The sequence below is a fragment of the Coffea eugenioides genome, chromosome 11, assembly GCF_003713205.1.
Source record: "Coffea eugenioides isolate CCC68of chromosome 11, Ceug_1.0, whole genome shotgun sequence".
Lineage (NCBI taxonomy): Eukaryota > Viridiplantae > Streptophyta > Magnoliopsida > Gentianales > Rubiaceae > Coffea > Coffea eugenioides.
Genome location: NC_040045.1, coordinates 18,611,200 through 18,683,288, shown reverse-complemented (window position 1 = coordinate 18,683,288; position 72,089 = coordinate 18,611,200). Strand labels below are relative to the sequence as shown.

General features: G+C 36.3%; 3 protein-coding genes across 4 annotated transcripts; 1 reads left to right on the top strand and 2 right to left on the bottom strand.

The window, feature by feature from the left end:
- The first annotated feature begins 24,963 nt into the window (after positions 1 to 24,963).
- On the top strand, positions 24,964 to 27,600 carry LOC113754000. 2 transcript variants are annotated; one of them, XM_027298302.1, is made up of 4 exons: positions 24,964 to 25,148; positions 25,572 to 25,674; positions 26,740 to 27,009; positions 27,165 to 27,600. In XM_027298302.1, exons 3-4 carry the CDS (start codon positions 26,823 to 26,825, stop codon positions 27,356 to 27,358), a joined length of 381 nt encoding a protein of 126 aa, XP_027154103.1. In that variant the 5' UTR covers positions 24,964 to 25,148; positions 25,572 to 25,674; positions 26,740 to 26,822; the 3' UTR covers positions 27,359 to 27,600. The 2 variants fall into 2 exon arrangements, with proteins under 2 accessions (XP_027154103.1, XP_027154105.1); XM_027298304.1 differs by lacking the exon at positions 25,572 to 25,674.
- Positions 27,601 to 33,491: 5,891 nt separating this feature from the next.
- Positions 33,492 to 41,047, bottom strand: LOC113753800 (transcription factor SRM1). The gene is made up of 2 exons (XM_027298044.1): positions 39,777 to 41,047; positions 33,492 to 34,426 (listed from the first exon to the last, which is right to left on the bottom strand). The coding sequence occupies exons 1-2, from the start codon at positions 40,157 to 40,159 to the stop codon at positions 33,922 to 33,924; spliced, it is 888 nt and encodes a 295-aa protein (XP_027153845.1). The 5' UTR covers positions 40,160 to 41,047; the 3' UTR covers positions 33,492 to 33,921.
- Positions 41,048 to 51,962: 10,915 nt separating this feature from the next.
- Positions 51,963 to 54,331, bottom strand: LOC113752024. The gene is made up of 2 exons (XM_027296167.1): positions 52,578 to 54,331; positions 51,963 to 52,260 (listed from the first exon to the last, which is right to left on the bottom strand). Exons 1-2 carry the CDS (start codon positions 54,329 to 54,331, stop codon positions 51,963 to 51,965), a joined length of 2,052 nt encoding a protein of 683 aa, XP_027151968.1.
- Between the last annotated feature and the right edge of the window lie 17,758 nt (positions 54,332 to 72,089).

Sequence of the window (72,089 nt, the reverse complement as noted above, 5' to 3'; positions counted from 1 at the left end):
GTGCAATCTCAGAGAAAACAGAAAGCTGCCCGCGAAATAGGGCTTTTGGCAATCAGGGGTATTTTAGTCATTTTACATGATACAGTACTCTGATTGAGCTGAACTTTTACAGGCAGATTTCTAACTCCATTCCCTACAACTTTTATGTTTTGAGATAGACCTGATTCGGCATCTATCATGGACGAATATGTAGGTTAGAAACAGGGCGGCAGATTCATCATCAATGCTGGAAATTATACCCTAAGCTAGAAAATCCTTTAGGCAAGTTAAACTAGCCTATAAAACTTCAATTTTTCACATAGCAAAGTTATCAAAACATGGAAAACTCTCAAGCATCACATATTAGCAGAAAATTCACTATAAAAACTGAAAATTTCCATCACACCACTTCAAACCATAATATGTCTCATAAAACTACATATTTTGCAACCCTAAACCACAAGGATGCTAGTATTAGAAGTAAAGAGAGATTTCTTGCCATAAATACCTTAAACCCTATGCAAAGAGGCTACCAACACCTTTATCTTCCCAAATCACTCCACAAAAACCCTTAAACTTCCTTAGAGATCCACTTTTATGGACTAGTTCGGAAAACTAAAGGTTGAAACTCAAGATTCAAGCAAGGAAGTGAGGTGCAAGATGAAGTCTCTCCATTGTTTTTCCTCTCTCTATTTTCGGCCAAGACAATGAAAAATGAAATGGTTTTGGTTCAATGTTTACAAGATGAAGACTAAGAAAGGCTTGGTCAAAGGGTCTTGGTCAAGACCTTGGATGGATTTTTGACAAATGGCACAATCACAAATATTTCCACCAAAATATCTTTCTTTTCCTTAGTCAATAATGGTGGCTGACTTAAGGGTTAATTAAGGGCTAATTAACTCAATTAAAAACTAGGAGATTAAGGAAACAAAGTAGGGTTCAAGTGATGCACTCAATCGGTAGCAAACGGTACACATCAGTTCAACCCGTTTTTCCTTAACTGGCGCGTACTCGTGTTTTAACTTATGATTAACTAACTTATTATTATCACTTTTAATCACAAACTTTCTCTTATATAAAGCTCACTCTTAACCACCAAATTTAGTATACAGTCTATACCGATTAATCACACTACCAAAATGCACCAAAAACCCTAGTATGCACAAAAATCCCTAACTTATGCCATTCCTTTAGAAAAATCATAACTTGAATTATAAATATCAAAAATTCATAAAACTTGGCACGTTAAAAACTAGATTCAAATACTAATAATCTTTAGAAGACACCTCAAAGAAATTCAGCACATAAATTGGTCCAAATTGAGTCATAAGCTACTACAACATTCCTATGTTTACTTGTGTAGGGCAGAATTTTCAGTCAACTTTGCCAATTTTCTGGAATTTATAGAGATTGAATCTGTGAGGACCCGTAAAATTTCCTTATTTTATATCATTTAATTCTATTTCTTTTCATGCATTTTCCTTGTTTTATTTTACTACCTTAATTTTCTAGACATTTTATAAGTGAATATAGTTTTTAAAACATTTTTCTAGTATAAAGTTAGTTCGGCTTAATTTGGAAGTGTATTAAGGATGTGGGACCCGCTAATGCGGTAAGTGCGATAAAATTTTGCCGACTAAGTTAAGTTTCGTATTGAGGGATATTATTTTTCAAGGTGCTAGGAGATAATTAGAAATTAGCTAGATAGATTAACCATTGGAAGAAAGAAGATAAGCTTGAACCCTAAAAGGTGCCAAGTGTCGCGACCCGATTGGAGTTGGACTTTGACCAAAGGTTTTACAACTTTCCTAAAACTAATTTTGACCAAGATTTTTCTCATTTTATCCCTTGCTTGGCCGGCCACCTTGAGAGGAAAAATCAAGAGAGTGTCTTCAACTTCAACTTCAATTCTTGCTCAAATCTTGAGTTTCAACCGTTGAATTATCAAATTACTCCATCAAAGTTGCTTACTAAGGAGGATTAAAGCTTTTAGTGGAGGGATTTGTGAAGGGAAAATCCTAAACTATCATCTTTCTTGAGGTATCAAGGTACTTTGCTTAGAAATTTCCTCTTTGTTCTTGATAATGTCAAATTAGTTGTTTGTAGTGGCTAAATATGTTGTTTTGTGGGAGATTTCATGGTTTAAGGGAGAGTTTTGATAAATTCCAGATTTTTTGTGATTTTTCCGCCCTCATATGATAATTAATGATTTGCCATGGAATGATAGCTTTATATTGTGTAAAATGAAGCTTTTATGTGTTAGTTGTGGTTGTTTACAAAAAATTTCAGCTTGTGGAGTAAATTTCAGCTCTAGGGTTTCAATTTGGGGGCTTTCTTGTGAATGATCTTGGAGCTATTAATTGGCTCCAATTGAAGGGTATTGTGGCCCTAATTAGATGTGTTTTATCGCCTATGAATCGTATGTGCAATTGTGGTTGAAATGAGATGAGATTGGGTGTTGATGTTAGGTTGGAAGTAAAGAAAAAAAACAAGGGAAGTGCTGCTGAAATTTTCGCGGGAACCCTTGAGCAGTTTTGGGAAATTTACTATATCATGTTGTAAAATTATCAGAATTGAGTTCCGTTTTTCAGAATTGAGTTCCGTTTGTTGCGTTCTAAACTAGATTCATAGTGTTATAAACCGTGAAAATTTCAGACCCTGGTTCTGTCTGTACGATTTATGGTGATTTTTCAAAGTTGACTAAAATTGCATATCTATTCTGTCTTTTACTGAATAAAACAGCAATTTGAGGCTCGAATTTAACTGACTTGTGATCTGAATCTTATAAATGTGTCTTTGAGAAATTTTACTCTCCTTTAAGTCTATTTTCCAATGATATAAATTTTATCAATTTTGGGCTTAAGAATCTTGAGATATGATTTTTCAAATGGTGGTGCGCAAAACTGAAAAATCCTGTTTTCCTAGAAATTGTCCTTACTCTCATTTTCACCTTAAGTTTGGAATTAGTAAATCATTGTAGGTATTGTTTTTGGTAGAAATGAAGGGTTTGGGGTCATTTATGTTCTTAGGGCCAACCGTTATTTTTATTCCAAAGCCGCCTTTTTATCTCCTTGTACTAGTAGTTAACTCGGAGAGGCATACGACTTGTAGTCGAGCCTCATTTATGCATTCCGTTTACTGGATTCGTGAATGTGGGAACTATAATTGTTTTACCTTGGTTATTCTAGAGTTTCTCGGTGATTAAAGCCATACGTTGGGTGAAGACTTTTGACGTATCTTTGCTTGAATTGGTGACTGTTGCTTAACTGTTTTACTTGTACCTGCAATGTGTGACTTGAATGACTGTAACACCTGCTTAATTCTAGACGAGACAAGGGTGTACTTCATCACACTCGTCTCTCTTGCTTACTTGTCGAGTCACTGTATATGCTTGAACCTGTTGCTCGTGCCTGTTATACGCTTGAACTTGTTACTGTGCCTGACCTAATGTCGTTTGGATATATATCCAATAACCTTCCTGTTAAACCTGAGCTCAACCCCATGGGGAGTCAATGGAATCGAGCCAGCAAGGGCTTGGTCGAGGAAAATTGACAAACCATGGGGACTGCTCCTGGGGAATCTTTGGGTATTGGAGACTCTGGATTCCCGGTATACTCGAGTAATACCATTCTTGTTCCTGTTTGGAGTTCGGGCCCGGCAAGGGGTATGTTTGGTGAACAGGATTTGGCGTTCTAAGAGGGGTCTACGGACATGTTTGTTTCATTAAACGTTGACGGAGGGTCAACGAGTTTGGATCAAGTACTGCAATGGGAATGTGGCTCTTGAGAGCCACCTGTATCCTTTCCATTTAAGATGTTTATTTATTTCTTTATTTGCCGTGTCTATTTGAGTGAATAAAAGTAAATCTCCATGGTTCATGATTGCTTGTGTTTTGGGTAGCTCATTGAGCGTAATCTCACCCCTTCCTGTCATATTTGTTTTTCTTACAGGGTTTAACATGTGTGGAAATCATGACTTTGGAAGAGAGAAAGAGTCGAGCTAGTATAGATATTCTTTTGTATACCTCCTCTGTAGTTGGAAACCCTAAATGTATCTTGATCTAATGTTTCCTTTTGAATGTAAAGTGACCAACGTGTGTATATAAACGTGTTTAATCATGTCTATATGGTATGTTTGGTTGGTATTGTACATTCTCTAATGTTATACAAAGTTTACTTGTACTTGATTGGAATCGTTTCGTGCTCGTGGAAGCGTATTCGACGTACGATTGCATTATACGATTTGACTACTGTGTTCTCAGCTTAGTAGTCCTGGCGAGAGTTGGGCAGGCAGTCCGCTAACCCTTAGGGTACGCCCTAGGGGAAGGTGGGGCTGTCACAGAATCAAACTCTAAATTTTACACCGTAGGAAGATCTATGAGTCTAGTTTCAAACGCAACAAACGGAACTCAATTTTGACTTTTCTATACGAAATTATAGCCAATTTTCCAAAGCTACGTAGAGCCACCTGCGAAAATTTCTAGATTTTCTAACAACTTGAAATTATGAAACTTTTCTTAACAAAATTCACTCCCTTGACTCAAATTCAACCATTAAAGCAACCAAGAATCAAAGGTAAGTGAGTTCACATAAGGATTATAAAGGCAAACAAAATTTCGGGGTCTCACAATCTCATCGACTTTTACGTGGACTCGTGGGGGACGCCCAAACTCATTGGCTAACCTTGCAACTCGAGCCGGCATGGGCCTAGTTGAGAAGTAAGGTGAACCATGAGAAATCATAAAGGTTGATCTTTTGAGATCTTGCTTGGCATACTCGCGTAGTATTGTCACGATATACTCGAGTAATATCAAAACGTTTGACGTTCGGGCCCGGTTAGGGGGTGTAACGGTGGACGGAATTTGGTGAAAGTGGAGTCTACGGATTTGGTACTCGCTCAGTTAACGGAGAGTTAACGTGGGATAGTTCGATCAAGACCTGGACCTAGTTGTGTGGATTTAGCTCTCGAGAGCTCCAGTATCCTTAATTGTTTCTGCTTACTTTTCCTACTTGAAATGTTAATTACTTGAAACTTTTAGTTTTATTATTGTCTCGATTTTCTTTCATGCTCTTTTCTACTTGCTCTATTACGTGCTTGCATGCTTTTCTTGGACTCACTGAGCGTTAGCTCACCCCATTAGTTTGTTTTCCTTAACAGGCGCTCGGAATGGAAAGATTTTTGGGGAAGCCGACTTGATTACCTTTTGGTTAGAATTTTGGATGTAATTGATTAGTCGACTTATAGTGGTTGTATATTTTTGGGGATTTGATATACTGTTGGAAACTTCATGATGTAAGATTTGAATATTTCCTTAAGGAAGCGACCTTTCTTCGTATCTACTCTTATTATTGGTTATTTATCCTTAAGTTTAAGATTGATTCGTATTGAGTCCTGGCGAGAGTTAGGCATGCAGCCCGCCGATACCCTAGGGTTCGCCCTAAGGAGAAGTGGGGTCATCACAGAAACTAAAACTTGTTATAAATGAATTCCCGACTAGTTTGGTTGGTGACTGGATTCATATCACTGATTTTTTTGACAGGTTGGTTAATAGGGGCTGAGGCTTGTTCTACTGACTTTTATTTGTTTATGGGAGTGATGAAAGATTGTTCAATCTTCACGATTCGTCTTTCGAGTTCATTCATAGGCTTGTTTTGAGGTTCTTTGTAGAATTTGTTTGGTATTTCGTATAGTCTGAATAAGAGATTAGAGGAAAAAGTAGTTGTGAAAAAAGAGGCTTTTGGTTTGGAAAGGAGATATTCTCCAAGGGTTTGAAGATATTTGTTATGTATAATTATTTTGCTCATAGATTTCATGTATGTCTTTTGCATTTACAGGGTCTCCTTCTTAGGCATTTTTTAATTTGAATGGTTTGACACTAATTTCTATGGACTTGTATTAAAAGGTAATGGATTTTGATGGAGGAAGTTCTGCTTGAATTTCTCTCTCTAAAGTTTGCCATTTTCTTGAAACGCAGACATATGATGAGAATGGATATTCTATCTTATTCTTTCGGGCATAGATTTCAAACCAATCAAAGAACTGGATGTGTTGTCCTGTCTTTCTTAGAAAACTATAGAAAGCTTCCAGTATTGCTATTCTAGGTTCTTCTTTGTAGTTGTTAAAGAACCACTATCCCTTGGCTTCATTGTGTTCTGCATAGAATTCTTCTCTAGAACTTTGTTTATTAATCTGGTACTCAGTAGTAAGAACTCTTAGGCCTTGTTTGGATTGCATTTTTCTGGATTTTTTGTAGAAAAATTACTGTAGCGATTTGATAAATGTGAAGTAAAAAGGTGATTGAAAAATATGTTCACGGAAAACATAACAATTTTCCAAAAGAAAAATTGTTGTCCAAACAAGGCCTTAGTTCCGGCAATGGATTGTCTGTGACAGCCCCACCTCCCCCTAAGGCGAACCAGAGGGTTCGGCGGGCCGCCTGCCCAGCTCTCGCCGGGACTCAGTCGTTCACTACAATCCTCAAATAAATTACAATATAAACCTCAAATATTACATCAAATTCTCCAATAATTACATCTTCAAAAGTATCGAGTCAAACCGTTCTAATACATAATTCGGGCAGAATGCACAATCATTAACCCTAACTTTCCAAAATTTCTTCCAAAACAGAAATTGTTTGCAATTAACCACTTTTTCCACCTCATAGAGTCCTTAAACATCATTTCCATCATATATAGCCACACAACCATGTTCATATTAAAACAGAAAAATCCCCAAAAATTATAAAACTTCATCAAGTCAACCACAATTCAAGATATAATCCATCAAACCATCTCTTTAGCCATCACAAGTCACTAATTTAGCATAATCAAGAACAAAGAAAGGATTGCTAGACATGAACCTTGAAATATCAAGAAAGTTGATGGCTTAGTCCTTTGCCTTCTCTAATCACTCCACCACTACCTTCAATCTTCCTAAACAAGTGACTTTTGTGGAGGAATTTGAAAGTTTAACGGTTGATTCACAAGATTGAGCAAGAAATGGAGTTGGAGTTGAAGGCTTTCTTCTTGTATTTTTGCTCCAAGAGGTTCGGCCAAGACAAGCTTAAAATGGAGAGAAATTGGTCAATTTTTGAGGTTTAGTAAAGGTGATGCAAATTAGTCAAAGTCCAACTTTGAATAAGAAGGTGACACATGTCACCTTTTGGTTTAAAACTTATCTTTTTGTCTCTCCAATACAAATATCTTAACACTTTATAACATAATATCACTTCATACAAAATGCCAACAAGTTGTCAAAAATATAATGCATTTACCGCACTAGCGGGTCCCACGTCCAAAATACGCTCTTAATTTCTCAAAAACTAACTGATACTAGAAAAATCATTTTAAAACTATCTTTGCTCATAAATTTTATCTGGGGAATTTTTCTAATAAAGAAAATGTAGAAAAGGCGGGCGAGTAAATAAAATAAACCCTAGAAAATTAGAAAATTTTCGGGTTCTCACACTCATACTTTTCGGGGCGTCACATTGTCTATCATGGTAGTGTATGTAGGAGATACAGAGAGATCTCTATGGATTGTGCTATCTTCAGGGAAGGCGGTTTAGCTGACCATTCACAGCATAATATAAGACAAACCTAAAAGAAATTTATTAAAGTTTGAAGTTTAGAGACTTACAAGAATGCAGCTTGATTAGAACTTGATCGAAACTTGACTCCAAGTTAGAGCACCTAAACTATATGTTTTCTTCAACTTAGAGAAAGAAGTGAGTTGAAGAATTGATGTATGTAAAATGGTGAGTTTAAGGGGTATTTATAGCAAAATTTTTGTTTTGCTATAGTACTCGTTATAGTGTACAATACCGTTACAATGTTGCAATCCTTTTCTTGAATCTTCACACGATCTCGAAGGATGGTTGCTAATTTCTGTGTCTCGAGAGTTGAGCAAGAGTCAGCTAGGGTTCTTTCTTGCAAAGTTGGTTGTTATGATTTTGCAGGAAATAACACTCTTGGTTTTGTTCTTTTCCTCCTTCTTTCTTGCTTAAAGAACCATCAACCTCTAGTACTTATAGTTGAGTCATGATGCAGCAAAAATAAGGAGCCCTTGATGAATAGTAAAACCTAAAAAAAGGCCACCTTAAAATTCCACTATCTTAAGAATTGGTGGTACAATTCGCCCTAACCAAATTACAGCCGATGTTGGTTCTATTCAAGCTCTTCTTTTTTTGTTGATTTTTTATTTCAGCCCATTGTGAAGCATTTTCTGCTTGGCACTTGCTACTTCTATTAGAATAAACTGCAAATTTCTAAATGACAAAGGTCAAACTAACTCTTCTGCAAAACATGGAAGTTTTAGGTCATTGAGTAACTTTCTAATGCATCAAGAATCATCTCATTTGGAGGTCTGAATGCTCTAAAGTGACCAAAATACCCCTAAATGGTCAGAAGCCTTTTCCAAATTTTTCCAATATAAATGGACTTTTGAATTTTAGCATTTTGACTATCAAAACTTTTGAACTAAACTTTGTTGTCATCTTAAGAATTATAAAGCATGGTCTTATTTTAGAATACTTTAAGAGTAATCTCAATTCAACACATGTTGCTCAAGTTATAGCTAAAATACCTAAATGCGCCAAGATTGCCAATGCTTTTCTTGTTTCTTCATTGCATTTCATCTTTTGAATATTTTGCACTTCATACTCACTTGAAGTCAACTTCAAATCATCAATAATTATCCAAATATCTTCTTCTTTCGCTCCAATTAATGATTAGATGATTAAAACCTATAAAACATGAAGTTTTCATCACTTAAATCCCTAGAAATATAATTTTTCTCACTTTAATCACATAATATAAAACTCATTTAAATCCTTAGTTATTTAGCTCTTATAATGATTAAAACACACCAAAAACTAGTAATAAATCACACTAAAAATATGCAAAATAAAACCCTTATTACATATGTATTTTTTTAGTATTAGTGACATGATTTTATAAAACTTAAGATCTGAATGGATTCATGTTTAGAGAGTAAATTGTCTTAGAACTTGTCATGAGTTTAGATCTAGTTAATAAGCTATCTTGTGAGAATTTTTGTTGTTTTTTTTCAAAGTTATTCATGCATATGCATTTTAGACTATTTTCTTATTTTTTAAGTTTACTATTATGGACTAATTTTATAAACTTAGATCTAGTGCACTAGCTAATTTGTGAAAATTACCTTTTCATTAAACTTAAGTGTATGCATGGCATAGAAGTACTTGATTGCAAGCCATGCATTTGATGTTCAACTAACAAACTTATAGATCTAGAAACGTTAATTTGACCAAAATCATTATGCATAAGGAATGATATCATACAAATCTTGTATGAAATATATCATCTTAGTACGAAATCCATGATGACTTAAGTATAAGTTATTACATACGTAATTAGGATTAGTATGATCTAAGTTATTCATATATGTGGCTATTATTGTAATCTAGTGATTAAAGAATTATTCATGTTTAAATGTTTTATGCATAATAAATTATCAAATTAAGAGTTTGGTTATTAGTGCATCAAGACAGTTGACTGATTATACAAATTATGCATCAATTGATAATCATGGTTTTCAAGGGTGTGTTTAAAAGCTCATTTAAATAGTTCAAGTCCTTAGTTAGACATCAAGTGAATTTTAGATTGGATGGAATTTTAACATCCACAATTTTAGATTCGCTAATATGAAAATTGCTGATTTAAAATTTGACATAGTTTAATCATCAAGTTGCTAGGAAAATAGAACTACGCAAAATTAATTTATGTCATGCTAGATTTTCTCATGTATTGATATATTACTATGTCTTGTAAAATACTTTCTGAAAGTATAGCTTTAAAAGCAGACATGCTTCTTGATTCATTGGAAAACTAACTCATTTGGCTACAACTTTTGTATTTTTGCACAAGAGTTGAATCAAAGTGCTTAATTGATATATTTGAGCTACAAGTTGGCTGACCTATTTTTAGAGGAGTAATCTATTGTTAGACTATTTTTAGAGGAGCAATCTATTGTTAGACCACTTATATTTAGTGGCTCACATTTTAGGAGTTGAAAACAAAGAATGGAAGTTTTCTTGTAATCTATTGATATTGAGATTTTATTTATTGTTAATATTGGTCCTTATGAAGCTACCATCTTGGATGCAAATATGGGTAGGAATAGACCTAAAACTAACTCATTTGGCTACAACTTTTGTATTTTTGCACAAGAGTTGAATCAAAGTGCTTAATTGATATATTTGAGCTACAAGTTGGCTGACCTATTTTTAGAGGAGCAATCTATTGTTAGACTATTTTTAGAGGAGCAATCTATTGTTAGACCACCTATATTTAGTGGCTCACATTTTAGGAGTTGAAAACAAAGAATGGAAGTTTTCTTGTAATCTATTGATATTGAGATTTTATTTATTGTTAATATTGGTCCTTATGAAGCTACCATTTTGGATGCAAATATGGGTAGGAATAGACCTAAAACTAGGACTCAATTGAGTGCTCAAGACAAAATTAATCTTACTTTGAATGCCAAGGTCATGAATATTTTGTACAATGTTTAGATGCCTATGAATCTACTAGAATTAAAGGCTGTAAATTAGTTAAAGAAATTTGGGATAAATTGTGTAATATACATGAAGGTAGCCATGATATTAGAGAACAAAAGAAATCTTTACTTGTTGCTAAATATGAATCTTTCAAAATGGAACCTCATAAGAATGTTGATAAAATATATTGTAAATTTAATGACATTATTAAGGATCCAAAATTGTTTGGTAAAGAATATACTTTGGGTGAGAAAAATAGAAAATTTTTGAATGCTTTATCCAAAGAATGGGAGAGTAAAGTGATGGCCATAGAAGAGGTTAAAGATTTAAATTCTATATCTATTGAGTCTCTTTCAAACTCTCTAACCGCCTATAAGTTGAACCTTGAATCTAAAGTGCAAAAGGAGGTAAATGCAAAGGCCAAGAGAAACATAGCTCTCAAAACGTCTCAAGAAGAGGATGATTTGCTATCACTTAATGATGAAGATGTGAAACTTGATGGAAATGATATAGTTCTTTTGACAAAAACTATCAAGAAGATATTTAACAATAAGAGAGGATTTAGAAGAGGTGGACCAAGCAACAACCAATTCTCAAATTCCGTCAAAACAAGAGGAAATAGAAGACAAAATGATAAGCATGAAATTTATGAGTTTTAAGTGTATTTTATTAGTTAGTTTTGGTGTGTTTTATTTTTTTATAGCTAATTAACTAGGTTTCTAGTGAATTATGCATTTTGGGATATAAGTGTGAAAAAATGCATTTCTATGTATTTAAATTGGTTAAAACTTCATGTTTTGTAGGGATTAATGATTCAATCATCAAATGAAGTGAACTGAGAAGATATTTGGATTATTGTTGATGATTTAAAATGAATTAAAGAGAATATGAAGTGCAAAATGTTCAAAAGATGAAATACAATCAAGTTCTAAAAGAGAGAAGTTAACAGTTTTGACACATTTTGGTATTTTAGCTATATCTTGAATTACAACTATTGGATTGAAATTATTATTGAGTCATTTTGAAGCTAACCCATGGATCTACAATTCTGGTGAACACATCAAAATCTAGTTCATTGATTTTCTTGGTCAAAAAGCTAAAATATAGTAGGAAAATTTTTCTGTCGAAAGCTGAAATAGGGGATTGAATAGTCAAAGGTATTTTAGTCATTTATCAATCTACAAAGCTCCAAATTAGATGATTCTTCATGCATTGTAAATCTAACTCAAAGGGCTACAATTTTGGTTCTTTTCACAAGAGCTAATTCAACTTTCATAATCAAGAAATTTATAGTTGAAATTGGTCCAAAAATAGAGCAATATTAAATAGTGAGCAAAAAGATGAAAACCTGCAAACAGCAAGATCAACGAGGTGATCCGTGAGGTGTAGATCGTGGATCTCTGATTTCAATTGCCAACTAGCTCTACAACTTGCACTCTATTCACACAAATTTTTTGACCAATTTTTCTTCAAGGATTTCGATTGCAGTTGTAAAGAAGAGTATGGAGACTTGTAGAAGCATATTTTGGGAATCTTAAGATGCATTTCACATCAACTTTAACAACTCATTTTGAGCTTGAATTCATCTATAAATAGAGGCCTTAGAGAACTTATTTGATTAACTTTAGAAAGCTAGAAACTAACACAAAAATGTTGTCTTCACTAGTTTTTCTTAGTTCATTAGTTTAGTAGAGTAGATTAGTATAGTTTGTTTCATTCAAGTATTGTATGCAACAAAGCATAGATGAAGTTGAGGATGAAGATGGAGAGTTTGAAACTCATGTTGTGAGAACCCGTAAATTATTTTATATTTTCTCTTATTTTTGGAAAAAGTTAATTTATATTTTCTTTTATTTTGCTTTACTAGTCTTAAATTTCATGGTGATTTTAAAGGTTAAGTCAAGATTTTTCTCTTTTCCCTTTTATAATTTTGATGCACGTTAAGTTTCATAGAGTATTATGGTAGTTTGATCGACTAGTCAGATTTGCACATTATATTTGGTGGACGAGAACGAGTGTAGTGCAAGAGGGATTATGTGATTAGAAGTGTTAAGAATTAATTGGAGAAGTATAATATATGATTAGAAACACAAGAGAGACAAAGAGATAGGAATGGAACCATAAGCTGCCAAGTGTCAACGCTTGAAGCTTCCATTGGCCAAGACTTTTCTCTAGTCCTTATCTTGCATTTTAATCAAACTTTCCTCCATCTTTTCATCATCTTGGCGGAAATTTTGAGAGCAAAAAGGGGAGAGGAAAGCCTTCAACTTCTATCTTGATTTCTTGCTTGATTTGTGAAGAATCCAAAGATCAACCCTAATCCACTCCGATTAATCTTGAGATAAGCTTGAAGGGAGGCTTTTAGTGGATTTTTGGAGGAGGAAAACTCTTGAGTTGCTTGTTATCTTGGGGTTTTGAGATAAAATTTCTAGAAAACATCTCTTTTTACTTGTTTCTTAGGATTTACACAAGATATGTTATGATTGAAACTTAAGGAAGCATGTTTATGGTAATTTCATGGTTTTGCTAGGGTTTGGTGAAGTTGTTGCTAGGGTTTGATCAACTTCCAGCTTTAATGTTCAATTTTCTAACTTTGAGATGAATTTTCAGCTTTCACAAGAGATGTTCTAGCTTTGATATGAAATTTTAAGTTTTGATATGTGATTTTAGTCTTGGTATGCAAATTTCCAGCTTTGAGAGGTAAATTTCCAGCCTTGATGTAGTTACTTGAAATTTTATATATATGTGGATTTGTGATGGATTTTCTTGCCAAGAACATATGTCATAAGCCTCATGACATGTTAGTTATAAGATATAGTGCATTTGCCATGGAATTTAGTAAGAAAGTTGGAATGTTCGATAGAGATTTTATTGGGAAATTTCTGTGATAGCTGGCCGAGAGGGAGAGAGAGAATTTCAGCTTTCTTTACAGAAAATTTTTGGTGATTTTGACATACTCTTGCTCAAGACTTTGCTCTTCATATGTTTGTTGATTTTGAGCCAAAACAAAGAGGTTTAAGTGGGGGAAAAAACCTAGTTTTCCAAACTATTTGCTTGCTAGAAATTTACGCAAGAGGCTCTGCACAGTTTTGGAAAATTTGCTATAACTTCATATAGAAAAGTCAGAATTGAGTTACTTTTGTTGCGTTTGAAACTATACTCATAGAGCTTCCAACAATATAAAATTCAATTTCAATTTCTATAAATACCAGCGAATCGACAAAGTGTCTTGAAAATCATGACTGTTCTGTTTCTTCATTTGTGATAGCAATGAGTTTTGAACTGAAATTTGACTAAACTATGAGCTGAATTTCATGAAGATATCTTCTAAAGCCTATTAGTGCTTTGAGTCTATTTTCTAACAGTGTAAGTTTTGTGATTTTTGGACCTACGAAACTCAAGTTATACCTTTTCAAAAAATGTCACCAAAACTGGGAATTTTATCAAATGGATTGAGTGAGACTTGGAAAACTTCCTTGGGTTTTATACCTAACTTTCTTTGGTTAAATCCTATATATTTTGATTTAAAATACTTAGTGATGTGTTAACATTAACATGCATGAAATATTTCACTTAACTTGAACTTGATTTGAACTTGACTTTTAGTACTTGAAACCCTAATTTGGTGAGATTTTGGATGCTTAAATTGGTCTCCTCACTTTTAGAATACTTGTGTTGGGTTTTTATCTTAAAGTCTTGAGTGTAAAGTGAGAAGCATATGGAATTCTTTGGAATACTAGACGCATATGTTTTGGCTAGTTGAACCTACTAAGTTTAAATCTATTGTGATTGTGAATCTTGCCTCAGGGTTTGATAGCGATCAAGGTTATCATCCCGAGATTTGACATTTACTCTACTGACATCGGTGAGTGTTCCTTGCATTTTTGTGCAATAAGTGAATATGTTGAATATTTGTGAATGAGTGTTTGAGTGTTAAATGCTTTCCAATAATTGTTAAATGGATTTTAAATGGGCGAGTGTGTACTTTATCGCACTCGACTTAAGTGAATGTGAATTTTCAATGATCAAATGATTGAATGTTACTTGTGCATGAATGTAAGCCATGTGTATTTTATCACATTGGCTGAATTGGGCCCTTGCCCTTTGTCGCTAGCTTATTCGAGCCAGGAGCGGACTCGGTCGGGTAGGTTGGTGACCCTGGGCCACTGTTTTGGTATACTCGAGTATGACCACGAAGTCTGGTGGAGTACTGGCCAATGAATGAAATGCAATGAATGAAATGACTGACTGAATGAAATGATCACTGTTGGAGTTTTATTTTCAAATGTTTTCACATGTTGGAGGTGTAAGGGAGAAATGGTCGGAGACTGAATGATTTAATGAATGAATGAATGGCTCCAAGTGAGCACATATCCTTCTACTAAATGTGCTATTGTTATTTGAATGCTTCAAATATTTTTCTTGGTTGGTTGTTGCTAAATGTAATATGTCCATGATTTATTGCTTGAATGCTTGTTTGGGAACTTCACTGGGTTTTTAACTCATTCCTTTAGTTTGTTTTCCTTATAGGAGTGGAGGTCCAGAGCAAATAAGCGTGAACTCGGGTGTATGACCCTCTTGTACTTGTACCTTTGGTAGATAGAATGTACTTTGGATATTTGATGTTGTATCTTACATTTCACTTTTGGATTGTAATTAAGCTTGAATGATTGGTTGAATTGTAAAACTTAAATGTTATTTTGGAGGCCTGAACGGTTATTTTGAGAATTGATTGAAGTGAATGTAGTGAGTCCTGGTGAGAGCTGAACAGGCAGTCCGCCAAACCTTTGGGTTCGCCCTAGGGGGAGGTGGGGCCATCACACATGTGACAAGAGTGGCATTTCTCCTATCACTTTATTCCTTGTATTGATTCTAATATTTGGTTATAATACAAGTTTGGTTCTTGTTTTCATGTCTTTCATGTTTTGCTAGTTTTTATACCTAGGGAATGGATGAACTTCTATAATTGTTAAGCGAAATTTTCATGGTTATTTAAGCTTATTTCTTGAGCATGTTATTTAACACTTTTGCTTATCTAATCATGATTAACTTGGATCCGTTAGTTGTGATTATCTAAAGGTGTTGTTCCATTAATAATCATTGTGATCTAACACTAGTTCATGGAAGTGTTTGACCTAGGGAGTTAACTCACTAATGTAGAGTTACACCTTTGTGGTTTTGGTGGCTTGTTCCATGTAATTTTATAGAATTTAATGAATCTATAACTAGTATCATATCATGGTAGTAGGTGCGAAATAGTTATAAATATGGTTGATACATCGACAAAAACGTGTATCACATATATTTGAAAATTAAGTCATAACTAGCCAAGATAATGAACACATTTAACCATTATTTCATTTGCATGAATAGATAGGAATTCCATAACCCTAGGCACTTTTCCTTATCAATTTTACTACTTTTATTGTATGTTAGTAGTGTAGATTTATTTGCTTTATTTGTAATAGTCTAAATAATAGAGGAGTTCAAAAATCACCAATAGTTGACAATCTTCCCTGTGGGATCGACCCTAATTATCACTATACTCATTTGATCCGTATACTTGCAAAACATCGAGGTAATTGGGTTTAATTGATTTGATAATTAGGAATTTATAACTTGAAAGCCTAAGTCACATCACAAAACATCACCAACTTCCAAGTCACATGGAATGATTGTAATTCGAATGGTGAAGTTGAAGAATTATATGAAAGAAATCAAATGGCATTTATGGTCATTAGTATACCTGGCAATTGGGCGGGTTGGGCGGATTTTGGAAGAATTGATGTTGGGTTTTCATTTAAATGGGTTACACCCAACTCACCCAACTTTAGATTGGGTTAATTTTGGGTTGGGTCATATTCGGTTACCTCAAATCCATGACCCAAATATGACCCAATATATTAAATAATAGATTTTGATACATAAACTCTTTCAAATATATTTTCACATACAAAAAAAAATTCACACACATAAATAGATATATTTTCACACACTAAAACACTCACAGATACAAACACAAACTCACTTTTTAAGTTCTTTTGAAATATGTTATTTTTACACATACAAACACACTAAAATACACACTAATATACTTTCACAAATACACACATATACTAATTGTTTAAACTACTTGTACCCAATCACACTTTAAAGAAAGTTATAAACTGAAATTTTGACCCAAAAAATAAACACAAAAGAATCATGCATGATAACACATCTAAGCCATTGTAAAATGGAGAAATTAGAAACATCTAAACAATGCACACATTAAGGCGCGTGTATCTCACCTTGGGCTGCCATTGGATTTGTATTGTGTAGCAATTGGACGCCGTTATGATCTTATGTTCCCAGTGCTCACAACTCACAAACACCAACATTTAATAGTCATTAAGTTGCATCCCATCGAGCCATTACAAGAATTTAGCCACATGAGATTCCCGCTTGCTAAAAGCCGACTTGCGGATATGATTTTGTTTGGATGGTCAAGATTTAGGCAAGTTATCGTGCACTGGGGTTACACCTGATTATACGATCTGTGGGGCCCCACATATTAGGAAAGTCGTTGACTTAATAGATCAACTCCTGCGTGCATGATCGTGCATTTTGTGTTTAATTTGTTTATTTATTTTTTTAATTTAAGTTGGGTAATGGGTGCCCAACACAAATATCCAAACCGCCCAAAATATATATGGGTTTTTATTACCCAACCCAAAATTGACCCAATACCCAACTTACCCAACTCAACTTCTCAAATTAGTGGGTGGGTTGGGTGCGTTATTGGATTTTGGGCATAATTGCCAGGTCTAATCATTAGAGATGATGAGGTATCTTCTAACTATTTCTCTAATGATGATTATATTGAGACATTTATGATTAAATTGCATGATAGCTTGCGAGAATCTTCGCTAAGAATAAGGTATTGAAAATCAAAATAAACATTTTGTTGAATGAGAATTCTAAACTTTTTCAAGAAAATAAGAGATTGATAAACAAAATTATGATTTGAAGAAAAATGGAGTTGACTCTATTTTCAAAATGGATGATTGGAAAAGGAAGTTGGATGAAAAAACAAGATTTTATGAAAATATTAAGGAAAAACAAACATTATTGAGACTAAGAATAAATTATCTAAATATTTTCCTTCAAAATGAGAAGCAAAATAGTTTAGAAAAAAAATGTAAAGAACTCAAGTATTAGCAATCATGTTACACTGTTTAGACGGAATAAGTTTTATCTTATAAAATCTTCTCATGTTAGAAATCATGATATTATGTGCAATTATTGTTGTCAATATGGTCATATGAAGAATGATTGTTTTGTAAAAAGAAATGTGAAATTAGAAATGAAGGCCATTTGGGTATTGAAGGATACAACTAACCCTAGAGACCCAAGAACAAATGGGTACCAAAAGTGAGTTCGTATCAAGAGGAAATTAATCCAAGTCAAACTTGAAAGATGATACAAAATGTCACTTGAAGTCAATAGAACAAAAAGTTTGAAGCTTGAAAAAGTGTAAAAGGAAAAGATAAAGCATGCATCTACTTTAGACAATGAGGATGATAACCAATATAAGTAAGATCGAATGCTACTGAGGTATGCTTTTAAAATTTAACTTTCTTACCTCAAATTGTTTTTAAGGCAAATGGGTGATATTTGAATGCTTGATTGATGTTATCCCAATATGCACTCTTATGAGAATGGAACACATGGGTTTAAAGTGCCTAATTGTTTTGAAATTCCAGTCATATATATCCTATGTGTATATATATTTCAAAATGATGAATTTGGATATATAAATGCTTGATTATGGTAACCCCCAATTTTTTAAGAGCAAATTATCTGAATGGCCACTAAACTTTTGGAATTATTGAGTTTTTACCATTGAACAATTAAAAGTCTAGTTTTAGCCACTAACTATCTAAAATTTGATTTCCGACTTTTCAATCAAATTTGATTATTAACTATGCCAGATCTGAGTGCTCACATGATTCACGAGACAAAGAAAATGATCATAATTAATGATTAAATCTGATGGAATGGTCGGAAATCTAAACTTTAGAAGTTCAGTGGTTAAAACCAGATTTTTAATAGTTCAGTGGCCGAAACTCGATGATTCTAAAAGTTTAGTGGTCATCTGGATAAATTGCTCATTTTTTCAGTATGTTTCTGACTTGTAGAAAAAAGGAGAAAATCTTATATGCAATCTTGCCATGAGCCTTGTGTGAGGACTTGTAAAATTCCTTATATTTTTCTTAAAATTCCATTTAATTTGGAATTTATTACTTTACAATAGCTTTACTACACATTCACTTCCCCAATAGTTACAAATAATCATAGAACCAAGGGTTTCTTCTTTACTTTCATCGTTAAGATAAACTAGGATTTTTACGTCTTTTCATAGTGTGAGTAATCGGTACAGAGTGTGTACTAAATTTGGTGATTAAGAGTGAGTTTTAGATAAGAAAAAGTGTGTGATTAGAAGTAATAATAATAAGTTAGAGAATGGTAAGTGAAAACCCTAGTATGTGCGAGTTAAGGAAAAACAGTGTGAACCGACAGGTACTGTTTGTTACCGAGTGAACACACCACTTGACCACCACTTTATTAACTTAATCTCATTGTTATTAGTGCATAAATATCAGCCCCTAATCAGCTCAAGAGGGCCAAAAATTTTGACTAATAAAACCAAGGAAAAGAAGAAAAATTCAAGCTGTGATCTTGTGATGACACTTGGAAGTCATCCAACTATCTTTGACCAAACTCAAGTCCTAGCTTCTTATCATTCTTGGACTTCATTCTTCCTTCATTTTTCATCCATGGTGGCCGAACCTAAGGGAGGAAAAAAGAGAGAAGAAGACTTCATTTCCATCTTGAGTTTTAGCTTAGTTTGAGTGAAATCCAAAAAACCAAACCGATTAAACACTTACTTAGGAATCTAGAAAGCTTTGTGTGCTAAAGTTTTACAAGGAAAGGTGGTGGATTTCTCTTACAAGTATTTTAGTGAGGTATTATGGCTGTCCTTCCTATTTCTTTCCCTTAATCTTGCTTAAGTTTGTATAGCAACTTATATTCTTGGCTAATGATAGTTGTTTAAGTAGTTTTGATGGTTATGGTGGATTTTTGAGCTAGGATTTGAGTTGTTCAGTTGTGTTTCTTGTTGATTATATAGCATATGATGTTAATAAGCTTAGATAGGAAGTTGGAGTAGTGGTTCAAGACATGAATAAGAAATTTATACCTTGAATGCATTAAATTCCAGTTTTAAGCATTGAACTGCCCTGCTTCTAATCAGCATCATTCGTCCATGTTGGAGGCCGAATCAGGCTTATGTCAAAACATGAAAGTTGTAGAAAATGATGTTATATAGCTTCCTGTAAAATTTTAGCTCAATCAGAGTACTGTATCTTATGAAATGACTGAAATACCCCTAACTACCAAATGTTCTTTTCAGCAGGCAGTTTTGAGATTTCACATGTTTGGCTTCATTTTTCACTTTGATCCGTATCAAATCAGCATTTGGCCAAAACATGAAAGTTTTAAGCCTATGTTTCAGCTTTCCAACGCATCTAAAAATTCCTCAATCAGAATTGTGTAGCTTGAGTTATTACCGTTTGAATTCAGTACTGACAACCAGACTGACCATGAACTTCTGGTTCTGTAATTTGCAAATTCGACCTAGATCAACTGTTAACTGGGTTGGGTTGTCTTCATAAAAGTTGTAACCCTTTGTCTTAGTTTCGAAACGGTATAAGATGTACCCCAATCCGATAAGTGTAGCTTCGTTTGTGACCAAAACGCTAAGAGACGTCAAACCTGTGATTTTGTTAATTGTCTTAAACATTAGTTCCGGTCGATTTTCTAGCATTGTTTTGTAATTGAATGACATTGAGCCTATTGAAAGGCTATTGTGGTTAGATTATTTGTGTGTAATTTTGGGGCTGAATTGAGGAAAATAATGAAACCATAAATGGCTGAGAAAATAGATAAACACAAAGGGCGTGCTGCCCAAATTTGCAATCGAGGGCTAGGTAGATGTACTCGCGACTTGAATAAGGGTTTGAGAACGACTTCACTTGAATCGTTTAGGATATTCAAGCCTTCTTTCATAAAGGTATATAAGTTAGAATTCAGCTGAAACTTGTATCTTTGGAAAAATGAAATTAACGACTAATAGAAATACGTTTTCTTCGTTTCTTCGACTCAAATGGTATTTCAAAGTATAATTTCTTCGACTCAAAGGGTATTTCAAAGTATAATTGCTTCAAAGTTTCACAGTTTGAAAAGCGAGCAAGAGTTTTACGAATATTCTCTAAATGAGTTTCAATTACTTGATTCTCGTTAAACGAAACGTTTAAGTTTCGAACCTTAGTTAATTTTCAAAACTCTTAAACAATGTTTTATCGCAGATTTGGACTTCAAACACGGAGTAATACCCGAACGTGACCCGTAAAAACACTACATCTTTGGTGAGTGCTTCCAAATATCTGATTGCACTTGACACTTGTGTTTAATACTTCAACAATATGATTACATGATATATGAGTGGATTGATAGGGCAAGCGTGTACTTTATCGCACTTGCTCTAATGTGATTTGTTCTTGGTCATTGATTTCAGTTGAATTGATATACATGCATATGAATTGTATCTTGTCTGGAATTCCAGAAACCGTATGGCTAGTTAATCGAGTCGAGCCGGCAAGGGCCTGGTCGATTAGATAACGAACCCGGGTAGTTAGTGTTGTCGAGTGGAGTGTTATCTTCTCGACTAATCGGTATACTCGAGTATTACCACCAGTGTTTACCTTGGAGTTCGGACCCGGTAAGGGGTCTGGTTGGTGGACGGAGATTGGAGTTAAGTGGTGTACTACTGGACTAGTTACCTTACTTGAAAGTTGACGGAGTGTTAACTACTATTTGATCAAGATATGGTGGAACTGGTTTACCAAGGCAACTGTATCCTTTTACATGAAATACTAAATATGAAATGTTGGCTATACAAAGTGTATTGCTCATTTTCTTGACTTGTTATGCTCACTATTTCACTATTCTGTTACATTCACTGTTAATTAATGGTCAATTTGTTATTTGGAACATCACTGAGTTTTAGCTCACTCCGTTAGTTTTGTTTTCCTTACAGGGGATACGAGCGAGACGTGAGACGTGTACAGACTAGCGTAGTCTAGTTGTTTTGACTTTTGAAATTGTACTCACGCTAGCACCCGACTAGGGTTGTTTGTACTTGAATTGTATACACTTTAAAGTATTTTGGTGTGTAGAAGTCTTGTATCTGAGTTTGAACATCAATGTATATATCAAGTTTGAATTTGTGGTGTTATTTAGTTTCTCTGTATGTAAGTTATATTCTTGAACTACGAGTGAGTGAGTCCTGACGAGAGTTGGGCAGGCGACTCGCTAAACCCTAGGGTACGCCCTAGGGGGAGGTGGGGTCGTCACACCTTGTGTACTATGCTAGTTACCTAATTTTGACAAAGTTTAACCACTAGGTATAATGTATTTCTTAATCTAAGTGTGAGAGTATTCTATCATAACTTAGTTAAATCTAACAAATTATTTTGTTCAAGTAAAATGATTGTGATGTTATTTGTTATCTTTATACTTAAATGCTATATCTATCTATATTGACATCATAAAAGAAAATAAATTAGGTACTCATCTAATGTTCTTCATATTTTCATTCATGATTATGTTTTTATCCTCATAATAAATAAGGTAGTTGCATCACATGTGCTTATACTCTTGTTTTGATCAACTCTTATTTTGATGATACTTTTACATACCTCTTGGTGCCTATTTATATTTTTTAAATATAAAAATAATCTTTTACGTGATTCCCTTATATGTATTTGTTAATATGCATTTGAAGAAAAATAACTCCTTGAATGTAATTCATCTCCTTGTACTTGTTTGATTTACATGGTTATTTTAAGGGGGAGATATTTCATGAGAATGATGATGAAAATTAATATGGCCTTGATCTTAGGGAGAGTTTCTTGTAATTTTTTCTTCATGTACAATGTCCCTTTATACTTATTTGTTTTTGATGATGTCAAAAGGGGGATAAGATTGAATGATTTCTTTAAATAATGGGCTTGAAATTAGGGGGAGTTTATTTGAGTTTAGTTCATCAAAGAAATCATCATTTTATTTGTCATTATCAAAAAGAGGGAGATTGAAAATTTAGATTGATCAATCCTTAGTTTTGATGATAGGAAAATAAAATGATGATTTGGACTAATAATTTTATGTGAGAATTTTGTTAGCACAGGCTCTTAGCCCATTAGAAAAAGAAGGAAACCAAATCAATAAGCAATGAAGAATGAGATTGGTCAAGATAACATATTCCAATACTTCGACTATAATATGAATTATGGGCATTGGATTGAGATGATTCTTGAAACATTACAAAACTAAGAAAAGAGCTACAATTGTTAAGAGTCAACAAATTCCAATTCTCATGTTTTCTTATCCAAAAATTCAAATTTCAAGAGTATTTTTCTGTGGCTATAATTTGAAGTAGTCTTCCAACTAGTTAAGGGTAATTTGGTCATAACTCATTTTTCAGATCTCCAAATGACTTGCTATCCATTGGAAAGCTAACTCATTTGGCTACAACTTTTGTGTTTTGTATAACAGTTGAATTGAAGTGCTTAATTGAGATGTTTGAGTTAAAATTTGGCTGGCCTGTTTGCAGTGGGCATTGTAGTATTTGACTATCGGACGTCCAAACCAAGGAAGCTATGTTCGAACCAACTGTCCAACAAAAAATTGGACATCTGATGCATAGGATAGGACGTATGATAGCTCCAGCAACTGGTTTTTTAATAGTTAGTTTTTTAACCGTTGGAGAGGCTTTTGGAGTAAAATTTCACCACCTATAAATGCCTCCAACCACGAGAAGATGAGAGACTTTTGCCTATGCAAAATACAAGCTTTCAAGACTGATATTTGGATAGAAATATACTTTGATTATTGTATATGTGTGGGAAAAGTTGGGTTTGTGAGGTTTCTCAAAGAGGGGAAGTAAGATCTTTGTGAAGGTGACCCTCACCTATAAAGTAATTTTTAATTGGTTGGGTGAACTTTCAATTGTAGCTAGTTGAGGGATAAGTAGGAGAACTGTAAAACTCTTTGACTCAACTGAAGGGTTTTAGAGTGAGAAAAGAGTGAGTCTTCACTTGTGCAAGTTAGTTAGCATTACCATTAATTGAAGAAGTCACTTGGTTGATTCAACTTTGGGTTTGTTGACTCAACAAAACTTAGAAGTTTGTTGGTTTGCATTTCTATCTTTTACCTTTTTTTTTACTACTTAATTGTGCAATCTTTATTGAGTTTCATTGAATTAATTGAGTCATTTGTTATATCTTTATGAATTTCATTTGAAACATTTTTATTGAGTGAAATTTTGGCTTTTACTTGGTTAAATTTTTATCAACCTAATTCATCGCCTCTCTTAATTTGTTTTGGGCCTTATATAGACATTATGCTTTTCTCTCCTTCAAAATTTTTTGCTTTCTTTTATACTATGAGTATTTTTATGATTTACGATTTTTATTCAAATATTTAGTTTCATGGAATCAAACTTTTTTCCTTCCCTTTTAAACTATAAGTCTCTTTAATTCTTTTATTTGCATTTATTTCAATAAAAAGTTTTTTGCTAATAAATTTTTCATTTTTTTAATTCTATCAGTGTTTAATTTTATTCTTCTTTAATTCAAAATTAAAATTTCACTCATCAAAATTTGTTTTGTTACTTTTGTACTATGATTGTTTATAATTTTCTTAACAATTATCTATATATTAAAATTTTCATTTATCAAAATTTTTTCCTTCCTTTTTATATATATGTCTTTCTGTTTTCTTTTTTTTTCGTTTATATATTAAGGTTTACACTCATCAAAATTTTTTCACTTTGTATCATAAGTCCTTTCATTTTTATTGATTTTAAGCTTTTTCCTTTTATCTATACTATAAGTTTGTCATTCATCGTTTAGACTTACCCTTCATGAAAGATAATTTGGTCAACAGAATCTCAATTGAACGATAGCATGGACTTTCTTTTTCTCAAACAAATTGGATTGTAAGTTATTTGAGATATTTTTACTGTAGCACTTTTTGTGATGTGATGTATGTGAGATAAAAAGGTAATTAGAAAGATATAAAGGTGTATTGGAAATTGTAATGATAATGTAAGCAAATATATTTGAAGAAATAATTAGCTGTCCAAACAAACCCAAAGTATTTGCGACTCAAATTCAAAACGACAAAGAGTCTATTGTTGCCATTCATGCGGACAAAGTGCCGGTGACCCCCACAATCTGGGGGGCAAACAGCAATTAACCCTTGCATTTATTACCACACTCCAAGAATTCAAATTTCAAAATTTGATAAGCGTTTACGAGTTTCCACCCCGAAGAGAAGAAAAAAAAAAAAAAAAATGGCAAAGCTGCTTAAAAACCGATGTTAGAGGTGAATCTTTACCCCTTCTTCTTAGCTCAGTCAGATACTCTCATTTCCCCCTACGACGTCGTCTAACTCGAGCATCCACCACCACACCTCGCCTACCCAGAAGGAAAAGCTCCGTTCTTCCTTCTTCCTTGTGTTATTTCCGGTCATATTTCTACTGGGTTCTTTGTTTTTGTTTTCCTTTTTCTTCTTGGTTAGGCTTTTCTCGTTCTTGTTTAGTTTGCCCTGTTTCTCCCAAATATTTCTGATATTGATCTTGAATGATAAAATGAATGAAATAAAACTGCTGTGTTGCTTGTTATTTTCACTTAAAAACTAATGAAAAAGAAGAAACGTATGTATTTATTGGTTTATATAGTATAAGAATATTGAATTTCTTGTGATTTTATCAAATAGAAGGCAAGGAGTTTGGCCTGTGGTATGTGAAGGAATTCTTTATAGAAATGTTCCCATTTTCTTTGCATAGGTTTAAAGTGATTTTTGAAATGATTCCTTAAATGGTAGGGACTGTAGTGAGGTATTATGGGTTTGTATTGTTATTAAACTGAAGTTTGAGTTTTGATGTCAGATGTAGAATTTGTTGCGGTAATTATCAAAATTTTTAGTTAGAAGGATTTTCAAAGTTTTGGTGATTGTGGAGGAGTATGGATGCCAGTGGACCAGCAAACACGGTAAGAAAGAGATATTTAAGATGAATTTAAGACTACTGCTCGTTTAATGTTTTTGAAATGAAAAGAATGGACGTTTTTTGAATTTTGAGTTTTAAAGGGTTTTCTGAATAAGAGTTCCATGTATGTTGTATCTGAAATTAGTATAGGAGCAGAAAAGAGTGCGATGAAGCTGACTAAACTCTGACAATTTTAGTAACCATGTCATGTGTATCATTGTAAATGGTGATGAAGTGACTGACATTCAAATAAGAAAGGCTGCAAACTATGAGTTGTCCCAAGTTGTTATTATGTTGTTTTTCTATTGAATCTTGAATTAGCTCAAGTTTCTAACACTGACCATTCTTTTGTACAATGTAATTGACTGATGCTCCATCCGTCTGAGTTGTGAATCTTGGTACAAACTTAAACTTATGTCCCTGAGTATCTGTCAATTTCCCAAAGCTTATTCTTTGCTTCATTAGTCTTGATTGAAAGAGCAGTATGTCTGCTGAACTTAATAAAACATTTATGACGTTTTTGAGCTTCAGGAGTAGCATTGCCATTTTCAATGCCTATCTTGGTTTCCAGATACATGTACATGTTTATAAGTACGTGTTCTGTCTACACTGGTACATTTGTAACGCTTCCCCCTTCTTTGTCTTATGCACTCACATGACACTTATTCTCCATTGTGTCATCATCTACACCAGTAACCTCATGACCCCATCTTACATCCCAAAGGTGAAGCTAAGTTCTTTCTTTCTTCCATATGTTTGTGTTTTTATTGGTTGTACATTTTGTGTGTGTGGTTAATTGTAGTTTGTCTATTACTTGGAAAACTCTATACTCGTAGTGTATGGCATATCCAATTTGGGCCTGCATTTTGGTTCCAATCAGTTTTTTATGGAAGTATCTGCCTGTAGGATTTAGATCTCTTGCTTTATCAGTCTTAAAGTCGGATATCTTTGTTGAAAAAGCACTAGTATTGTGCATTTTTCTGCTAAATGAAATGTATTGCATTTAAAGCTCTCTTTCTCTGTAACAAGTTGTTTGTGTTATTTATGTTTCCCTTTGTGCATATTGCAGGTCATAGAGTAAAGAGAAGCAGGCTGTCATATATCTACTTATTCATAAGTCCAAGCTAAAGTTTGAGAGGAAGAACTGAAAGTATGGCAACATCAAAATCAGATATGAAGGGCTTCTTCAAGCAAAAGAAGAAGTCTGGTGGCATAACAAAGGCGAAGGCCAAATCATCATCTACAAAGAAATCTCTGTCTCCAAAGCGCTCAGCTACTTATGGCTCTGACATCACTCAACCTGCTGCTCTTATCTCACATGGTTTTCCTGACATTGAAGGTTAGAATCTCTTTGTCGACAGAGCGCCCTTTATCTAAGATAACTCTGTTATTGTTGTTTCTGAGTTCCATGAGCTTGTTTCTGGGCTTTGTTTCATCTATAGGTTCTATTAGTCCAAGTTACAGAAATAGCTAACTGCATATATTGTTGTTCAGATGATTATGATGAAAAAGAGGAAGTTCTCAGGCAATTTGACATGAACATGGCATACGGACCATGCCTTGGGATGAGCAGGCTTGCTCGCTGGGAGCGTGCCAAATCCTTGGGCATGAATCCTCCTGAAGATATAGGGCATCTCTTGAAAGCTGGCAAAGTTGGAGCTGAATGTTTGTGGGAAGGGCGTGTTTAGCCAGACCTTGCTGTCACCTTGTCGTGGTCTTATATATTTTTCACTCTGTAATGATGTCTACTGTTGGATGCTTAGCAATGTACTGTACGTCTCATAGTCATGCTAGTCATGTTTGTTCTTAACAGTCAGAAGACGTTCAGCATCTGGCTGGACTAGTGTTGTGTGGCACCTGATCGAACCTGTCACTTGAAATGCTTCCTTTTCAGATTTAAAATGTTGGTAATCTTGTTTTGCTTTTGATAGTTTTAACTTTTCATTATTCTATTTTAGCCATGACTTTTTCATTTCAGAAAGAAAAACTTTTGTTCAGAAGAAATTTGCGGTCAGATAGGGAAAAACACCATTCCAGACTACTCGGCATATAGAAATGCTGGTTCACACAATACTACAGCGGTGCACTGTTTATGAACCGTACTGCTACTTCTGACTTTATACATCTATAAAAGTGTCTAAATTTTGGCAAAATCTAAGTTGAAAGGGCTGTAATTCTATTTCTCTGTCATCTATGTAAGTTTTGATATGAAGGCAGGAATGGGGGTTCGTCATTTTTCACTTGATCGCTCCTGGGATTTTGAAGATGCTGCTCAAACTTTTGGTGCCTTCTACTGCCCATTTCTGTATCCTTCACGGTTTTCTGAAGTTGAAATCTTAAGCTCACAGGTGAAGAAAGGTACAAGAGGGATGCAATTTAAAATCTTGCTTTGTTCCTTTGGCTTGCATTTGCTGCCTAGAGTACATGGCAACATCAACCTTATGTAATGGAGAATTCGACATAGACCAGATGTTTCAAATTATTCATTACTCGGTAGCATCAGTTTCGACGATTTGGTCCAAAGGCCCCTTTTTTCCTCCTTTTTGGGTGAGAAGCGGTTAGAAAACATCGGCTTGAAGACAAAGAAGGGCAACGCCAAGACAAAGGCCCATTTTTAAAGCGGATTTCGACTTATTAAGCAAATTATTTCAAATTGAGAGAGGATAAATTCATACCTTTTGGTACTAATTTTACACCCTCAGCACCAATAAGACGTTAAAATTCCTAACATTTAATAAAATATTAGTAATTTTTAGCATGTTGTAAAGTTATCCTTTCACACAACAGCAATAAATTGCCTACATAATAATATCCCTTCAAATATCTCCTAGGTTTTCTCTTTTCTGAATACCTTCTATATTTTCTCTAACACTTGTACTGCAAAAAGCATCTTCTAAAAAATTATTATAGTAAAGAACATATTTCACACATGAACTAACCCCAAAATTCTCATACATAATGCTAATAAAAAAAGGATCATCTAAGTAGCCATAACTGTGAGACCCCGAAATTTTACTTGTTTTTATAACCCTTATGTGAACTCACTTACATTAGATTCTTGGTTGTTTTGATGGTTGACTTTGAGCCAAGGGAGTGAATTTTGTTAAGAAAAGTTTCATAATCTCAAGTTGTTAGAAAATCTAGAAATTTTCGCAAGAGGCTCTGCGCAACTTTGGAAAATTGGCTATAACTTCGTATAGGAAAGTTGGAATTGAGTTTCGTTTGTTGCGTTTGAAACTAGACTCATAGGGCTTCCTACGGTGTAAAATTCAGAGTTTGATTCAATGTCTATAAATTCTAGAAAATTGGCAAAGTTGACTGAAAATTCTACCCTGCACAAGTAAACATAGGAATGTTGTAGTAGCTTATGGCTCAATTTGGACCAACTTATGAACTAAATCTCTTTGAGGTGTCTTCTAAAGATTCTTAGTATTTGAAGTCTAGTTTTTAATAAGCCAAGTTATATAAATTTTTGATATTTATAACTCAAGTTATAATTTTTCAAAAGGAAGGGCATAAATTAGGGTTTTTGTGCATACTAGGGTTTTGGTGTGTGTTTTTGTGTGCATTTTGGTAGTGTGATTGTGAGGACTTGTAAAATCCCTCATATTTTCTTAAAAATTCCCTTTTATTTGGAATCCATTATTTTATAATAACTTTACTACCCATTCACTTCCTCAATAGTTACAATTAATCATAGAACCGAGGGTTTTCCCTTTACTTTCATCGTTAAGGTAAACTAGGGTTTTTACGTCTTTTGGTAGTGTGATTAATCGGTGTGGAGTGTGTACTCAATTTGGTGATTAAGAGTGAGTTTTAGATAAGAAAAAGTGTGTGATTAGAAGTGATAATAATGAGTTAGTGAATCATAAGTTAAAACCCTAGTACGTGCGAAATAAGGAAAATCGGGTTGAACCGATGTGTACCGTTCGTTACAGATTGAGTGCACCACTTGACCACTACTTTATTACCTTAATCTCCTTGTTATTAATTGAACAAAATCAGCTCTAAATATCTTCTCAATGCAGCCAAAATTGTGGACAAAAAAACAAGCAAGAAAAGAAAATTTTGACTTCCAATCAAAGTGTGACACTTGTCCAACTTTGACCCAAATCAATTCCTACCTTCTTATCTTTCTTGGAGCTCATTTCAGCCTTCATTTCTGCACCTTTCAGCCGTGAGTTGAGGACAGAAAAGAGAGGAAGGCAAGCTAGCAATTTCACCTTGAATCCATCTTAGTTTGAGTGAAAATCCAAAATCCAAATCGATTAAACTTTCATTTTAGTGCTTAGATAGTTGTGTGTGGTAAAAGTTTGGGAAGAAAGTGTTTGGTTTCACACCTACAAGGAGTTTCGAGAAGGTACCATGGCTGTCTTTCTTATTTCTCTTCCTTAATCATGTTTAAGTTTGGATAGAAACTCCTATTCTTGGCTAATGATGGTTATTTAAGTAGTTTTGATTGATATGGTGAATGTTTAGCTAGGGTTTACATTTTCAGCCTTGATTATGGTTATTTATCTAGTAATGGATGTTATAGAGTTAGTAATTGTTGGTTTTGATGATTGAATGCTTATTAGATATGAAATTCTAGAGGAAAAGTTCAAATTCCAGAAATTGAAACTAACCTGTTTAGCTTCTGACCTGTTTAATTCGTCCATGTTGAAGGCCTAATTAGGCTTAGGTCAAAACATAAAAGTTGTAGGAAATGATGTTATATACCTGTCTGCAAAATTTCAGCTCTATCGGAGTACTGTATCATGTAAAATGACAAAAATACCCTTGACTGCCAAATGTACAGTTTTGCGGACAGTTTCTGTTTTCCTCTGAGATGTCACATTTTGACCTTGAAAATGGACAAATTGGCTGTTGATGTCTTCATATGATTTGTCTTTCTCTATTTTAGCTTCGAAACGGTATAAAGTGTACACCAATTCGATAAACGTAGCTTCCATTGTGACCGAAACACCAAGAGACGTCAAATCTGCCATTTAGCTATTTGCCTTTAAACTTGATTTCCGGTTGCCTTGTTAAGACTTGTGTTGTAATTGGATTATTTTGGAGCCTAATTGAAGGGCTATGGTGGTAACATTACTTATGTGTGACTTTAGGGCTGATTTGAGAAAAATAATAAAGCCGTAAATGGTTGAAAAATAGTTAAATACAAGGGGCATGCCACCCAAATTTTCACTCGAAGGTTAGGCTGATGTACTTGCGACTCGAGCAAAGAATTGAAGTCGAATTGCACTTGAATTGTCTAGGGTATTCGAGTCTTCTTTCGTAGAGGTATATAAGCTGGAATTTGGCCGAAACCCGTACCCTTGAAAAAATAGAAATACATTTTCCTTGTCTTTTCGACTCAAATGGGGATTCTAGAGTTTTAATCGCTTCCTTACCGAAACTAAAAGAGCGAGCATGAATTTTCGAGAGTTTAAGAAGTCATATGACTACTACTTAAACAAGTTTCATTTACTTGATCTTCTTGAAGTGAAACTCCTATGTTTCGAATACTAGTGGATTTTAAACTCTTAAATGATATTTTATCGCAGATTTGGACTCCAACCAAGGAGTTGGATCTAAACATGATTTTGAAAAGCACTAGACCTTTGGTGAGTGCTTCCAAATACCTGATTGAACTTGACATTTGTTTTCAATACTTGACCAATGTGATCGAATGATATTTGATTGGTATGATCGAGCAAGGGTGTACTTTATCGCATTTGCCCTAATGAGATATGTATTTGTTTATTGTTGCAATTGACTTATTATACTTGTGCTTGACTTGTAAGTGCTGAGCGGTAGCATGTACCACACTCAATCCGAGTGGGAGGTGCCTCTCATTCCCGTCTCCGTACTTTTATCTTGATTCCGTCGATTGTAGAAGCTATCTCATCGACTTCTTGGGGACCCAAACCCCATTGGCTAGTTAATCGAGTCGAGCCGGCAATGGTTTGGTCGATTAGATAACGAACCATGGGTATCTAGTGTTGTCGAGTGGAGTGTTATTTCCTCGACCAATCGGTATACTCGAGTATTACCACCAGTGTTTATTGAGGATTTTGGGCCCAGTAGGGGTTTTGGATGGTGGACGGAGATTGTAGCTAAGTGGGTACTCTACTGGATTGGTTACTTTATTTGAGAGTTGACGGAGTGTCAACTACTACTTGATCAAGTTCTGGTGAAGCAAAGGGGAACTTGGCTCTTGAGAGCCATCCGTATCCTTATATTTTGACATGATTGTTACTTATAGGGTTATTTTTTCTTTTGAAAAATTTTATACTCGCTCATTTTGAGATTTATTACTTGAAGTGTTATTGTTCACTTTTATGAACTTGTTATGCTCACTATTTTGTTACGTTGATCCTTGTACTTTTGAATAATGGTCAACTTGCTATTTGGAACCTCACTGGATTTTGAGCTCATTCCACACCATTTGTTTTCCTTATAGAGGGTACGAGCGAGAGCGTGAGACTGGTACAGACTAGCATAGTCTAGTTTTTGAAATTTTGCGATTGTACTCGCGCTAGTGCTCGACTAGGGCTGAATGTATCTGGACCTATCTTTTGATATATTTGGGATTGTATGGATGATTGAAATAGAAATGAATGTACATGTACGTTCCAAGTTGGGAATTGTTATTTCTTTTACTCTCGAGGTTGCAACCTATTTACTTGATGTGAGTGAGTGAACCCTGACGAGAGTTGGGCAGGCGATCCGCTAAAGCCTGGGGTACGCCCTAGGGGGTGGTGGGATCGTCACAATAACACTAGTGCTGCTACAATATATCATATTATAATCATAAAACCAGAGTGGGATTATACAAAGATATCAAAACATTAGATTTTTTTCCCCAAGAAATAGTTATAGTTTGGCAGAGTAGATTATTACATAATGAAAAATTAACATATAATACACATTAGGTAGACCAAAAAATCTCTAAACACATGAAAACTGTTTTAACAAATTTATGATAAGTAAATAGCTTTTATAAATTAGGAGAGTATACAATTGGAAAAGTTTTGAAAGATATAAGAATGGAATAAATAAGTTAAAAGAATACTAGGAATACTATTTCTATCATGTGAAAGCATATATTTTGAATAGAGAAAAGTTTGAGGGAAACACATTCAATGTTAAGGATTTCAATAGCATGTTGACATTTGGGGTATAGGTTTAGGATAAAAGGGTGTAAATTTAGCCTCTCTCATTCATTCATTGTAATTTACTATGATAAACAACTAAAATAACGAAATAAAAAAAGTAAGTCGTATATACATTAATAATATATACACTATCATTTTTTGATTCATTACATGTGTGCAAAATTTGAATTTGGAATTCAAATTTTACATAATTTGCATTTATCTAACGCTGATAATATATACACTGTCAGTGTAGGAAAGATTAATCCATAAAAAAAGAATCAATCTTATATACACTGACAGTATATATACTATCACCGTTTGATTCATCACATGTGTGCAAAAGTTGAATTTCAAATTCAAATAGTAACAACAGTTAGTTCAAGTCTTGGAAGAGCCTATCCTTGGGAGTGCAATGTACATCTTTTCACCAGCACGTGGCTTGACTCCATACGAACTCGTCAGTTTGGATTTGCAACAATTATGCTTTCAAAGTTTCAAACCCATAACACCTTCTGGCTTCTTCGATGGAAGAGCTACAAACATTCGTATAATCTATTTTGTGCTACCATATATCTGTCGTCCCCCCCACAAAACACAAAACCAAAAAAAAAAAAATTTAAAAGGTGAACAGTTAGCTATACAACTCCTCGTATTGGGTGCCAACAAGACACGCAAAGAAAATTTAAACAGGTTTTGACCATAAAGTAACTAAATTACTGGGTAGGGATATAGCATATTTAATATGCTACCTGAAACAATTACGAGAGGTCAAGGGTCCTTTACAACTTTTACCACAACAGAACACTCCATTAGGGTTAACCACCTCTAATCTGGTCATGAAATACCTATACACTAAAGGAACAAGAACGCTACCTAAATCTAAATGCTGCCATATCATTCATAGCTCCCTATACAGATGCATGTAGTTTATCCTATGGCTTATTCAATTCACTAGCAAGTTGAAAAATGACAGTCTCCTTGGACATGTCTTTCTTCAAAATGAAACAAATATTATTGTGGCTATTAAAAGTCTATAAAGTACCAATTAACCAAATAAGCATCAGCTAAAGCCTGCCATATTTTGTACACATCTGCAAGTACACATTACATCACCTAAGTGCAGATGTGTGTGACATTGGATACGTCACTGGACCCATGGCCACTGGTGCACCGGGAACCATGGTTCCAGGAACTGGAGCTCGGACACCATATGCCATATGTGCAGCTGGTGGAAGATTCACTGGTGTCCCGACTGCAGAAACAAGTGGTCCACCCACTGGTTGCCCAATAGTTGTTGTACCATACATTCCAATTCCAGGAGCCGCAGTAGGTGCTTGGGAAGGTGGTTTGTTAGATTTTGCAGATGAACCACTTGCAGCAGGACCATTTGTCTGACCAGTTATTGGACCTTGGGGTACTGAAACATCTCCGGTATTGACACTGGTAATATCATGAATACTCGATCGCCGTCTGTCTTTGTTCATAGAGTTCAAACGAATGAAATATTTCTGAGCGTGGCTAGCCACTTGCGTAGGAGTCCGCGTCACAACAAAGTTGCGGGAGATACTTCGCCAATCACCTTTCCCATATTTTTCCAAACCAAGAAGGAACAACCTGATATCAAACCAGAGAAAGAAAGCAAAGCATTAATCATGACTGCTATAGTCATAGTGGAGGATAAGATTGACATGAAGGTAAGATGAAGTAAAAATAAACACAAAGGGGAAAATGTACAGTATTTCCAAATATTTCTCCTTGGATGAAGAAAATCAGGCGCATGCATCCCATTCTGTAGTTAATTAAATACTTCAGCTAATAGCCAATTTCTCGAGGTTTCAAGGACTCATCCATTTCAAAGAAATAAAGCAGTAACATTCCTTTTGGTCGTCTATGTACTAAATTGATGGGTATACATATTTCCAGAATCAAAATTGCTAACTTCATTATCTGCCAAAGACACATAGAATGAAATAAATCATAATAGATAATGAAAGGTTCAATTCCAGGACACTGTGTGATCTATTCTTCATCAAGGTTGCATGTTTCTTTTACCTTCCTGTCAGCTATTTGACTCTGAACTCTCATGATTGGCAACAAAACTAAAGGGCAAAGTTCACAAGAGAAAGGGAAACAATATGCTGAAGCAGTTAAAACCCATTTTTGCCACAATCTTAGTACCACATCTATGGCATTGTAACAATTTTCAAACGCAACAGGAAGGATTTGAGGCTTCAAGGTCCATTTTTTAAGCAAGCACGATAAAGAACTGTGGAGGACTGATACTTCCAACTTGTTAGGGTCACACTTATTTGAAGTTCACAAGAGTAAGATTCTCAGAGAAAGGGAAACAATATGCTGAAGCGGTTAAAACCCATTTTTGCCACAATCTTAGTACCACATCTATGGCATTGTAACAATTTTCAAACGCAACAGGAAGGATTTGAGGCTTCAAGGTCCATTTTTTAAGCAAGCAGGATAAAGAACTGTGGAGGACTGATACTTCCAACTTGTTAGTGTCACATTTATTTGAAGTTTTCCAGCCAAAAAGCAGAATCCAAAATCCCATTGCAACATGTGCATCAATATTTATAAGAACACTTCCCTTAGCATGAAAAAATAACCCAGTAAAGTCACCAAAAACTGAACTGCTCCAAAACGCTCGGAACAGAAATCATTGTTGCAGGATTGAAGACTACACGATAAGAAAAATTCTGCTAACTGTTTCTCTATCCCTGCTTGGAAAAATTTTTCAGGCATCATTGACAACTTTTTCAGGCTTTGGTAATAAAACCACAAGTTCCAGCTCTCATGCATTCCTCATTAACAGGAATACATTAACTGTAGGTGATTAGCATTAGTGCGCACATACTGAAAAGTAAAATAGTACTTCATTAAATGCACTGAATATGCTTCAAGAAGGTAAAATCCCCATGCTGACCAATTTCTAAAATGGTTTATAACAGCAGATCTTCTGAATGCCCTCTTAGACAGTTCCCCTAGAAGATAGTAAGTGCAACTAAAACAGTTAATTTCCATGAGACTCACTAAACTATGGAATTCTTTTGATCAAGTCCTTCAAGTATGAGTTTCTTCCACTTTGTTCCCTTTAATTTGTCTACTTCTGCCCCTCCAACAACTCAAAGAACAATTTATTTACCATGAAAAGTTCCATGCTAAATATGCAAGAACTAGGGCATTCCCATCAATCAAGTTTAACTGAGAAATCAAGGTTAAAAAAAAAGACAATTTCATGAAATCCTCTATTGATAAGAGGCAAGACTCCAAAGTTTAGAGATTCCACACCTCCGTCCACCAAAAACTCGGTATCTTAAGTTCTGAGGATCGCCATGTATGTGCATCTTTATATTTGTATGTATAGTTTTTATAATTTCAGTGGTATCCTTCCCACAAAGCATCATTACTTGTGTTTATTCAGACACATCCATAATGTTCGACATTCATACTTTACAGTAGAAAGGAAAACGAAAGATGGGACACATTCATGCCAAAATTTGCCTTCTCATAGACAGTGCTCTACGAGATTTCCCAAACTACATAAACTCACAAGGTGCTAGTAATATTTACTAAGCACATAAACAAATTTACCCCTTGGACATTTTAGCAATTATTAGAGATTATTAACTGATTCAGTAATGCCTAATAGATAAGGCATCTTATTACTGTCAATGATGTATGTTATTTAACATATGAAATTTGAAAATGATAGGTGAGATTAGCTTAAGTCAAGCAATAAAGAGAAGCAGAGGCTTCAAATCTACATAAATATAGCCAGAATCTCAGAAATCAAGATAAATGATAGCTATGCTTGACATCCTAGGCTATGCTGGATAGATAATCACTATTGTTGCTTGTAACACAAATAATATAAAATATTACAAACTAGCTAGATACTAGAATTCAGAAAAGGTTGTCCTGAAATCCGAGTTTGCATTAGAAAACTCATAGCACAAGATTAGTCTAAGAAAGAACCAAGTAGAAGTTCTTGCAAACAAACTCCTTTCAACAGAGAATAAAAGGAGAAATAAAGAATGTTAACCAACGATTAACTCTTAATTGGCACTTTAGATAGTAGATAACATTAAATGTGCCACTTGGCAAAAATACATTCAGCACAAAACTCCACAACTGTTCACTTGCCAACATGAAAACCTTGATAAAACTTTGTTTAATTTGGGCTTTCCTCACCTATTTCTAGGAAAAGGTACTTCAAATTATTGAATCAAAGAGCAGTTTTTAACAAAGACCACACAGATTATTTTCTTTTAAATACTCTACAGACACAGCTTGCATGTAATCCATCTGTAGCACCAAAAAAAAAACTTTCAGATTTTTCATAACCTCTGGAATGTGAACATTCACGGAAACATAGGAGGCACATAGCACTAACTCATAGTGGAAGAGAAATTTACGAAGTGATGAATCCCTACTTTTCTGAAACCTTTTTCATTCTGAAATTTAGGAATAGCAATAAGCAATTCAATCCAATTCACTGCTTATTGCTTCAACTCTTCTATTGGGTTCCAAATATATAATAAGAGCATATTCCCTTCGAACAACTCGAAGTTGATTTTCAGAGTGAGAAAAAATATATTACTAACATTCCATGTTTGATCTATCAAAATGAAATCCTTGTCTTCTGTTCTGCAAACCATCTATCTCTTCACATCTCTTTCATTTCTCTTCTCTGTCCTGATAAGTTTCAGCTTTTATATAAATACCTTTAAAAATATTGTTCTCCAGGATCTAACAACCAAATGGTACATTTGAATAGCAAAGAAAGTGGAAGGTTAAACAAAGCCAGCATTTCCCCCTTCTAAGTGTTTGATTTGCAGGAAAGTAGTGTATCAACTACTCTGCAGGAATACTTTCGTGTTTTCTGTCCCAGAATGCAAGCTAAACATAATATTCTCCATGACTACCAACTTTCATTTGCAAGCTTTTGAGTTAAATGAAACTAAAACCCTAAGTTGTATTTGTTTTTTCTTTACCTACATAAGGTCACCTTTCCGCTAACATGGGCCAAACAAAGTGTAAAGGTTCTCCAAGAGGGGGAAAACAAAGCCAGACTTCGATCAGCATATTTCACATGCATGCACAGGAAGAGACAGAGACACACATGATAATCTTTGTATCTTTCCACAGACTTGTAAAACGATGTTGAAGAATATCCAGAAAAGCTACCTCAAACTGAAAACTAATGTGACCATTACACAAAAGATTCTCTAATGAGTGGGATATTACTTCAGAAAATGTCAGATCAATCAACTACAAGGAGTTCAATTTCATTGTGCAGCAAGCAAACATAATATGATAAGTTTGATAATAATATGAAATCAATCAGGATGCTGGAAAATGAAGGGAAATCAGAGTTGGCAAAGTTTAAATAGCTGACATATATATGTAACATCCGATGATTCCAAAACAGTATCAATCAGACTCCTGATTTAAAGCTAAGGTACGGAGATGAGGAAGAAATACATGAAATTTATGAATGCACCTATTAAATCACATAGTCGAATTTCGAAATATTCAAGTGTGAAGCCATTTAACGCAACACCTATAAAGTTATAGGCGCTTTTAATCTTTAGTGTGTTTTTCTCTCATCAATCACAGGAAGCATGAAGAATTAGCAAAGGCATCTGGAAATAAAATGCAACCCTAAAATTAGGTAAATTGATATCAAAGTCACTCCTAAAGCTAAAACAATTAATTCAGGAACTAATCCCCCAAAAAGATAACCATATGGCTACAATTGAGAATTAACTTGTCCTACTAGGTTCGAGTCTTACAAAGCACGCAAGAAGCAAATGCTGTTCTTCTGTAATAAATGAAAATATTATTCAGGAAGCTACACATAGCACAGTTAGCTTTGGGGTTAATTTGTGCAAGGATTTTGTTTGGCATGGAAAAGCTTTGACAGAAATTAGTCAAAGATTATAATCATCCTAGGTATGACCTAAAATATCCTCATGCCCTTTTCTAACTATTTTAGTGAAACATGGCTTTTATTTCAAAATTCTGTAATTCTAACAAATGTAAATATAACAAAAAAGGATCTCAAGAAGAAGGCTCCTCAGCTGGAAGTAGAGTATCCCAAGCAGAATTTAAAGAATAAATGAGGTGCCAAAAAGGCAAAGTAAGACAATAGGAAAAGCAAGTTCCCCATCCCCTCCTTCCTGCTCTTTTAGCTTTTCTCTTCTTTTCCAAGTTGGTTTTCTTTCAATAGTTCTTTTAATCGGTGTGTAGTTTCCCATTCTGCACTTCACTACAATTCTATACACTTAATTAACAAGTTTATTCACTGACATTTGTCTGAATTATTCCCAAGTCAAGAGTATTACGGAATTTCATGTAGGTATATAACTCACGCTAACAACATTGTGCAGAGAACTGAAGAGTGAACTTGATTGCAACTTTAACCACCTCAAGGTTGGGAAAATAATTGACTGTTTTTTAGGCAACAGCAACACAAATAAGCAAGAAGGGAAAAAATTACATGTTAGTAGTATGGGTAAATCCATACCACCTATTATTATCACATATAAGGCACTGCAACCATAATTCCATTGTGCTTACCTCACAGTAACGTGGTACAATTAACATGTGGAAGATATTGCTTCAGCAACATCAATAAAATCAGAAATTCAGGATGCAATAAAGACAAAGTGAGCTAGCAATAACACAATCCAACCTACCACACTATTTATGAGATACAATATACTTTTTAGCCCATCCCTATGACCATTATGCAGTTAGTAAGCCACAAAAAGTATCCCCCTTGAATTACACAACCTTGTGCGATCACTAGAGAAGGACTCACAGTAACTAAAGGAAGAACCATAGCCTTTCTTTTCTGAGACTAAGTAATACCTATACCATAAGATGACAATAATTAAGTTGAGTTACAGAACAAAGAATTCTGATTGAGTGCAACATAATTTACCTGTGTTCATCCTCTGTCCAGGCAATCCCTTTGCGCCGCTCCTGATCTGATCTTGAAGCCTTGCCTCCATGGTTAGACTCGCTGCTAAAGTGTCCCAAATTGCCACTTTTCTTGCCTGTTCCTTCATCACCAGCTTGGCTTGTTGAACCATCTAAACAAGAACTATAGCTAGGTAAAGGTACACAGCCAGACTCGATCCGATTAACATCATCAACCAAAATCTCATAGTGATGTTTAATCTCTTCTGAGGATTTTCCTGGGACATCAGCTGCAATTTTCTCCCAACGATCTGCAGAATCCTCAGGATAAGTAGCCAGCGCATTCTCAAATGCCTTATCTTGCTCTCTACTCCAGACAGCACTAGTTGATTCATCAGCTGTCATCTAGCCTAGCTTTCAATTGAGCAATTAAATTCTTCTTCAATTACAGAGAAAGATATCAAACAAAAGCTGAGCACTTCAGATCAAAGCTTGAACTATATTTCTGAACCACTGATTTTACTTAAATGGGATATCAGTAAATTCTTTGGAAATGAAGTTATGTATAAATAGCAAGTGATTGATTGGTAGATTTGAACTGTGAAAGGAGATGTGTCAGAGCAAAGCAGTAAGCAAGAATAAAGACAAAAGCCCTAAAAATAGCCAAGTGAACTGCACTGAGTACCAATAAATATCAACAAGAATCACAAGGAAGTGAGGGAGACGCTAGCTGATGATGAATTCAATGGTGATTTGCTTCAGAAATGATGAAATGGACAATTGTGAAATGCTGACCCTATTGATGTACAGAAGTTAACAACTTCGGTTAGACCATGAGAAATATCTGAAAACCATAAAACCCCAAAAAGGATGCAATAAATAAAAGCAATAGAAAGGCCAAAAAGGGAAAAGAAAAAATCTGACAAATTTATTTGTTGACGGTGAATTCAATTCAAGACAGTAATTAGTAGTACTGATTAGAGCTGTCCATGGTGATGACCTGTGAAAGAGACCACCAAGAAAGAAACCAAACAAAGGAGAAAAACCCAGAAAGTCTAAAATGGATAGAAAACAGTATTCAAATTCCCATTTCTGCTGCTTTCTCTACCAAATTCCAATAGCCAAAAGCCATCCTGATAACAACAGTTTTCACAGAACCAGGCCCACAACAACTATTAGTAGCACTAAAATTCTTACACATTACTCATAAAAATCTCTCTTTTCACAGTCCAATTTTGAGACAGTCAAATAATGAAAGTACTGTAAAAATCCAATCTTTTCACATCAACAACACACCAAAAAGTTGTTCAAGAAAACAACAAAAATGAAATTAAATACTACAAAAAAAAAGGTTCTGCTTTCTAATCCTGTGACTGCACATAAGACCAATAAACCAGAGCCCACAGAAGCACACTCCATGTCAAATAGGAGAAACCCATTTTCTCTTTCGAACCAAAAACAAAAGAAAAATAATGAAACAGTAGAAATTCTTACTTTTACAACTAGTACTCTATAATTAATCAGTTAAATTGGCAAGCAGCCCCATGGGGTGGTTCTAGTACCAGTACTTTTCAACCATACTTGAGTAGGCAGAGCCAGTTCCTAGATTCCCACCAACGCTACTAAACAATCTGAAAGTGACAGCTACAATCAAACATGCAGATTTAAAAAGAAAAAAAACTCCAAAATATTCACAAAATGTTAACCTTTTTTACTGCAAATAAATGCTGTAATCATTTCTTGTACTAGCATACCATATTAAGTACTAGATTGAGTAGAAACCAAAACTTACTTTTATCAAAAGGAATCTTTCCTTAAGTTCTTGTCTTATAATCTGTGGATTTTCTCAGCTACTAAAAATCTTTAAACAGAGAAAAAGAGAGATGGGTTTTGGATTAAATTAGTGATTAGTGAAGAAAATAATGGACTCAAGATGGACTGCAACAGGAATTAGACTCCAAAGTCACGAGAGGACACTAATAAAAGCAAAGCAAGGTTTTTGATTGTTAAAAGATGCCCATAAATTGGTTGTACATTACAAAAATAGGAAAAGGAAAAGAAAAAGTTAAACAAATAAAAAAATTGTCAGCAAATTATGACGTTGATAGGTTATGGACTCATGGTTATCCTGAAAAATCAGCAGCCCACAACCCAGAGAGCAAGGAGGGGAGTTGGGTGGGGCCCTAGAGTGGGATGGTCCCACCCGTCCATCCAAACAACTAGTTGCAACAATTGAATGTGACAGCTAATATGGGAGTGATTATAACCGATTGAAGGAAATACATACACGAGGGACCCTTTGTTCAATAACCTCAACTAGCTCATCAAGTATGGAATCTGTTGGTTGCTTTATCATCACTAATTTATTTAAGCCTCTATCTAACGATGCCATTAGAGACTCATTAAAATATAATATTTAAAAATGTAAAATTAAATAAAAAAGTGTATAAATACAAGAAGAGATAGTTATTATTCGTATGTATATACATAATAGATTAGATAAAATTTAGGTATATTAACGAGAACATACTGACGTGTATATAAATATTAGTATGTTTTAGTCATTAAAATTTTTCTAATTTACCAAAGATAGCCACCTTAACTAGCTATAACTTATATTTTTGGACAAACCAAAAAATGTGTGTTTTTATCAGTTGAGTGAAAAAATGTACGTTTTTACTAATTAAATAACTATGCAATTACGTTTTTATTAGTTGAAAGACTATTTTGGTAAAAAAAAAAAAAGAAGTGTATTTGACTAAAATAAGGAATCTTAAATAATTAAGTGATCTTTTGTGCTATTTGCTCTTATTAATAATCATCTCATACGAACACAAACATATACGGAACTAATGTACATTAAATTTTAATAGTAAGATGGTTGTATAGTAAAATTTTTCACGGCTAGCAAAATTGCAAATGTGGGTATTTATGGGATGCCATATTTTGTTATGTCGTGTCAAAGTCTTTCAAATCTCAGTCATTTCGAATTTGTTGGTTTGACAAAACAGACCATGATTTGGGGATGAATTTTTGTTATGAATTTTTTGTACTTTTGTTTGTATGACGTCTTTGGTCTAGCTTGAGATGTACCATTGATATATTGTTTCGTGCTTGCAAAGGTTTGTGAAATTATACAATATAACTTCTGTAAATGAAAATAAATTAATTTTTTATATACTGACAGTATAATGATTTTTTTACACTAGTAATTATGAATATATGTCACATGCACATAATTTGAATTTTAAATTTAAATTCATATTATATATCAATGATCTAAACCTACTAGTATAAAAAAAATTATACACTAACAATGTATAAACAAGTTATCCAATGAAATTATTAGACTAAGCATCCATAAGTTTTAAGCTGATTATAATCTAATTGAGTATTAAAGATGCAGAAAATCTCAAGAGTAAAGATAAAATATTCGAATTGAAGTATTATTGATGGGCTAATTTTCACTGTTGATCATACTTGAACTTACTCTTCGATGCAATTTAATGCGACGGGAACTAATAATCATTGTTGAAATTAATTGTTTCTATAATTTTTTATGCCTGTTTTCTCCCCCATGCATTTATATGACACAAAATGATATACTGTACATAATCTTCAATCCAAATGGGTGCCATCTTAATAAATTGTCTATTAGAATAGGAGGAGGAAGGGGGATTGAAAATGGAGCAACGAGCAAAGCATGATTTTTGTTTTGTTTTTTTCAGTAGGAAAATGGTGTAATTTGAGAATCAGTGAGGAGGTAAGATTTGAGCTTAATACCTCCAATTTTTGAGATCTCAACCTCAGCAACTGGACCAAAACCTCCTCAACGTGCAGAGCATGATTGTATGTTTTATGGGCGAATCATCACCTTCTCCCTTTGAGCATGAAATGATACAAAGTTTTCTGCAAACTCACTCTTTGAGTCACTGCCGCTTTTCAGACTATTTCTCAATTGGACCAAATCAACTTGTTGAATATTATATGTTATCCTATCTAGATGATAGGAGACAAAAAGGTGTTAGGAGTGGGACCTAACCAATTATTTGTAAGATAAAAATTAATATCTGATTCGTAAAGGTGACGAAGGGATTATGTTTGCACTTGCAGTAACAATTAACAAAGAGGGAGATTCTTAGGTGGACAATGCCTTTTGTTGGCGTTAGGGAGACTTCTACGCCACCATTTGAACTAGCGTACATCCATTCATCTACTTTTCGTCTACTGTCATTTATACTACTATATTATCAAGTTTTCATTAGAATGAAATCACAGGTAGCTCTAAAAACAATGCTAAATGCAGGTCAAATAGAGAAAGGTTGAAATTACACGGTGTATAGATATTAGTGTTAATTAGTACGTACTCCCTCCTGTCGCGCCCCACTTTTTGATATGATGTGTGTGAGTGTGTGTGAACGTGTGCAAAATGAAAATAAAGGCCATGGGACTTAATAATGCGACGGTTTGGCCATATAAAGTTCAAAAAGGGTTTTTTGTATCAAAAATGGAGTCGCCACTTGGTATAGAGTTAGGGTGTACCAAGTCACCCAAAAATGATTTTTGTTTTTGAAAAGTAAATAAACCCTTTTAGAGAACTTTTGGGTCTACGTAACCAAAAGAGGGATCGGGGGTCACATTTGACGAAGGGGAAGGCAAGGATAAAAATCCAAGGCACCCCTTCGACCTAGCCAAGGCTAGTTGCGTGACTTAAACCAATTTTCCCTAAATTTTCTACCCAAGGTATGTATCGCGTGTTGGATATGTCTATATGAATGCAAAAAACCTAGACCTAGGGGGACATGGGGGAAATTTCTCTTCAAAGGTTGAGTGGTGCCAATCATATTAATTGTGAAGCCCAATAATGATCCTTTGGAGAGGTCACACGTAATCCTAAATGACGTAAAATGAGTGGAATGCATGCCATGTGAAAGTGTGAGTTTGTGTGAAGTGAGAAAAATGATAAAAGTAATAAGATATAAGTGGAGGTGTGCAAATGTCTTTGCAAGGTAAAGTAAGTAAAGAATAATAAGGTGAAAAATGCCATAAGGTGCATGTGTGAAGAGAGAATGTAGAAAGTAGTGTGAAGTGAGAATGTGGAAAAAGGGTTAGAATATAAAGTAAGTGTATGTGATAGTGAATGAATAGAATGCATGAATCCTATAGGAATGCATCAAGACGGGAACGGGGAGTCCTAACTTTGTGACTTAATCTTCCCTTTGATTAGAAGGCAAAACTAGCGTGCTAAGGCTATCGAGTAGCCACACTCGCTCGTTTCCCTTATCGAAAGGGGACTCTCAAGCAAATGAGCCCTATAACTAGTATGAGATGCAAAACCTAAAAATGAGGGGAAAAAAGGGTTCGAGGAGCATGCCAATGATAAAACTAAGAAAAATGCATGACATGTAGTGAACATGCAAATATGCACTAACAAAAGGGGATGGCCTATTGGGTCTAGCGTTGGACTAGCCTTTTCTATGAATTCCTAATGAAATAATGAGCCACAACTAGCATTGGACTAGTGTGGTGACGTACATTCATCCATCACATTCATTCATGGCTATGGAAAGCGATTAGACATGCCAAACACCCATAAACACATAGCACATAACAATTAGCATGCTCGACTAGATGCAAGAACCTAATAAAGCAAATTAACACATAGCAACTAAGCATGCAAGACACATAAAGCAATTGAAGCCCTAACTATTACATTTGCTAGCTAGGCACATGTCTTCAACAGGTCTTCATCGAATGCTCATCCAAGCCCTATCTATTACAAGCCAAGAGGTGTACACATACCCCATAATGAAATACTTAAATAAAAGGCAAAAGTAAATGAAATAAATGAAAGGAATTAAAGAAAGGCAAGGAAAGCAACGTAGACATGCAATTCACACTTAGCACGTTGGATCACATAGGAGAAATGAAAATCAAGGAGATAGAGGTTACCTCCCTTGCAATTGGGCCCCAATGAAGTGAAATCACTCATTTATCCTCCAAAATAAAAGAAATGGTCAAGGTACCAATTTATTTGGGAAAATTAAAGAAAATAGGCAAACACAAGCTCACTTGGTCATAAAGCCTCTAAAGTCATGAATTAAATGCAACTGAAACAAAGCATGGTAATTAATTAAAACAAACAAGCAATGAAGTTGTAGAATTAAAATTGTCAAGGACCAAATTGAGGAAATTATTCAATTGGTTGGGTCATAGTGAAACAAAGGGGACTTGGGAGGTCAGAGTGCAAATTTTCTGGAAAATATTCATGCAAATGCATGCAAACCAACGTGAAAGAGCATTCTGCAAATATTTTCTTAGGCTTTGAAGCCTTCACAACTTTGCATGACAGATTTTCTAAGAAAACAAGACAAAACTCTCAAAACAAAGTCCAACTTCAAGTTCCTACCAAATTCATCATACATGTAAGAGCCAAAATGAAGATGTTTTGTATGCAAATCTGGTACAACAAATTGGAAATCATTCCAGCAACAAAAGACTTTTAGCAGCAACGAATGAAGCTTGATGCAATTTTCTTTTCCAGTCACAGCTTATCATGCAAACCAGATTTTTGATTCAACTACATGGCTTTGGTTGGATACTTTCCAATCCCAACATCATAACTCTAACTAAACAACAAGTTACTTAACCTTAACTCCAAACAAACAAGAACAATAAAGGAGCTAATGCATTACAAAATTCTGGACAGACATTCATGTGGAATGGTTCGGCAACCTAAAGTTCATTTTCCAGCAAAACATTCGGCCATTGCTCCAGTGGTTCAGGTTTTAAACATGCAAACTCAAACACCTAACCTCCTATTTCCTTTCCCTCAAAACAGATTAAACATGCAACTTAGGGGGAAGGGCTTGATGTGCAATCACAAAAAAAATAAAAAAAACAGAACAGAGAATGCAACTTTTTGTCTTGCTAAGAAATTTTGTAACTACAAAGCTCACGCAGGTTAAAGTGCCAAAACATTTCATTAAACCCAACCATTTATTCAGCAAATGCACACATGTTTTCCAGATGTCTGTTTTAGTAATGAAGAAACAAAAAAAAATGCAGCAAAGACAACACCACGCTTCAGCTAATGTATCAAAATGCAGTGACGGACAAGGAGCAAATGACATTGTTGTGGTCTGCTATCATGCCAAACCAGCACTGCTTCAAATTACAGCCAACAAATGCGATGAAATGCCACCAAGCAACCAGCAAAACAAAAGAAAATTCAAGACATTCCATGGGCTTCAGCAAAATGCAGCAATTTTTACTGAATGCAGCTAAAATGCAGCAAACTGCAGCGAAAGACATCACTTTCGTCTTGCTGCAATTCACCCACGAAGCATGCCCAAACAACCTACCAAGTGTAATGCACCAATGCAGTAAGGAAGCGTGAACTAGCTACTCAAACATGCAAAAATGAAAACCAGAAATTCCAACCCATTTCCAAACCAAAGAAAACCATGATATCCAAGCCAAAAGAAAAGAAAACAAAAACCAAAATGATAGGACAGAAAGGCCGTGCGAAGTCTGGAAAAATCTGAATAGATATCACTCAAAGTTGGGAACTTTCAACCATTTTCCTTCGACTAAAACCCAACCATACAAGAGCCGACTCATTAACCCAACACTAGACTCATCGTTATTCAAACAAAAGACCCCAAACCCAAGCAGAAACCACCAGTCAATTCTGAAGCATAAAAAAAAGAAAAGAAACGGAACCAGAAAATCAGCAAACAGAATGCAAGTCATAACATAAAGGAAGCAGCTTTTAGCTATAAAAGATGAAAAAGTACCTGGACCACGAGGTGGAATGTGGAATGACCAAGGAGAACTCAGATGATCTTCCCCCAAGATTGAACGCTGCAGGTGGCTCCGTCGCCTCCCCTTTAGCGCGGTTTTCCGATGGATTTGAGTGGTGATTTCTCTTCCAAGAACAGCCGCAGGTGGTGGTGAGATTCTCCCGTTCAGCCTTGCTTTCACTCAGCTATTAATTCCCTTTCTGCTCAAAGACTCTCGCCGCTAATCCTTTTCCTCTCAGATTTCAGCCGCTATCTCTCTATCTCTCTTTCTCGTTTCTTTTCTTTCAGAACCCACGCCGCCAATCTCTTGCTTTCTTTGTTCTTCCTTCAGATTTTTTAGCCATCACTCAATGCCCAGCTCCCTTTCTCTCCACCTTCTCTCGGGTTTTTCTTAGCCGCTAACCCTCTCTCACTCCAAAACCCTCGCTCAGTTTTTCTTTTAGCCTGTCGATGCTCTCTCAAAAACCTCCAAGATCGAAGCTTTCTTCCAGTTTCTTCTCAGACCTAGCCTTCATCCCCCCTTTGTCTCTCTCAGCTTTTCCCATTTTTGCACCAAGCCTTTCTCTCCAGAAAATCTCCCCCCTGCGGCCTTCTCCCTTTCTTCTTTTTATACCCGGCCAACCCTCACCTCAAGGGTGCGGATGGAAGGTTCAATTCTGCCCTAGCCTTCCAGCCCTTCGATGAGCATAGGTGATGCCCTTGCAAACTGCCAAAAATTGCAGCTTTGCATGCCGCGACATTTTCTCTATTTTTTTTTTTTTTTTTTTAAACTTGACAACTAATTAATTAAGAATAATAATAATAATAATAACAAAAACAACTTAATTAACGTTGGATAAAAATAAAAATAAATAAACAAAAATGCAACTTTTCTCATTTTCCTTTTTTTTCATTTTTCTCATTTTTCACATTTTCTCTTTTTTCCAAATGAACCAAATAGAAGATAAATTAAGTATAAATGACTAAAATAGATAAATAAAGCCAAAACAAAATTTCTACTTTTCCTTTTTTCATGATTTTTCTTTTAATTCTATGCTAAAATGGCTAAAATAACTAAAACTAAAAGTGAATAAAACTAATGTGACAAATAAAAATAGAACAAATAAAACGAATAGTAAATAAATAAATAATAAAACACCAAAAATTTGGTGTCTACAGTTTGCCCCTCTTTGTCTGAGTTTTGAAAAAACTTGAGACAAAGAAGTAGACACCAAATACTTACCTGTGTTATTCGGCTGCGCATGATTCCAACGATAGCCGCCCTTGAAACAAGGACTGACCTCTTATTCAAAATGTTGAAATGGGATTGACCCAGACAGAAAATTAAAACGGGACTGACCCGAACAGAAATTTAAACGGGACTGACCCGAACAGGAATTTAACACGGGACTGACCCGAACAGGAATTTAACACGGGACTGACCCGAACAGGAATTAAACGGGACTGTGCTCACTAGTGGGACTGACCCACGGCTAGTGGCTATGAAAATGAAATGCTTACTGGCGGGACAAACCCAACTCCAGTAGCAATGAAAATGAAATGTCTCGACCATCGGACAGTGGGATCAAACCCGAGCCTGCCGTGATGAACTTGATTTGATTTTTGACTTTGATTTTTTGATTTTTGATTTTTTTGATTGATTTTTTTTTTGATTTTTTTTTTGATTTTTCCTGACTGAGAGAGATTTTTCGAAATAATTTGCCCCAGTGTAATAATGAATTTGGTCAGTGGGATTAAACCCGATCCTGCCCAATGAAATGTTGGCGGCACGAAATCCAGGTTCAACGGGATGTTGTGAAGTTGGCGGCACGAAGTCCAGGCCCAACGTGATCTAAGGCCCAACGTGATCTAAGCGGTCAACGGGATAGAACCCGGTCCTGCCGAGGATAGAATAAAACACACGCGTTAGTGAGATAGACTCGATGCTAACGGTGGCAGGATGAAACACACACGTTAGTGAGATGGACTCGATGCTAACGGTGGTAGGATGAAAACACGCACGTTAGTGAGATAGACTCGATGCTAACGGCGGTAGGATGAAAACACGCACGTTAGTGAGATAGACTCGATGCTAACGGCGGTTGAAGTAAAACACGCACATTAGTGAGATAGACTCGATGCTAACTGCGGTTGAAGTAAAACACGCACGTTAGTGAGATAGACTCGATGCTAATGGCGGTTGAAGTAAAACACGCACGTTAGTGAGATAGACTCGATGCTAACGGCGGTAGGATGAAAACACGCACGTTAGTGAGATAGACTCGATGCTAACTGCGGTTGAAGTAAAACACGCACGTTAGTGAGATAGACTCGATGCTAACTGCGGTTGATGAAAACACGCACGTTAGTGAGATAGACTCGATGCTAACTGCGGTTGAAGTAAAACACGCACGTTAGTGAGATAGACTCGATGCTAACTGCGGTTGAATGAAAACACGCACGTTAGTGAGATAGACTCGATGCTAACGGCGGTTGAAGTAAAACACGCACATTAGTGAGATAGACTCGATGCTAACGGCGGTAGGATGAAAACACGCACGTTAGTGAGATAGACTCGATGCTAACGGCGGTAGGATGAAAACACGCACGTTAGTGAGATAGACTCGATGCTAACGGCGGTAGGATCAAATGTGGTTGTCAAGAGTGGGGAATGGAAGGGTACGCGGCGGGCGCTGAAATTTCATTAACAAGAAATTGAAATTTGTCGAGGAATAAGAAATTAAATTCAAGTTTGATTTTTGAGAAAAAATAATTGGCCCCAATTTCATCAATCAATTGATTTGCATTATGGCAGGGTTGATCCTCCTTAAAACTTTGATTCGCTTCTTCTTTGGTCCGATCCCCTCAGTCATATAAAAATTCTTGGGCGACATTTCTCGATTCAAAAAGTTGCTCCAGTTTCGTCCTTTGAAACGCGTATGAATCTGCAAAAGAAGGAACAAATAATGCCACCACCATTCGATCTATTCCTCCTTCAAGAAATGTGTAAACATGAGTACTTTGATGTTTTCCCCTTGATACTTTGAAAACTCAACTTTGCTCTGTGATCTGATCAAATTCCATTGATTTCCAATGCTAATAAGGCCCTTGGTATCCAGGGATTTTCGATAAATCAGGGGGATTGCCATTGGATAAATCCAAAAGATAGAATGAGACCATGTAACAAATGAAAGAGTTGTCTATTTATTGACGAAAATTTCTGTAACATGAAAACAATCATTTATTGAAAGAAAATTAATTTTGAAGAAATGAATCTATAAATTCGACAATGTACACTTGAAAAACCAAAAGTATTCCGACTTCAAACAAATGCCACGCTTGACCCTTTAGATATCATCTGCCCTGAGTTCAATGTCGGCAACAAAAAAAACATAATGCGAGAAGGAATCCCAAATGAACCGAATCATCAGCTTTCTAATTCCAACCTCACTTTTCTCATGAAACTCTACTTTAGCGCCCTTCTAGGTTTTCACTAAGACCATTCCCACTTCTTTTTTCTTTTTCTTTTTGCTTTTTTCTCTTTTTTTTCTCTTCTTCTCTTTTTTTTTTTTTTTTAACAAAAGGTCCCCTTTTCGGATTTTCGCCTGATGAACAAATCTTGCCAATAGCCTTTATCAACTCAAAAAGATGTGTTTTAGGAGATAATGGCATCAGTGCGACAACCCCTTCCCTTACAACGTGAGTGAAGGCGTATTGACATCATTTGCCATGTGACTTAGAAAAATTTCCTTAAAAGAGGTAATACCAAGAACGGAAGCCAGGACTTTTTGGCTTTTGTAGCGGGGTCTGGTGGGGTGTTTAGAAAAGTTAAGGTTTGAAGGCAGATTTCAAGAGTGGTTTAAATAATCTGAGATCGCATTGTTGTGCCAACCCCATTTTAGGGCTAAATCAGAATTTGCCCCAGTTTATGCTCAATTGAGGCCTTCTTTCATTTTCTTTCTCCTTTTGATTTTTCGGCCTTCTGCCATTTTTGAACTTTTCAAAAATTTGCCCCAGTTTATTTGTGAACTGAGGTTCTCTTTTCTTCTTTTGTCTTTTGATTTTGTGGCCTTTCACTTTTTATTTTTTGAAATTTTCATTTTCAACTCGAACTTGCCCCAGTGTGGGGTTTGCGATTCTCAGGGGTTGCCAAATGAAGTATTTTATTCTGAAGGCTCAAAAGGGATAACTAGGGATATAATGTCTTAATGGGAAAAGAAGAGGGCCTGACTTTCATTCCATTCTTCGCATTAATTCTAAAAGAAAACTTTCGTTTATCAGATGAAAATTTCTTACACATCTCCGAATTGATTGGCTGAGGGAACAAGTGCTCCACCCGGCGATACCTTTTTGATGATAAGAGCACCTTACCAATTTGCGGCAAACTCTCCTTTTGGCTTCATTCTGTACTGATAAAAATCACCTTAATGCTTTGCCTTCTTGTCTGAATGGTCATGATTTGACCCTTTAATGGTAATCACAGACCAATCCTCTTGATCATATTGACCACGATAGACTGTGTTTAACTGCTTCTTATTCCTAATCTTGATCACGATTTGGCTTGAACTTCTTTTATTCCATTCGGGCTTCTTTGAAACATTTTCGGATGCCTCTTCCCCACTCCTCTCATTTTTGAAATTCAAATTCACATTTATGAGATCGCTGCCATCAAATTTCTGAACAGTGATATCCAAAGGGTCAGGCGGTTTTATTCTGGGCCATCTGAAAAGAATGTGTAAGTCACAATATATATAAGACTGTACATTTTATTGACTTTCCAAACAAAAACCAAACTTAATATCATGAAACGTGTCTTTAACAGTCACTTGATTGAAAACTATTTACAAAAAACATATTTAAACAAAAGACACATGTATGAACGATTTTCATTGGTTTCAAACCAAAACAACTCCCCAAATTTATCAAAACTTCCCTTCAAGAGGAACCTCACTAATTCAGCCATTTCCAGGATTTTCAAATTTCCTTGCTGGAGGTAAATGCCTCAAAAGTGTCATTGTGTTCAGAAAAAGGATTCGTACTTATGTTCGGTCCTTGCTCTTCCCTTTTCCTTAATCACTATATTTCCTGCTTCGATCATGTCCTGGATCTTATGTTTTAGTACCCAACAGTTACTGGTCGAATGACCGGGCGCTCCAGAATGGTAGGCACACACGGCTTGAGGGTCGTACCCAGAAGAGAGACCTCGACGAGAGTAGTTTGGAGGAGGTATGTCATCTATTTTACCGGCAGCCTTGAGCTGTTCATACAGTTGGTCCATGGGTCGGCCTAAGTTGGCAAAAGTTCGAGATCGACCAGGTTTTTGTATTTTATTGGTTTGAGGAAGGTTGTAAGTCTGTTGGTTTAGTGGAGCAGGTCTGGGATTATAAGGTAGACGAGGTTGAATTTGAGGATTGTTTTGAGTCATTGGGAAGGATATTGTAGGTGGGCTTGCATGGTTTGGCTGAGGTCGAGGGTGATTAGTGGTAGTATGGTAAACAGGGCGTGAGTTTGGGTAGCGAGATGAATACGTCTGGTAACGTTGGGATCTGGGTCTTGAAAATGGTCCTTGGCCCCACACAAAAGTAGTTTCCTCCTCTTTCTTCTGGAGTTGAGGCTCCCTTCTGTTATTACTTTGACCTTGCAAAGCGTCCAACTGTGATTTTAAAGCTGATACATTGACAATTTTCCCTGCTTTGACGTATTCGTCATATTCCTCCAACTTATTGATAATTGCTGCAAATGAACACCCGGTCATGCGAAAAATCTCCTCAAAGTAAGGCGGATCATGAGCTTTGATGAACGTACGAACAATCTCATCTTCAACCATAGGGGGTTCCACCTTGGCGGCCAATTTCCTCCATCTTTTCGCATATGTCTTGTGGTCCTCGGATGGTTTCCTCTTGGTTCCTTCCAATGTGGTCCTCGTTGGAGCCAGCTCGCAATTGTATTCGTATTGCCTTACAAAAGCAGTTGATAAGTCCAGCCACGTCCTCATATCCTCGGGTTTCAAATTGGAATACCAGTCCAATGCATCACCTTCTAAACTTTCGGGAAACAAACGAACTGGTAGATTCTCGTCATCTATTGGTTTGCCCAACTTGTTGGCAAACATTCGGAGGTGCGTCTTGGGGTTGCCCGTTCCATCATACTTGCTAAACTTGGGCGTTTTGAAACCCATGGGCAATTGCATATCCGGAAATAGGCACAGCTCGTTGTAGTCTAAACCTCCTTGTTTGTTCAAGCCTTGGCTTTTCCTTATAAACTCCTCAAACCGATCCAATCGCTTTAGCAAATTCTTATCCACCGGTGCGGATGACTCCCCGGTTTCAACTTTCCCTTGAACAGCGGTATCTAGGGTGAATGGCTCAGCGGTAGAGTAATAATAAGGTCCCTGTGGCTCGAATGGCATGCTCATAGTAATTGGCGGATAATTTTGGGGAATTTGGACATGAGGAGGGTTAGTTTGGATGTAAGGTGCATAAGCAGGTTGTGGGCCATGAGTGGGATAAGTAAAGACTTCCTCAGGTGGGTTTATGACTTGTGAAGTAACAGAGGTTTGAACATAAGGTAAAAATATGGGTTGTGGTTCAGATTGGCCAGGAGGTAGGGGCTCATGCTGTTCACCGCTAGCACCACTAGCTACCAATTGATCGATTACTCGCCGTTGGGCCATCATTCCAACGCTCAGCTCATTAAATCGGTTTAGAACTTCACGCAATTGAGCTCCCAGATTTGTCAAGTCAGTCGGTGATGTAGTTGCGGGCCTATCAGATGATTCTGGATGGGTACTCATGTTTACACTATCTCTTGAAGCTCGGTTACGTGATCGGGTGATAATGGGGCTTTTCCGGGTAGCTATATACTACCTGAGAATTTAAGACAACCCTTATTAGATACCCTTCTTGATTGACTGCTGTCAAAAAGAAAAGAAGAAGGAAAAGGAAAAGACAGGATTTAGTAACAATTAAAGTAATTCGGATGCATGTCCTATGGGGGAACCCTTTTTGTGCCAAGGGTAGGCCTAGAATGAGGATGCAATCCTCTGAGGTAGGCACTATACCATACCTGATGGATCTGATCAATTGATTGAGTGAAAAATGATTTGAAAAATTTGGCCAATTTGGAGTGAGAAGAAACGTTTGTCAAAATGAGGACCTCGTCCGAAGGGATTGATCACTTTTGATCGATACAAGAACTTGCAAAAATGCACGGGTTTGACCTTGACGAACTTCCTATCGAAGAGATTGGAATTCGTTTTGACAGCTTTTCTCAGTAAAGCACGGGTCAAAACTCCAACTGATCAAATGGCTGGATGCAGTGGATGCTTTTCTCAAAATCGACCAGGTTTTCCATTTTGAAATTCGACATTGAAATCCTAATTGGTCAAATGCAATTGACAATTTATTAAAAATCGACCGGATTACCCCAAAAAGGGAAACGAGTCAAATGAATTGAATGGAATTTAATTTATCCAAAATTAATCAGATCACCCTAAAAAGGGTAAATTGATCAAATAGATTGAACGAAACTTGATTTATTTAAAATCGGCTCGATTGCCCTAAAAACGGGTAAATTGGCCAAATGAATGATTTATTCAAAAGTCGGCCGAATGACCCTAAAAAGGGTAAATCGGTCAAATGAATTGACGATTTATTCAAAATCGATCGGATGACCCTAAAAAGGGTAAATTGGTCAAATGAATTGACGATTTATTCAAAATCGATCAGATGACCCTAAAAAGGGTAAATTGGTCAAATGAATTGACGATTTATTCAAAATCGATCAGATGACCCTAAAAAGGGTAAATTGGTCAAATGAATTGATGATTTATTGAATGAATTGGCAAAAATGGATTGGTTGAATTGTCCGGCCATTGGTTATTTCAAAATTATTGAGGTGCATTAGTCTATGACCTTCTAAAAATCAAATTTTGGCCTCAATTTATTTATCGTCTCAATAGGAGGAATCATTTGTGAATTTCTTCAAATTAATGTCCTTCACGCAAGGGATTTTTACCAATTTTTGATAAAATGGCCAAAAAGTGATTATTAGATGCTCATATTCCAAAGATCACTCTATGAAAATGATCGGATCCCACCTTACCTTGTGCACTACCCCTTTGGATGGTACAGGAAATATAAACGTGCAAGTCTCATTGGATTATATATCCGAGACACAGGGCAGTTTATTCCTAGCACGGGATCGCCTAAATGGCATTCCCTTTCTAGGGTTTATGCATGATGCCATTTATTAAAGCGATGTAAATATGTGACAAATATGGCCTAAAGGACATAAATAATGCATCGGGGGAAAAAGGTCTAAAAATGAAATGCACTTATTGAAAATTAATTGTAATGACTAAAATTTAAACATGTGAATTGTCTAGTGGGTAAGTCACTAAAAGAGTGCCAAAAAGGCCTCTTATTGCTAAGGCACATGAATGCAAGCCAAGAAAACAAAAGAAAGGTTAGTGCAATTGATAAAACACATAACATATTGGGAGCAATTAAGGAAAAGAAATACAATAAAGCAAGTAAAAGGGGTGGAACCCCTTCCCTCGTGCCTAATGTGCTTAAAAGGGTGAGGCTGACTCTAACCTAGGAAAATTCTATAATGGATGCATGAGGCTGGGGCTCACTAATGCAACTAGACTCGATAAAGCTTTGGCTCCCAAGCCTTCAGACCTAAAGGCGAAGGGTCATCACTCCCAGGGCCTTCGGTCGGTGGCTCGAGTGATCCCTTAGATAGCGCTATGGGCGCAGAGCACACCATCCGCCTACCCAAGGCAATCGATCCTAGTCCTACAAGGCGGTGTGGGATGGCGCCCACGAAAATAAAATAAAATGGGACAAAAGCAAGTAAACGTGCACGTATGAAGTGTTCCCCTATTGTGAGGGAAGGGGTTGAGAACCACGCGAGGCTCTAAAGGTGACACCCCCCCCCCCAAATGCAATGCCAAGCGCGAGATAAACAAGTAAAACATACATCCAAACAATCAATCATACATACGTGAGTGAGGGAGTAGTTTGATACGCGCGCGAGGCAAAAAGTCCTAAAAAGGAAAAATGCAACCCTAATATCCAAATGCTATGCATAAAAAGGGTAGAAAAGGGAAAAGAATGGCCAAATCAAATGCTTGGACCCACTTAGGAAATCCCCAGTGGAGTCGCCAACTGTCGCGCCCCACTTTTTGAATGAATGTGTGATGTGTGTGTAGTGTGGTGTGAACGTGTGCAAAATGAAAATAAAGGCCATGGGACTTGATAAAGCGACGGTTTGGCCATATAAAGTTCAAAAAGGGTTTTTTGAAAAAATGGAGTCGCCACTTGGTATAGAGTTAGGGTGTACCAAGTCACCCAAAAATGATTTTTGTTTTTGAATGAAAAAAGTAAATAAACCCTTTTAGAGAACTTTTGGGTCTACGTAACCAAAAGAGGGATCGGGGGTCACATTTGACGAAGGGGAAGGCAAGGATAAAAATCCAAGGCACCCCTTCGACCTAGCCAAGGCTAGTTGCGTGACTTAAACCAATTTCTCCTAATTTTTCTACCCAAGGTATGTATCGCATGTTGGATATGACTACGTGAATGCAAAAACCTAGACCTAGGGGACATGGGGGAAATTTCTCTTCAAAGGTTGAGTGGTGCCAATCACATTAATTGTGAAGCCCAGTAATGATCCTTTGGAGAGGTCACACATAAATCTAAATGACGTACACAAATGAGTGGAATGCATGCCATGTGAAAATGTGAGTTTGTGTGAAATGAGAAAAATGATAAAAATAATAGGATGTAAGTGGAGATGTGCAAATGAAGATAAAAAGTGTTCGTGTGCAAGTGAAGGGATATAAAGGTGCACGTGTGCAAATAAAAGTGTAAAGTGTGAGTAGTTAAGTGAAAACGTCCAAAAGTAGTGTGAAGTGAGAATGTGGAAAAAGGGTTAGAATATAAAGTAAGTGTATGTGATAGTGAATGAATAGAATGCATGAATCCTATAGGAATGCATCAAGACAGGAACGGGGAGTCCTAACTTTGTGACTTAATCTTCCCTTTGATTAGAAGGCAAAACTAGCGTGCTAAGGCTATCAAGTAGCCACACTCGCTCGTTTCCCTTATCAGAAGGGGACTCTTCAGGCAAATGTACCCTAACTAGCATGAGATGCAAGACCTAAAGTGAGGGGAAAGGGGAATCGAGGAGCATGCCAGATGATAAAACTAAGGAAAAATGCATGATATGTAGTGGACAGGCAAATAATGCATTAATGAAAAACAAAGGAAAAATCCTATTGGGTCTAGCGTTGGGCTAGCCCTTTCTATGAATTCCTAATGAAATAATGAGCCACGACTAGCATTGGACTAGTGTGGTGACGTACATTCATCCATCACATTCATTCATGGCTATGGAAAGCGATTAGACATGCCAAACACCTATAAACACATAGCACATAACAATTAGCATGCTCGACTAGATGCAAGAGCCTAGTAAAGCACTTAACACATAACACATAGACAAGCAATGAACCTATTACACTTGCTAACTAAAACAAAAGGGGAAGGGGAAATGGACCAAATTTTTCGCCAAGCCCTATCTATTACAAGCCAAGAGGTGTACACATACCCCATAAAAACATAAAGGGGAAGGGGTAAATGGACCAAATTGCTCGCCAAGCCCTATCTATTACAAGCCAAGAGGTGTACACATACCCCATAAAACTTAAACAAAAGCAAAAGTAAATGAAATAAATGAAAGGAATTAAAGAAAGGCAAGGAAAGCAAAGTAGACATGCATATTCACATAACACGTAGGAGCACGTAAGGTCAAATGAAGTGCAAATAAGGGATAGAGTGTACCTCCCTTGGAATGGAGTCCAAATGAAAGAAAAATGGCTTCAAAACAATAAAACGGTCAAGGTACCACTTTATTTGGGAAAATTAAATAAAATAAGCAAACACAAGCTCACTTGGTCATAAAGCCCTTAAAGTCATGAATGAAGTGCAATTGAAACCAAGCATGGTAGTCAATTGAAACAAACAAGCAATGAAGTTGTAAAATTAAAAGCTACCAAGGACCAAATTGAGGAGATCATTCAATTGATTGGGCCATAGTAGGACAAGGGGAGACTTGGGGGGTCGAAGTGCTATTTTCTGAAAATTATTTCATGCAAATTCATGCAAGCTACGTGGGCAAACATTCTGCAATCAAAACAAACATTTCTGCAGCCAAGAAACCACCGCAATTTGCATTCTCGCAAGCAGATATCAACCTCAACACTAATTTTGATCAAAAAATCTTTCAACCAAACATTCAAAGCTAATCTAAGCATTATAACACACAATTTCAAAAGTCAAACAAACCCAAAAACTGATGCAAAGACACAAAGAAGCTCATGCATTCAGCAGATTCCAGCCACGGCATTTCTTTTCATTTTCATCATGCAAACCAGATTTTGGATTCAAACGCACAGCTTTGACTAGATATTCCTCATTTTAATATCATAACTTCACTGAGCAATGAACTACATGATGATCACAATCAAATGACCAGAAACTTGGAAAGATATCATACGAAAATTCTGGAAAAAAAATGCAGAAAAGGAAGAGCAAAAACTCTCTTGTCATTTCCTCAACACAGGCTGAATACCAGAATTTTGGCTTGGGCATGCATGTGGTGTATGAACTGAGCAACAAAACATACATATTGCATTTCCTTGAAGCAGGGAAACTCGAATTTGAAACAGGAAAAAGGAAAAACACAGAAACTCGACTTCACCACTGCAACAGACGCTCTTATGTGCAAACTATTAGCGCAATGCGAACCAAAGCCAGGCAATCAGTGATTATTAAACATTCCCCTTCTGTTTTCCAGCATAAAACTATTATATTTGAGCATCTGCCATTCATGCAAACGGATCATGCAAGCTAATACGAAAAGGAAAGAAAAGGAAAACGTTCTTCCTCTGCTGCAACTTTCTGCTACGAAAATGCAGCTTGACCCACGCCGACATTATATGAAAAGGAAACAACAAAATTTATTTTTGTTTTGTGAGCTAGAAATCTCCTAAATCTCCAAACCACCCCCTGTTATCATAACCCAAGTACCCAGCAAACTGGGTGCATTCAACAAGCTCTCTACCATTTTATTGTCAAGTGTTCGGATCTGACAAATTAACCTCCAAGCCAACAACCAAAATCACCGCTCACTCCATTTAACAACTGAGACCCGTCATCAAACATTACCCAAACAACAAGAAATGGAGAAGCAGCAACCAAGGAAACATAAAGCAGACTTGACCGAAACTTTTCCAATTTTCTGAAATTTCTATATGCATGAAGACCTGCCTTGACCATCAAATAAAAACTACGGATTCACCGTATACTCCCCCACAAAATCCGAAAAAACAAAAGACTCCAATTTTTGGTATTTTCGGCAGCTTTTATCCGATGTAATAAACTCAATGAATCAACAAACCCACAAAACTCTAGAGTTCAAACTCATTGCCTAACAAAATTTGGAGATACACACTCCACAGGCCAGATTGAAGCAGGTAGAGACAACGGCAACAAACAACAAAACAGAAAACTAAAAGCAAGAGTCCAACTCAGTCACGAAGGAAATTGGGGAGGCTAAAATTGGGGAGGCTAAGGAAACCAGTTTTAGGAAGATACCTGAGGTTTCCGATCGATGGAAAGAAAGTGAAAGCTTCGGTCTTTCCTCCTTCTCCGGTAGTTTCCTTCGCCAACTGTCTCCTTAGTTCCCTTTGCTGGTTTTTCGTTTTTCCGTCGACTTCACCTCCTAATATCCGAACCGTCCCAGCCTTTATCAGCTAGTATCCCCTTAATCTCCCCAAAACCTTACTCTCTCTCTCTCTGTTCTTCTCTCAAGCTCCCTGCCGTCAACTATCCTTTCTGGTTTCTGTTTTCCTTTTTTTCTCTTTTTTTTAGCCCATTTTCGCAGCCGTCCCCTCTCCCTATTTCTTACCTCCTCCGCTGTTCTTTTCCTTCTCAGCCGTTAACTCTCTAAAAACTCCCTTCAAACTTTCGGCCGTCTCTCCCTTTGTATTTTTTCGTCCCCTCTTAATCTCTCCCTCTCTCTCAGATTTTATCCTCCGCCTCTCTCTATTTTTCTCCCTTTCTCTCTAGCCCCTTCTCACAGCCGACCCTCTCAACTCCCCAGACTCCCTTGCATTTTTCTGTTTTTTCAACCGTCAGCTTGCTCCCCAAAATCTCTATCTCTCTCCTTCAAGCTTTCTCACTCTGTCCGTCCCCTCTCAAAACCTCTCTTGCGGCTGCCTTTTCTTTTCCTTTTATATGGCATCTCCAATCCCTAAACCAACTCATCATCTTTCCATATTTGCAGCCAAAGGAGCCGTCTCAACCTTTCTTTGCAAGCTGCAACAAAACGCAGCTTGCATGCCGCGTTTCTTCTTCTTTTTTTTTTTTTTTTTTTTACTTAATAATTATAATAACAAATTGACAAAAACCAGGTAATAATAATAATAAAAACAAATTAAAAAAAAAACTAAACAAATGGAAACAAAAATGGTCATTTTTCAATTTTTCTTTCATTTTTCAATTTTTTCTCAAAATAACTTAATAAAAATAACTAAAATGCCAAAAGATTGAATTTAAAGAAATAAACATATTTTTGTGAACAAAATTTCCTTTTCCTTTTTCAATTTTTTTTAAGAAAACTAAAGCCTATTTTTTGAATGTTTTTGTTTTTCCGTTCTAGAAACTCTACGCTAAACTTAAAAACTTAAACAAACTTAAAAACTAAAACTAAAAAAGTGATTAAAACCAAAATGACAAAATAAAAATAAATAGCAAATGAACCAGACGAACTAAAAGGGCAAAAATGAATAAAAATAAAATAACAACTAAAGTGCAAAACAAACAATAATGAACTAAAATGCAAGCAATGTAAACAAAAAATCATGAAATAGATGCTACATACAAATCATCTAAAATTTGGTGTCTACATCCTTTATCTTGTGAACTTGATTGGGGCTGTCTTGTGGTGAAAGTGTAGCCTTGACATGGCTGGAAAAATTGGTAAACACAAAGGAAGTGCTGCTGAAATTTTTTCTGCAGGAGACTCTGAGCAGTCTTGGGAAATCTGTCATATTTTGGTGTAGAAAAATCCAAATTAAGTTCTTCTTTTTGTGTTTGAAACTAGATTCAGAGTAATTTCTACTGTGAAAAGTTCAGAATTTTTCTCAATTTCTATGAATATCTGTGATTTTTCAAATTTGACAGAATTTCCATTCCTATTCTGTCTTTCTACTGGATAAAGCAGCCACTTGAGATTGGATTTTGACTAACTTGTGGACAAAATATTGCAAAGTTGTCTCTGAGAAATTGTAACTCTTTGCATCTATTTTCCAACGGTATAAATTGTATAAATTTTGGACTTAAGAAACTTGAGATATGATTTTTTCAAATAGCATCGCTCAAAAATGGAAAAATTCTATTTTCCTAAAACTATCCTTAATTTAAGTTGGAGTTGTTAAACCATTTTGAGCTTGGTTTATGATTGGAATGAGTAAATTCTTGGTTACTCATGTCCCTTGGGTCTAAATGTTCTCTTTTCACTCCAAAACCATATTTGCACCTTTGTACTAGTAGTTACTTAGATTTTCTTTGGTTCACCTAAACTTTGGATGGTTGAACCATAATATTTTCTCTTGGTTATTCTTAGGGTTTGTCGGTGATCAATGGTATAATACAGAAGGAAACTTTTGACGTTATTTTGCTTAAACTGGTGAGTGTTCTTTGCACGTTGTGCTTCCAATGATTATGTGGATTATTATGAATGTTTGCTTGAATGTTAAATGTTTTTCAATGATTGTTAAATAAATTTTCGATAGGCGAGTGTGTACTTTATCGCACTCGTCCTAATTGGACGTGAAATTTTCAATGATTAAATGATTGAATGTGACTTGTGCATGAATGTAAGCCTTTTGGCTGAACTGGGCCCTTGCCCTTCATTGCCAGTTGACTCGAGCCAGAAGCGGACTCGGCCAGGCGGCTGGTGACCCTGGGACAGTGTTTTGGTATACTCGAGTATTACTACGAAGTCTGGTGAAGAACTGGCTAGTGAATTCAATGCAATAAAATCAATGAATGAGTGACAATGAATACTGAAGGAGTTTTCACTGTTAAATGTTTGCAAATGACGGAGGAATAAGGGAAATGATTGGCGTCTGAATGACTAAATGAATGGCTCGAAGTGAGCACGTATCCTCCCAATGAATGAATGTTTATTTCATGAATGACTGTTTATTATTGTGTAAAGTGTTCAAACTGTTAAATATCGTACTTCCATGGTTTCTCTACCTGATTGCTTGTTTAGGAACCTCACTGGGCTTTTAGTTCATTCCTTTAGTTTTTGTTTTCCTTACAGGAATGGAGGTCCGAAACAATTGAATGTGAACTAGAGTATGTAACCCTCTTGTACTCTTGGTTGATAGGATGTGTTTCGACATTTGACGTTGCATCATACATTTGGCTTTTGGGTTGTAAATAAGTTTGCATTTTAGTTGAATTGTAGAATTTAAATGTTATTTTGGAGGCTTGAATGATTAATCTTGAGAGTTGATTGAGTGAGTGAGTGAGTCCTGGTAAGGGTTGGGTAGGCGGTCCGCGAAACTCTTGGGTACACCCTATGGGGAGGTGGGATCGTCATAGGTTCCCTTCTTTATCATGAATGAGAAGTTCCTATGCTGAAGGAACAACTTCATCAAAGAATGAGCCATCGATCGAAAGGCCACCAAGTCGATAAAGGTCCCAAAGTGTGATGGACAACTCCCTAACGAGCGTATGGAGAGTATTTGTCGAGGAACACCAATATTTGAAGAAAGCTCGCAAGATATTTTCACAGCGGTCGTAGGAGAATCTAGATGCGTAGACGGCTTCAAATATGCCGGCATGTATGAGCTCTTCTTTATATCTTCCGAGGATGTCCTCGACCCACTCCCAATAATGAGAGGTGAAGCACGCCTCGCCAAAGAAGGACGAAAGAATCTTCCATGTAGTTTTGTCAACATTGAACCCCGTGAACGGAAGCGTGAATTCGGCTATTTCTGGATCTCCATTATGAAGTGACGAGTTTAATACGACCACTTCTTCTTCCTTCGACGTAGTAGAGAAAGTTGATGGTGCTACAACTTCCTTAGTCCACTTGCTAGTCCAATCTTGAAGGTGAAAGCATCCTTCAAGGGGTATAAAAGGCTTAGCAAAGGTGCCGATTGCTGGCTTATTTACATATAATGGCAAAATTTTTGATTGAGGCCCTCCCCTCTCATCCGTCAATGAAATATGGGGCAATGGCGTGGTGTAGTCTTTAATTTGCATGGTGGCTGAATTTTGAAGAAAAAGGGAGGGTTGAGTTGATAAAAAAAAAAGAAAACATTTTTTTTATGAAACTTTGGCAATCAAGTTACCTCGTGGTTGAGTTTCTAATTCCTTGAGCGGGATGCTGATTTCCTATTGAAGTTAGACCTGACAATAAAAGACAAGTAAAAGTGAGATGGGGTGTCCACAAATAATTGATAAAGAGGCTACAATTTTGGCAAGTCAATCAAGTATCAAGTTATGTTTGAGTAATAGACTTTGGATGTCAAGAAGGTCAGTAATATGGATCGGTGGGGTCTCAATTGTAGGGGGTCATGTATGCAATTATGGTGGCTAATGTATTAATCAGTTTCATGGTGAAACTTTAAAAAGCCACTTTGCTTTGTTAGACAATCATGAAGTGTTGAGATTCCGATACAACTTGGTGGAGTTACTCATAATTGAAACATGCAAGGATTCATATACTAATTACCCATAAGCTTCGGGGATCTGGAAAGCATGTTATCTTATAATGAGTTGATGGTTCAAGTTTACAAGTTTGAGACGTGGCAACTTAACATGCAAATTTCAAGTATTAGGCACGGTCAAGACAAATTAAAATAAGTGCGAGAATCATTGATACAGGAAGGTATGAATATTTATGAACAAAATTGGAGGTAGTTACCTTCAATATTGTAGTAGAGCTAGCAACCAGATTTTGCAACGGCTTAAGGTCAATGCGATGGAGGCGATTTACGAGGAATAAGCAGCAGTATGGTAACACTAGCCAAAAAAAAAGAGGGAGAGTTTGCCTTTAGATTGTGGGTAAACTAATGCCTCAACCATCGAGTATTTATAACAGATATGCATCCTATATTCGAGAAGGATTCTGGTCAGTCAGAAGTGTTTCAATTTAAGACAACGAAGGATTCATTATTCGAAGTACTTGCGGTGTAGCAGGCTAATTTATCAAGCCGAGGAAGTTTACTCGTAAAAGGAGTCAGGTTCTTCCTATTTAGCATAATGGGACGAAGAGAAAGAAAGAAATGTGAAGCTCTGACTCAAGGTGGTTTTGGAAAAGAATTGTTCTCACAATTGACTTCCTTTACGAGTTGGGTTCTCAAAATTTATGGCAGACTGCTCCTTGAGCTTTGAATATAGTCGGTGAAGGAGTTAATTGTTTAGCTCACCAACGATGCAAATCCTAACTTCAAGAGATTGAATTTGATTGAATTCACAAAGGACAAGAATTCTTGTGCATATGGTAGACTAACAAAAGGAAAGCTACAGGATGGACGGTGGACATAAAGCTTCCAAATGAAGTGATCCGGCCTTGGGAAATTGAAAGCACTAGTGCATGCAATCATCATTCCATGTTATCAATTAAGGGCAATGACCAGTTTCACGGAGCTTCACGTATTTACAAACTTTGGTTGGATATTAATGTTGTCTTGGTCCTAGGACGATCAAATTAAGTTGAAAAAAAATGTCGAAACTCGTTCACTCAAATCCTGCTTCAATTTTTTTTTAGCATTCATGAACAAGTTTCGAGGGGGCATTTTGTAGACAATGAAATTTTAATTAATTCTTAAAATTACCATTGGTAAATTATTTTTATGGCTTACTTTCATCCAATTGGATATTGCCATGTGTCACGTGCACTTGGAAAATTGGTTATTAGATGGTCAATTTTATTTCATCACGTGTCAAGTTGAGGTGTTCCAATCAATTGAAATTGTTGGGATATCTCCATCGACCAAATTATACCATGTCACATGCCTTTGTGACTTGGCAAATTATGGATAGATATCTAAATATTTATTTCTTATTAAAGAGATAATATTTAGAGTTATTTAATCCATATGTATTTTTCATATACTGTGTGACAGCCCCACCTCACCTTAAGGCAAACCAAAAGGTTCGGCGGACCGCCTGCCCAGCTCTCGCCAGGACTACGGATCTGGAACAAATGGAAACCCTACCAAACGCTCAAAGGAACTTCGAGAAGACAAACATTCAGAACCCAATTGAGCTGAACTAAAAGATATCCATCTTTGGTACAACGTTCCCACGAAAAAAAAATCAAAACGAACTGGAAGTACCGTTGCCACGTCACAATCCGCCTGGAACCCAATCGAATACAGATAACGTTATATAACTCTAGAGAATAAACATTTCCAAACCAAATAAAATGCATGAACATGATTAAACAGTGTTATATACATACGTTTGTAATTTACAAATGAAAAGGGAAATATTTGGATCAAAATACATTTAGGGTTTCCAACTCCTGAGGAGCTATACAAAAGAGTATTTATACTAGCTCATTTCATTCTTCAAAATGATCATTAGTCCAAAAGATGGTTCCCTGTAAGGAAAACAAGGATAACGGAACGGGGTGAGCTAGAAGCTCAATGAGGTACCCAAAAGTATAAACAATGGAAATCATGAGAAAATAATTTTAAGGCACATATACACATCAAATAGGAGAAATGAACGAGCACCATAATTTCAAGGATACAGTTGGCTCTTAGGAACCAAATTCCCGTTGCAATACTTGATCCAGCCTCGTAGACCCTCCGTCAACGTTTAATGAAACACACATGTCCGTAGCCCCTCTTACCCCAAAATCCCGTTCACCAAACATACCCCTTACCGGGCCTGAAAGCCAAACAAGAACATGAATGGTAATACTCGAGTATACTGGAAATCTAGAGTCTCCAATTGTGACAGCCCCACCTCACCCTAAGGCGAACCAAAGGATTCGGCAGACTGCCTGACCAGCTCTCGCCGGACTATGGATCGGGAACAAACGTAAACCCTACCAACCGCTCAAAGGAACTTCGAGAAGATGAACATTTAGAACCCAATTGAGCCGAACTAAAAGATACAATCAATCTTTGGTACAACGTTCCTGCGAGATCAAAACGAAATGGAAGTGCCGCTGCCACATCACAATCCGGCCGGAACCCAATCGAATACAGATAACGTTATATAACTCTAGAGAATAACATTTCGAAACCAAATAAAATGCATGAACATGATTAAACAGTTTTATATACATACGTTTGTAATTTATAAATCAAAAGGGAAATATTTGGATCAAGGTACATTTAGGGTTTTCCAACCCCCGAGGAGCTATACAAAAGAGTATTTATACTAGCTCATTTCATTCTTCAAAATGATCATTGGTCCAAAAGATGGTCCCCTATAAGGAAAACAAGGATAACGGAACGGGGAGAGCTAGAAGCTCAATGAGGTACCAAAAGTATAACCGGTAGAAATCATGAGAAAACACTTTTAAGGCACATATACACATCAAATAAGATAAATGAACGAACACCACAATTTAAATGATACAAGTGGCTCTCAGGAGCCAAATCCCCATTGCAATACTTGATCCAACCTCGTTGACCCTCCGTCAACGTTTAATGAAACACACATGTCCGTAGACCCCGCTTACGCCAAAATCCCGATCACCAAACATACCCCTTACCAGGCCCGAACGCCAAACAAGAACAGGAATGGTAATACTCAAGTATACCGAAAATCTAGAGTCTCCAATACCCAAAGATTTCCCAGGAACCGGCACCCATGGATTGTCAAATTTTCTCGACCAAGCCACCTATGACAGTCCCACCTCACCCTAAGGCTAACCAAAGGGTTCGGCGGACCACCTGCCCAGCTCTCGCCGGGACTACGGATCGGGAACAAACGTAAACCCTACCAACCGCTCAAAGGAACTTCGAGAAGATGAACATTTAGAACCCAATTGAGTCGAACTAAGGGATACAATCAATCTTTGGTACAACGTTTCCACGAGAAATCAAAACGAAATGGAAGTGCCGCTGCCACGTCACAATCCGGCCGAAACCCAATCGAATACAGATAACGTTATATAACTCTAGAGAATAACATTTCCAAACCAAATAAAATGCATGAACATAATTAAACAGTTTTATATACATACGTTTGTAATTTATAAATCAAAAGGGAAATATTTGGATCAAGGTACATTTAGGGTTTTCCAACCCCCGAGGAGCTATACAAAAGAGTATTTATACTAGCTCATTTCATTCTTCAAAATGATCATTGGTCCAAAAGATGATCCCCTGTAAGGAAAATAAGGATAATGGAACGGGGTGAGCTAGAAGTTCAATGAGGTACCAAAAGTATAACTGGTAGAAATCATGAGAAAACACTTTTAAGGCACATACACACATCAAATAAGAGAAATGAACGATCACCACAATTTAAATGAAACAAGTGGCACTCAGAAGCCAAATCCCCGTTGCAATACTTGATCCAACCTCGTTGACCCTCCGTCAACGTTTAATGAAACACACATGTCCGTAGACCCCGCTTACGCCAAAATCCCGATCACCAAACATACCCCTTACCGGGACCAAACGCCAAACAAGAACAGGAATGGTAATACTCGAGTATACCGGAAATCTAGAGTCTCCAATATCCAAAGATTTTCTAGGAACAGGCACCCATGGATTGTCAAATTTTCTCGACCAAGCCCTTGCTGGCTCGATCCAATTGACTCCCCACGAGGTTGAGCTTGGATTTAACAGGAAGGTCGTTGGATGCACTTCCAAACGACATTATAACAGGCGCAGGTAACAGATTCAAGTATATACAGGAAACAAGTCACACATGTGACGGCCCCACCTCCCCCTAAGGCGAACCAAAGGGTTCGGCGGGCCGCCTGCCCAACTCTCGCCGGGACTCAAAATTTTAAAACAATAAAATTAAATAAACCTACAAGCATACTATTCGCAAGATATCTAACGCCAAAAGAGTTCTATTTACATCTTCAAAAGTATCGAGTCAAACCACTCTAATACATTAGAATAACAACCAGCAGAAGGTAGACCCTATGGAGGGTTCTTATACAAACCACCAAAACAAAAACAAACATCCTAACTGTCCGACTGTTACAATCAAACCTAACTATACTAGTGTATGTGTCAAAAGTCCCCGCGTCGGCCCCTGCTAAGGAAAACAAAAGGAAAGGGATAAGCTATATGCTTAGTAAGTAAACAGGGGCAAAAGCGTAAATCTCACGTAACAACAATTGCACAGTAAGAGTAAAGCAAAAGCAGAAAAGTAACATCACATAATAAGGATACAGGTGGCTCCAAAGCCAAGTCATTTGCCATGCGTGATCTCCTGTCGACACTCCGTCGACCATAAATAAGGTCCGTAGAAACTTCACTTGTACACCCACCGAACACCTTATCACCCTCACTGGCCAGTCACCTCACAAACTTGCCCGGGCGAACGAAATCACAAACTTGAGCTTGAGTCACAAGCTCGGGTCACAAACTTGGTCCACATTCTCGGTGAACCGGATTCACAAACTTGGTGACCTCAGACTAAGTTGGACTGGCTTCGACCAAGCCCTGACCGGCTCGAATAGTCCATCTCGGTCGGAAGATCAACCCCAAACTCACAAACTTCACAAAATTATTCAAAAGTCACCCCGAGCCACAAGCTCAAGGGGTTTAGTTCCAAAATGATTCATATACATATGCCATATACAAATGTGTGCGTAAATTAGGGTTTAGGTCGAGTGCGATAAAGTACACCCTCGCCTAGGTACCCTTTTCATACATATCAAAACACATAAGCAACTAACACATAAGAGCGGCCTGAATACTTACACAACGAACAAAAGAGCAAAAGTACGAAATTCGTGCCGCGAGGAGTAGCTAGTAGGCCCCACCGGCTCCACCTAGCTCACCAACGTCTGAAATTGAAGATTGTGTCACAATATATCACAAACGGCTACTAACATACTTAAAACAAGCAAAACGGCAAAATCGGCACATGCAAGTGCGGAAACGGCAAAACGGGTGCACGCGCCCGCGCGGAACGGCAAACGGAAATGGTCAAATCTGCCTTCTCAAACCGTTTTGATCAAAAGTTAGCCTAGGAATGTCGGATCAAGGTACATGAGGTACCGTTACGAAGCTAAGAGGAAGGGATACTATTTTCATGAAGACACCTAAGTCCGGATCTGAACAGAAATAGGTCGAAAGTATGGAAAATCGTTCAAGAAATTCGCACTTTAGAGTGACGAACAGGGTATGTTGGCTGGACCATAACTCCCAGCTCACAAATCGAAATCAGAAAATTCCAAAGGCATTTGAAAGCTGAGACATAAGGCTAAAACTTTGATGTTTTGGTCAAGACCTGAATCCATTCAGAACAGAACGAAAATTGAGTGCCAAAGTACCCGTCAGAACTGTCCAGATCAAAGGCAGTTCTGACGATCAATCTTGTTTTGGTCATAACGGAAGCTACGGAACTCGGAATTTGACGCACTTTATACCGTTTCTAAGTTAAAACCAAGATCTACATTTCTTATGAAGGAGTCGACACCCAGATCATACAGGATCAAAACCGAAAAATGCACGGTCAGAGGCTAAAATTCAAAACGTACACAATTTCAGGGTACAAAACAGTTGCGAGTGTTTTGGTTATAACTCGAGCTACACAGATCCGTTTGACCGAAAATTTTGCAGATATATTCAGGACATAAGATGCTACAATATTTAAGAAGGACACTCTGTCCAGTTTTGAGGGTAACTAGGTCAAACATGCAAGAAACTACACCAGAACCGGAAAAACAGATTCATAAAATGCATTCTAGCGGAAACATCATAAATCAGGCTATCCAAGTCCAAATCCATAAATTCAAAAACCAACTGAAAGCTAAGAAACAGGGTTACATTTCATCAGAAGACCTAAATAACCAATTCGGAAGCAATCCTGACCAAAACAACCAATTACAGGCGCAATTCTTACATTCGGGTAAAACCAGAACAGCAATAGTAATTTCGACTTTTCTCATTCCACACTACTCTGATTGACCTAAACTTTTGTAGGAACCTTTAAAATGTCATTATCTACAACTTTCATGTTTTCAGCTAAGGCCAATTCGGCCTCTATCTAGGACCTAAAAATTCGGACAGAATGCTCCCTTAAGAACCCTAGGTTTTTCAATTTTCTTCCAAAACAGAAATTGGTTGCAATTAATCACTTTTCCCACCTCCTAGAGTCAATATAGACCATTTCCAATCATCATAGATAGCCACACAATCATGCTTATATTAAAACAGAAAAATCCCCAAAAATAATAAAACTTCATCATTTCAACCACAAATCAAGAAATAACCCATAAATTTGCATCTCATACAACCACTAAGCATGATTTAAGCATCAATTAAAGGAGGAGGGTGGTTCTTCACAACTTACCTTTAAAACAAGAGAGAGAGAGCTATTGGTCACCTTAGCTTTTCAAACAACTTCACCAATCACTTTAAAATCACCAAGTGGAGGAGTTTTGTGGAGCAAAACCAAAATTAAACGGTAGGAGTGGAAGATTGAGCAAGTTTGGATCAAATTTTGGAAGAGCTTTTCTTTTCTTTTCTCTCTAATGAGGGCCGGCTATGAGCTTGATATTTGTGGGAATTTTTGGGTCAAATTTTTGAGTTATTTTGGTAAAATGGTAAAAGCATGAATAGTAAGTCAAAAGTAGAATTTAATCTCTAAGTGACACATGTCACTTGCATTAATGGTTTGCCTAACTTTTGTCTCTCTCACACCTATCCACTTGGCAACCTCTAAATATCTCATAACACCCGGTAATTTAATTCCAGCATTCAAAACTTAACCTAGTTGGCCGAATTTTTCCGAACTTTTCGCACTAGTGGGTCCCACATCCAGTATACGCTCTTAATTTCTCAAAACCTATTCGATACTAGAAAAATCATCTAAAAACTATATCTGCTCCTTAACAATATCTAGAATTTTTTCCTAATCACGAAAATGCAGAAAACAAGCCATGAAAAATGCGAAAACCTAGAAAATGCAAATTACGGGTTCTCACAACACAGGCCAGAGAATGAGTGCGATAAATTACACACTCGTCTCGTACAAAAAAACAGTCGGTAAGGACATTCAAATAACAATTTGCAAGCACAGATAACCAGTTTAGCAATAATTCAGGGGAGTGGTACACTCACCAGTTCACGTAAAGATACGCCAAAAGTTGTCAACCAACGTATGACTCTAATCACCAAGAAACCCTAGAATAACCAAGGTAAACAATTATGGTTCCCACAGCCACAAATCCAGTAAATAAAATGCACAAATGAGGCTCGACTACAAGTCGTAGACCTCGCCAAATAATTGCTCATGCAAGTG

Coding starts and splice junctions, on each gene's coding strand:
- LOC113753800 (XM_027298044.1), bottom strand. CDS start 40,159: ATGACAGCTGATGAATCAACTAGTGCTGTCTGGAGTAGAGAGCAAGAT. Junction 34,427..39,776: donor TGGACAGAGGATGAACACAG/GTAAATTATGTT, acceptor GTTTGATATCAG/GTTGTTCCTTCTTGGTTTGG.
- LOC113752024 (XM_027296167.1), bottom strand. CDS start 54,331: ATGAGTACCCATCCAGAATCATCTGATAGGCCCGCAACTACATCACCG. Junction 52,261..52,577: donor AGAGCAAGGACCGAACATAA/GTACGAATCCTT, acceptor CATTCTTTTCAG/ATGGCCCAGAATAAAACCGC.
- LOC113754000 (XM_027298304.1), top strand. CDS start 26,823: ATGGCAACATCAAAATCAGATATGAAGGGCTTCTTCAAGCAAAAGAAG. Junction 27,010..27,164: donor TGGTTTTCCTGACATTGAAG/GTTAGAATCTCT, acceptor ATTGTTGTTCAG/ATGATTATGATGAAAAAGAG.